Below are 72,089 nucleotides of genomic sequence, written 5' to 3' on the forward strand. Positions count from 1 at the left end.
CAATAATAGAAGGTGAAAATGTAAATGTCACCCCAGCAAGAGTCACCTTGTTGTCTTGAAGATGGGATACAAAAAGCCCGGTGAGCTCAGCGTTGTTTTGAACTCTCTCTACCTGCTCACAGAACTCATAGCACCCTAGATGTCTGAAACAAGTGACAACAAATTGAGAGGCTTGCAATTCTCTGAGGTTTGATGTCTCTTCCCTAATAATACTACCTCCCTTGTGTGGCTTTCTCTGATGTCAATGTTTATCTGTCGAACTGTCACTACTGGTGTTTTCCTCCCCCTCATAGTCTTTGTCTTCTTTGTCCATGTTTGCAAAGTTTGAGGCTGTGCACTCCTAGAAAAGGGATGAAGGGAATCAGTAAGAGTGATTTAGGAGTGGGTGAATGGGAATTGACCTTGTGAGTATTTTGGTGGGCTAGAAAATGAAGGGGAGGGTATGAATCATGAAAATGGGGGAGAAGGGCATAGATCATTTTTTGAAACATAACTTGTGGGATGAAGGATGAAGGGGTATAGAATGTTATGGAGTGATATAGGGAAGGGTTTTAGGGTTTTAGTGATAGGTGGCTAGAAAAATAGAGGGGATTAGGGTTTCTAGAATGTAATTGAGGGAGAAACTATGGTTTCAAATTTGTCATAGTAAATTCCTTCAAACACTTCAATTGCAACTTCAATGATGAGGTATAGTGAGGGCACTTACTTGTTTAAGAGATGAGAGGGTTCTTTTGGAAGTTTTTATGAAGTTTGGAGGTTTTCTGGTCTTTGTTGCTCAATGCGCAGTGCCTTCTATAGATGCACAACACCCTCCTGAACATGCAACACAGTGTAATTTTTCATTGCTGAAACCTCCCTACGTGCAGTGCTCAGCTTAGACACGCAGCACCACCCCCTGAACGTGAAACACCACTTCAAGATGAATTTTCACTGCCTTATCGATGTCAAACTTAGGCACGAGATAACTCGTTGGAAATCGTGTCCTATCTACTTTCAAGAACATCTTGAATTTTTCAATTTGGAGCTCATTCGCCTTGTCAAAAGCTCAATCTCCCAAGACTGGTCAAACTGTGCAGAATGAGGCTATCAAAATGCAGAGTGCTATTGCAGTCCACTTTTGGAGGTCTTCCTCAACTCCCAATTGAGTGCATGATAACTAATTGGAAATATATGTTTTTCTAGCTATAATTTGACTCATCAAGCAAGTCTTTTGGACATTCCATCTAGGAGAAAAAATTATTCTCTCAAGGTCACTCCAGAAGTGCAGAAACTCTCCTGTGGTAACTTATTGTTTGGACATTTCTCCCAAAGCGTGAGACTTGTGTAAAAAATGAAGGAGGTATTTCTTCTTGGGTCTACGATGGACAAAAACCACTCTCACTTTTGTCAAATTCATCTTTTCTTTCTTAGAAACATCATTTGAATAAAACCTATCCCGATATATGGAATAGGGGATTTGTAGAAATGAAGGGAAATGAAGGGGATGAGTGGCTTCTAAATTCTTTAGAAAATTTCAGGAATTAGGGAGAGATGTTAGGAAGCAGGGGAAAGTGGAATTTCAAGGATTGAGTGAGGAGAAGGGGTCCAAAAGGGAAAAACAAGGCCTAACCTAGAAAAGTGTCAAATTGTAGCAATAGGCTAGGGTTTTTGGGAAAATGATGAATTTGAGGGATATCAGTAATGGAAAGTGTTTAAGAAGGTATATTAAGGATAGGGAAGGTGTATGAGCATCAGGATACATTTTTTTTTGATGATTTGACCATCCAAGAAAAATTACCTTCGAAACCCTAGGAGAGGGAAATGAGCCTTACCTAAGCACAACTGAAGGCTCACAAACAAGGTGTAAAATGACCCATTGGAACCTAAAATAATGATGAAAACTCTTTGAATGATGGTACACTCAGCCGAACAGTGACATGAACCAATACTTGGAAAACCTTGGAAGGAGTGAAAACAATCCTAGACCTAATACCTAATGACCAAATTTTACTTGAAGACTCACTGAAATGACAAAATTTGACTTTGACACTCTAAGACCACTTTGTAAGAGCATGTTTGATTACTGGTGGAAGTCTACAAAGAATGACACTAACATAGTGGTAAATATGGTGTGTGACCCTTTGGTTCATTGGTTTGAATCACACTAATTGAACTATTTTTTTTAATATAAAATATGTGTGGTTACAATAACCACCTATTGCCAAATCTGTTAACATGTGACTAGGACCGTTGTCGTTAAGTATTATTTATATGTGGGATTTTAAGCATGCCATACCTTTTAATATATTCATTGGTTTGATTTAAAACCATATGCCATTGGATGATTATATAACCACACACGCACACACACACACACACACACACACACACATATATATAATTTTTATTTTTATTTTTATATATAACTCATGGGAAAACAAACTTTCTGTTAAATGGGGAGGTTGTTATAAACATATGTTAATAACCGTATGTTAATAAATTTTTTATATGGTTATATTAATAACTATATTTTAATCTTTATGATTTTTGTTTTATATAACCTTTTTATATTTTTAAATGGTTTTTTTTTATATGGTTAATTTAATATAAGTTTTTTTGCTTTTTTTGTAGGGTCCAAGGAACCAATGATCTAGTGATAAATATCATTGCCCAATAGGCCACTAGGTGGATACAATGCAAGCCATGGGTCCCACATAGCACAATGTGAGCCCATCTTTCTCTGTTTGTCATGCCAACTTCAAACTGCAATAAGTTGATCATACAGACTCAAATTGAGGTGTTGTTTGCATCGTTGGAATCCTGGCAACAATCTCTTCGATATAATGTTGGTTTCATTGAGATTCAAATACCTTTTTTTAAGGTTCTCCAAAGCTACCTGGATCAATTGGAAACATATCAAGTACATATTATCCTCCATCAAGCTATCTGAGGAAAAACTTGAGAGAGAGGGAGAGAGAAAGAGTATCCATTGTCGAGGAAGATCTTTATATTAATTTCATGAAATTTTCCACAAATATATGGATACTTAAATTCACCATCAATAACCTATTCACCTATACGAGGGTTCCCCTAGCCTCGTCCTCTTTTCAAAATCTCTCAATTAAGGCCTTACACTCAAAAAGTTCAAGGATGCAACAAATAATGCAAATACAATGCAAAACCAACAAATGAGATACTAGATAGAAGGAAAATACCAAAAAAAGATGTAAATGAGACTTTAAAATAATACAAATAAATAAAAATACTATAAAAATTGAGGAAAAAGGTTGCAAATGCAATACATAAGAATGAAATGTCAATGAAAAAATAGTAAAATATTATTATACATCGCAAAAAATATGCAAAAGAGACTCTATACTTCCACATAAAGTACAAATAAATAACAAATATTTTTAAAAAGGAGGCAAAAGGTTGCAAGTTCAATACATAAGAATGAAAAAGTCAATGAAAAAAATAGTAAAATATTATTATGCATCCTGTTTTCAAATTTTCATGAAAAGGAGACAGAGATATTACATATTTGTATTGAAATGGTGAATTTTAACACCCTCCTCCCACATCTACCTAAGAAACCATCCATTTGGGGTAAACATGTGATAAGATTCTACTATGATATGATTCGATCTCCTAAGTCATTTTAAGGAAGTGGAACTGACAGAAACACACCATACGACCATTCAAAATTAGCACTAGGACCCTCAAGAACCAATCCAACCTTTCTGCAACCCAGCCCCTGGGTCCCACTGATATTTTGGGCTACTTGACCTTTGGATGCTCTCATGCTATGGGCATGCCAACATCCATGGACCTCTGGACGCTCTCACAGGTATACAAACCAGCATCCAGGGACTATTTTTCATAATGAGGTGCTAGCATCCCTGAGATTTGAACCACTTTTCAGGCCTAGAGCCCAATTCACTGCCTAGAATTGAAGGAAATATTCAAAATAGTAAAATAAGAAAGAAATTATAATACAAATATGATTACTTGAACAAGACCTTGAGTGAACCCATACTAGCCAAGACAGGAATTTCATTAAACATATCATAATATGTAATCTACACGTGTAAATAACAAATTTGAGCATAGGGGTCTCATTCTTAGCTAAGAATAACTAAGAAACATTGATGCCTCAACACATCAAATTCCATTTCATCCATTAGGTATAGATACATTGTTCATTCATTTACCAATAAAAACATGATGAGATCCATACATAGCTACTGTCATTATATATATATATATATATATATATATATATATATATATATATATATATATATATATATATATATATATATATATATATATATATATATATATATATATATATATATATATATATATATATATATATATATATATATATATAACCAGCATAATAGCAGCATAAATACCAATTAAATCATAGCCACATAAACAACATATAACAAATATAATACTCATAGATTTACAAGGAGAAATAACCTCATATTGATGATGCAAAATCTAAACCCAAGATGGGACTTCCACGGTCCACCCAATCATAGAATGGATGAGCCAAATCTCTCTTCAACCATTCATCCCCATGCCATATTCCAAGCATGAATGTGGGATCTCATAGAACACATCAATAAGAAACCATCTAGGGCTTCCAGAGCATTTGCCCAACCAAGGCTTCTAGAACTAGTAAATCAACCCATAACTTTTACCAAGATTCTAAATCGTTTGTCCAACTAGGGCTTTTAGGACTAGTAACTCAACCCACCAAGGGCTTCCAAAGCATTTGTCCAACCTAGGCTTCCATGGCTAGTAACTCAACCCAAGTTGTTACAGGGCTTCCAAAGTACTTGTCCAACCAGGGCTTCCAGGACTAATAACTCAACCCAAGCTAAGGAAACATGAGAACCAACCAAAACAAAACATGGAAAAAAATCCAAAATCACCATGGCTATCCAAAAAATGGCAAGGCTAGGTAATCCACTGTCAATCCCGGCCAACCTCCATGGTAATGGCATATCAAAACCAACAAAGAACATGCATGCCAAAACTAGTGAGGAAAACATACATGTAACTTAGTACCTATAAGGAAAATCCATTGTAGTTGTTGATCATGATGTCCTCTTGCACTTTCCTGCCCTTCCTTTGCCTTCTTGCTCCAAAAATCGAAATATGCCACACACTCTAAGAGTGCTCCAAGAAAAATCTAAGTATCTAAGAGTATGAGAGAGAGAGAATAATGAGAGAGATACAAACTGAACTGACAAAAGGTTACCAATTGATCCTCATAAGCCTTTTTATGAATGAGGCATTTATTTTCTTCATTTTCCATTATTTTCCTTCATTTTCCTCCTCACATGAAACCTATGACCTTTCACCTACCTTTTCTCCTAATTTCCTTTATTTTCATTAAAAAAATGTGCCAAAAATGCTAATTTTCCTTTCCAAATCCTTATCCATTGCCTTTACCAATTTTCTTAGCCATTAATAACCAAATGAATACCCACACTAGGATGTCTTGCCCAACATTCATCTTAAAATAAGTGTCCCATCAACTGTGGTTATTATTTTGTCTTTATTAACTTTTATTATATGGAATTTTCACCAGGGCTGTTACAGAACCCTCCCCGTTGGGGGAACACCATCATCAGTGTTCAACAACACCTATAACCACAAAATCTTGTAAGAAAAATATATTATCGATGGAGCTTTATAACTTAGCTCGATTCAGTATTCACAATGATTCATGAGGCACAATACTTGCTAAGGTTTTGCAAATGGGGTAGCAAGATAAGTGGGCTTGATTGTGGGGAAAACTCCACAGTTAAGCGCGCTTGAGCCAGAGGCGATCTGGGATGGGTGACCTCCCGGGAAGTCCTGGTTACTGGGTGAAAGCCCCGGAAGTGATGATTGACGCTATGTGATTCATTTCACTAGTTTCAATCCCACTTCTTCACCCCTGTGAGCATCACCCGATGCAATGAGTGCCAAGTGAACTATTCAAAAATCATGAGAAATTAGTCAGTTACGACTACCTCTCATGGAAATGGTCATACGTTAATGACTTACTTAACGCATTTGAATCCCAAAATGACATCTAATGATCATGTTGCTGAGAATCAAACCAATATGAAAACATAACAAACATAACATCATAATGACATGACGCCCATACCGCTTATTGGAGCTTTATAACATAGCTCATGCTAGTATTTACATCCATATACATATGTACATATAAAAACATCACCAAAACATGTACCAAAACATATACCAAAACATATATCAAAATATCATACCAAAACTACTTTTACTCAACCGGCAAACAAGGAAGGATACATAGCCTGCATCTAATCTACCATCTCCCATGTAGCTTCATTAGGCCCAAAGTGCTCCCATTGCACTTTAACTTGCCCGATTTCTTGGCTTTGAAGCATGAGAACCTTTTTCTACAATATACAATGAGGCTCTGGATGGAATTCTCCATTTTGTTCCACTTGCAATACAAACCAGTCAATCACATGATCAACATCTCTAACATACTTCTTAAGCAATGGAACATGGAAAACATTATGGATTTTCACTATCGGATGTAGTGCAATTCGATAAGATATTGGCCCAATATTATCAATAATACCAAAGGGTCCACAAAACTATAGTGCTAGCTTGGAACATGATCCAATCCATAAGGATCTCTTCTTCACTTTGATGCGCAAGTACACCTGTTCCCCAACCTGGAACTCCTTGAACAACTTGTTATGATCTACATAGCTTTTTTGCCTATCCTATGTTTCCTTTAGATTCTTCTTGATCACCTGTATTTCATGTTCCATGTCTTCCATCATGTCTGGTCCAATCAACACCCTGTTAATTGGATCATTCTAACTGAAAGGAGTATTACAACTCCATCCATACAATGCCTCAAACAAACTCATCCTCAAATATTCTTGATATGCATTTTTGTAAGCAAACTCTATGAGTGGAAGGTACTCTTCCCACTTTCACTTCTGATACATCACATACATACTCAACATATCCTCCAATATCTTATTGACCCTCTCTATCAGTCCATCTGTCTGTGAATGATAAGTTGTATTGAAGGTCAACTTTGTGCCCAAACCTACAATAAATCCTTCCAAAACTTGGAAGTGAAATTCACATCCCTATCTCACACAATCTTCTTTTGAACACCATGAAATCTAACCACATATCTGATGAATACCTATGCTACATCGCTAGCTGAGAATGTAGACTTCACTAGAATGAATGTGCAACCTTTGTCAGCCTATCCAAAGTAACCATGATTGAATCATGTTGTCTCACTGTCCTTGAAAAACATGTGATTAGGTCCATGGAAATGACTTCCCATTTCCACTCTGGAATCACAATTGGTTGTAGAAGTCCACCTGGGTGTTTACACTCTGCCTTCACCGGCTGAGAATCAAAACACCTAGCAACAAAATCTGGTACATCCTTCTTCAGGTTCGGTCAATAATAAAATATCTTCACTATTGTCAATGTCTTCTGATAACCTTGGTAACCCAAATATGGTTTTGCATGAAACTCCCTCAATATCACCTTCTTGAGCTCACCGTTATCTGGCACATATATCCTGTGTCTGAATCTAACCAATTGTACATATTTACAATTTGAACTAGCAACTTGAAAATGAAGAGGGTGTGAAGAGCTAGTTAGTGGAGCAGTTTAATCAAGCAGATTATGATACAAAGAGTCATGGCATATAAATGATGGAGGATGAAAGGTATTCTTTAAAGAAGTAAAATTTTGGTGGAACGAGACACACAATTGAGGTTAATAATTCCAGTATCATCTTGAGGAGTGGAAGTGATCCATGATCCATTCCAAGGTTTGTTCCATCATATTTGTAGCATGAGAAGCTAATGAAGGTTGAAGAGACAGATCAGAGATTGGATTTTTAGATTTCCCAACTTTGGCATCATTGCAAGGAGACACCGATATAGGAACTTGAAAAGGAAAGGGACAAATAAAAATAGGAATAGTAGGTTCATCCTCTGAAATTAGATGTCTCTCATGATTTTCAAGAGTTGGGGAAGCAGAAACATAAGGAGGATCAGATTCACTATGAAAAGAGATATGAACCAACCACTCAAACGTTTTCTTAAATAAATCCCAATCTATATCTAATTCAAGAAATTCATAACAAAGGTTAAGGAATTGATTAAAAAAATCCTCCAATGATTCATTAGGATTTATTCTTAGTTAATTGATTCTTTTAAGGACATCTTGGTAATCATACTTATCAAATGCTAAATGAAGCTCCTTGAGGAATTGATCAAATGAATGGACATAAGAGGATGGAAAGGTATGACACCATTGGTTAACTCAAGCTTCAAGAGTGAGGAAGAAAACAACAAAAGAAATATCTTCACATTCGATTTCATAGAATTCACAAAAATAGAGAAAATTAGAGATGTGCTCAACTATGGATATTTCACCCTCACCATTAAACTTCAATTGAGACAAGTTATGAAGAGGCTCATCGGGGATTAAAATTTTACCATCAGATTTATTAGCAAACACCCGGGGAGTAAATAAGAGGTTCAAAATAGACTCAATGGGCACAACTTGTCATACTCCCTCCTTCTAGTGCCATTTGTTGATGGTGCTAGAAATCCATCAACAAATGGGATCTCCTCGATGAAAACTCCCAATAAAGATTCACACCGTTTAGTGTGGGAGCCCTTCAGGAAATAAGGCCCATTTTCCATATTCTTAAAGATGTGCCTTGGATTCAATGTTCAAAACAAGATAGTAATGCACATGTAATTTTGGATTAGCAATTGAGTATGCCTCGTGGAATGTGCAACTGTAGAATGTATTACGGTTCCTCTACTAAAAGGGGAGAGAAAAGTGAACCTTTTGAAGACAAGTAATAGTACTAATCTAGAAAAGACACACAGGCATAGACATAAGAATGAATCATTTGAAAACCAGCGAAATAGTTCACTTAGAAGAAGTGACTGTTAAAACACATACAACACACCTTCAATAAGATAAGTACCAAGGCCACCGAAATAATTCAATTTCCTTAGTACATATTAAACAAAATACATTACAAACATTCAAATAATAGTCATACAATATTTACGACATATGCATGAAAGTGTGTTTTCTTAAAAAGCTTATGAATTAAGAAAAGACATAGCAAGACAATGAACACCACTAGCTCCAATAGTGGAGCATGAGAGAAACCACTTGCTACTACAGAATAACTATCTTCCTCTCTAATGCCTGGTAGGAGCAGCCAATGTGAGAAGTTACAACAGACTGAACATGCGTATGCAATAACACCCACCTTAGACATTGCTCTTAGTTTAACCTCATTGATAAGATTACATAAAATGATCCCATTTCTCAAGAAAATACCAAAATACTCCTCAGATGGCTTGCATGGAATATTTAGAGTTCCAAACATGTTATTTATCCTCGATATAGCTTGAAACCTCCTATTACCTGTAAAATATCATACATAATAAGAAGTGTAGTTAAGGTCAAAATTGTTAAGGTTTCATTCAAAATAAAATTTACTTCAATCCTAGAAAATAGAGCCCATATTAAACAAGATATATAAAATATATGAGACATTGTAATGAAACCTCCCAAGTGAGAGTAAAAATTTTGTTTTTGATAAAGCATTGAGGTATATGCAACTCAAATCCAAATCAAACATTACTGAATTTGATTTGGTCTAGTGAGAAGATCCCTTAATATTGATATAGAGAGATTGGATTATTCTATAGAATAGTTATTCAAGATAGTAGTGATAATGTTAGCCTTATATACCTCTCACCAATGATTAAATATGCTTTTACCAAATCTATTAGGTGTCTCAAGGTCAAATTTCATCATGTCACTAGGTCTTCAGAGTAAAATTTGGTCACTGGCTAGTTTGTCTAGGAATGTCTCCATTCTTGTGAAAAATCTCACATGTTAGGCGGCTACTTCACTTAGATGTAGGAATCATAATAAAAAGGATGTTTTCATTATGTCAGTGATCATCATTACCATTTCACTTAGTCTGATATCTTCTTTAGGTCATTAGGGTTTCAAGGTCCATCCTCATTCCATGCATAAATCCAACATTAGATGAGTTGTGATAAGCAGCTCTTTGCACAAGCTTTTATGATCTTTCATAAGTTTTTCATGGTTTCAATCTTGAGGTTCCAAAAGAATAATTCTCACTGTTCAAAAAGATAAAAAGAAGCTTAGGTTTCAACTCTCCATAGTGGTCAAGATTAAAAGGCGAAAATCATGTTTTTGAAAAGGTATGTGGGGCCCATTTTTATTTTAAAGAGAATCATATTTTTCCTATAAAATCTCAAAATGTCCCAAACTTCTTTAATTTGCCTCTTAACCTCCTTTTTTCATTGATCTCTCCGCTTCATTGGTGAAAAATGATGGGTTTCCTAGGAAAAATTGGACAAAATCTCTTGGCGATGTGCTTCTGGAGACTGCGCTGCACTTCTGAAGGTGGCGTTGTGCCGTGATTTGGTGTTGCATTGCACTTGTGCTAGAGGAGCCCGAAACTCATCCAAACTCACCCAAATTTCGATTTTGATATTTCATTCCTACTTCTTGCTATTCTAAGATTATTCATAAGTAAGTATCATCCTTTTTCTCACCTTTTTCCTTTGGAAATATGAATGCAAATGCAAGTTCTCTTCATTTGCAGTTTAGGTGAAATTTTCATGCTGCAAGCACTAGTGTAAATGATGGATTCGATTAGTTTTGACATTAAAACATGTAAAATTTCCACCTCATACCTCTATACATGTTTAAAGCACCATTTGATTCACTAAACAACTTATCAACCCTTAGAATACCTCACCATTACATAAACCCTAGCTCATACCTAGCATTTTGGGTAGATTTCCTAACAATACTATTTCTAAATTTATCCTAACCATTTCTTCCCCTCATTTCACTCCATTTAAACTTCATAAGTTTCTTGTATTCCCTACTCATTCCCTAAAATTACCCTACCATCATTTCCTTTCCCCAATCCCCTCATTTCATCATTTCACTCATTCCTCATTGTTTTTTCATTTTCCTATTATCTAGGGTTTCTATCATAATGGAGGGAGATTCTTCACCATTAGAAAGGAGAAAACACCACAAAGGAGGCAAAATCCTTAGATATGAGCCTACCAACTGCAACGAAATCAATTCATCACCATTCATCAAGTAGTGTTTTGAAGATGTCAATTGCCTAGGGTTTTGCAAAAGGGTGTGTGAAGTGGGTTTCCATGAAGACTTAACTGATTGGATTGCCACCAATCTGAAAGGCGAAAGGGCCATCATAGCAGGGGTTGAGTTTACATTTTTAGTGGCTGCCATTTCACTTGCTATAGGGATACCTGATCATGGAGAGTACTGGTTTAAAGGTATGAGCTTGGACCTTGAACATTACAAGTCTTTCTTGAAATTACCCTACAGAGAGACCCATACACACATAATCCCATTTACATATCGGTTGGATAAATATGCACCATTGATGAAGATTGTAATGAAGATTTTCACTTCTGAGAGAAGGTTTTCTAGATTGTATGCATATCACACCAGGCTTCTAATGCACTTTACTTCTCAAAAACCTCTCAACATGTGTAATTACCTATGTAGAAGCCTTTCTAAAATTTCTAAGAAGGTATAGGTGAAAGACAAAGAACACTAACATAGTCCTTTTCATCAAAGCTTGATAAATATTATAGTTTCCATCAGCTAGCAGAGAAGAACATGGCATCGGATTCATTCGTAGAAACAACTTTGCAATGGCATTAAACTACTTTTTTAGTTCATCATCAAAACATATCAACACAGCAAGTGGAGGTAGGATAGCCAAGAATGTCAGTGGAGGTTCCCAAGGCACCTAGACCTAAGGTGACTAGAATATATCAAAGATGAAAAAGGATTTTGTTTACTTCTTAGGTTGAGAAAAGGGCCAAGCCTTCTACATCAACAAAACATGGATCACATGTACAAGATGAAGACCTAATTGAGCATGATTTTGAATTGGTGGAATTGGAAGCAGAAAATGAAAATTCAAACATGCAACAGATTATCAAAGAGAAAGATTCTCAGATCAGAGAACTCATGGACAATATGGAAAGAGCAAGGTTTGTTATCTCCTTCCTTGAACAAGAAAACAATTAGCTTAAGGCTTGATAGCTGATCATGGAGAAAGAGTAATCTAAGTTGTTACAGCAAGCAGGCAAAGTCAAAGCAGTGTGGGAACCTAGTGAACATGAGGAAACTAAAAAAAAATTCAGAAAAAAGAGGCCAAGGACCAAGGGACTCAAAAAGGAATTGAAGGAGGAGAAAGAACATAATCTACTAAATGAAGACCTAGACATGAAGGACATAATTACCTTGGAGATAAATTAGGATAGAGAGTATTGGATAAATAAGGTAAATGAACACTTAAAAAATATTCTTGACAAAGCCAACGGGGCTAATCAGCTATTGATACACATGGTCCATCATTATTAGACCAGAAACATGATATCCAATATCAAGCTCAAGTAGTTGAAAAATAAGCTAAAGGAAACCCTGGAGGAAAAAAATGAGAGGGATAACTTGGAGATGCTTGCTGAAGCATATGTGAGGGCTTGACATACCCAATTTTTCACCTTATGATCAATTTTGAAGGTTTTCTGAGCATTTTTGGTTTTTTGACTATTTTGGTGCCAAATTCAGAAATTGAGCTAGTCACAAGAGCGCAAGGCCTTTGCACTATGCTTTTTCCTTAGACCTCGAAATAAAAATGGCTTGCATTTTTGGAAATCACATGGACTCTTCTCAAAACTGATTTCATCATTTTTCTCAGAGAGAGCTCAAATTTTGAGAAAAAGGAGAAAAAGGGGTAAACAATCATCATTCTTCCACTCTTTTTGACAGGCATTGCGCTTCTAGAGACACCTTGGGAGAATGAGTTTTGGAAGGCCTTCCCATGGGTAATTTTCAAAAATTCAAGTCATTCTAGAAACTAGATAGGTAAGGCTAGTTGACCATTCTTGTATATCGCAATTTGGACTTCAGGAAGGCACCTTAAAGTGGGCTCAAAGTTGGCAATGCGATTCTGCAAATTTCTGAGTTTTTATTTTAAATTTCACAATGTAAGTTCCTTGTTTTCAGTTTGACTTGGTCAAAGACAAAAATCATGATGTAATTGAAGTAGTTCGAGGTTAGATGATGTAATCATGAATAAATATACATGATAGGTCGTTAGTATGGTTAATTAGGCCTCATAAAGGAAGCAAAATTCAAAACAAAGTCTAAGAGAAGAGTTTTTATTTGACCTTCTCACTCTCACCTGTTGGTTGAGACAATCTTGGAAACAGTTCCACCACCTAGGAATTCGACTCCTAAAGGTGGGGAAGTTGTTTGAGTGAGTCTATATGTATCATTTCTCATTCAAATAGAGAGGTGGGACTTTTGTGGATAACCTTGTACCTTATGTTTTCTTACAGCTAATCAAGGAGCAGTTGCAACTATATTTCAGGAATACTTGTTCAGTGAGTCTATGGTGTTGTTTTCCTTTCAGATTAGTTTCTAATTGTTTAAATCATCCCTCTTTTCATGATTTCTCTTCCTCTTCTGGTTTTCCTTGCAGTCATATATACATAATTCTTAGATTTAAGCTTTGTTTATGTGGAAAATCATGCTTGTGTTTCTTTTCTTCTATAACTAATGAATTCATGATTATACTTGCTCATTATGTTCTCATAAACTCTCATACCTATACTACATTGAAAAAATCTTAAGCTTACCATAACACACTGATATCTAGCTCCTCTTTATACCTATTACTATACACTTGAGGCCTTGACATAATTACATGTTCTAATCCCTAGTCCATCAAATTAAAAAAACCCTAAATTCTCAAATATCCAAACAAGACTCGTATATCTAGCCTAAAAACTATTTCTTTCACTTATTCATTGACAAATCCTTAGAGAGATCCCTCTTTAGTTTAGTAGGGCTAGCTACTAAACTGAAAGTGGTTCGAGGTTACCTCTCTCAATCTCCTCCTCAACCTGGGACACTGTAGAGGATAAAAAGCAACTTAAGATTAGTAATTACTGAAATAACAATAAGGCATGAGGGATTTGATGTACTTGTCCATAGATAGATATGAAACCACTAGCAAATGAATGTACTTACAGGGAATTTGAGATATCTAAAGGAAGGTATTTGTCATGCTTTTTTATATAAATATCCTAAATCAAGTTGTTGTTCAATGAAAGCATGAAAAAGATCACGGTTAGCTATGAACGTCATAATTACCATCATAAAAAAAAGAATAACATCCAAAACAGGGGAAATGAACCATAAAATAAATGCCAATCATCATAAAAAGAGAAATTGAAGAATAATATATAATATTATTAGCTCACTTTCTTCCTCTACTTTTAGTGAACCTAGATGACTATCACGGATGATCTTATCTTGCGATCTACTACCTTATTATATGTTAGGAACCTATAAATCCATGGGACTCCTAAACATATTATTTATAAATTCTTTGTGCCTTTTGTAACTAAACAAACTTATGGGAGGAGGATAGGAAGGTGTTTGAAACCAATGGGGTAGGGACCCTACCTAGAGTAGAATCTGGCGGAGGGCATTAAACATATTATACTTTGCACTAGAAATGTATATTATAATATTATTGAAGAAATGGAGAGAGAAAATGTAAAGGATGTTGTTGTTTAGCCCCACCATCAATATAATTTTATTTTTTGACTCTCTCTCTCGCAACACCGAATAAAACATAATAAATAAAAAAATCATAGCATGAGTTTCAATTGTATTATGGAAATTAAAATAATGTATAACGAATCAATCTCTCTCTCAATATCCCATATTAATCTAATACTAAATTTGTACCAAAAATTTAGCACCAAACATCCATTGTAGTCATCGGTGAACACTCTTAAATTTCTAGGCATGTCTCACCCAGTTAGGCTCCAAAAGTGGGACTTATAAAATTAGAATTATATGACAAGAATCACCTATGATTAGGGTCTTAAGGAGCTAAATGCCTTAGTATCATGTGAACTTAATAATACTTCTTCACTGAATCCAAGCCATGTGATATTAGAACCACATCTTAAAGGAGGCCTACCAGAGAGAGGGTATGCCTTTTAGAAATGCAATACATAGTAAAGCTAAGCACCTAGGCACAAATCCAAAGTAGGATGAAAATTGATGTAAAGGCTGTAGAAGCTATTGAAGTTAAATAAGACATGATTTCAACAATCATGATTGACTAGAGTATGTAGTCATAAGCTGTGTCTATTTGCATAGCTGAAAGGTTTGTTTTCTATATTGTGTTGGGGTTTTTCAATGGAGGTTTTGATCATAAGGTTTGTAGACTTCATATTTTAAATCTATGGATTACAAAATGCTAGATGATGTTTAATGAAGTAGAAAATCCTTATCAAGAAAGAAAACCCTAACCCTAATTTGATATAAAACCTTGCTCTTGACTTCTAAGGGTTTGTATTCTTCATAAAGGTCATTATTGTTTGTAAAAAATATCCTTGTTGATACTTAGAAAACCTAGTCAAGACAGAAACCCTAACCATAGTATATTTGTTCCCTTATAAGAAACCTTAGATTTTGGTTTTTAGGGTTTATAGTTAGTCTACGGTAAATGGAAAATCCTAGAAAGAGTAGAATTAGATTTGAGACTCAAACCTTAGGATTGATGTTTCAAAAGGAAATATCATGAAATTTAGGGTTTGAATCTTAAACCCTACAATTCTCCCTGTCTAAGATTTATTGAAAACCCAAGAGTGATAACCATGTTTTCATGCATTTATACTTGCATAATTGTCTTGGTTGTATTTTCTATTAAATAATTGCATGTAAGAGCAAGATGAGAAGGAATAGGAATAAAAGAAACTTTTGTAGTTAATGATGCCTCCTTAGAAATAATGAGCATGCTGAATGGAGAGAATGATAACTTGGTAATCAAGTTGGATCCTTGGGAACTCTGATAAAAGTATACTCATATAAAGATGAACCATGAATATGTTGATATTTTCATGGTGATAGGGATTCCTATCAAAGAATGTAGAAAAACAAACTCAAGGTATCTTTGAGGTTATAATGTTTATAGCCGGTCTCCATCACATGGCAAGGTACATAATTGTCAAAGTTGTAAAGAGGTAAGCCTACCTCATATGAAATAATGATGAAAATATTAAGCACAATAGAAAGAGGGAGATGTAAGAATCTTGGTAATATTAAAATATACATTGTTGATGACCTTGTTTCCAACTAAGTATAGAAGAAATGATGTTCCGTAAGGTTGAAATTTTTCGATGATGTGATGATGTGAAAGAAAGAGCTTGTGTAGCTAAAGATGATGAATTTGTCCCCTAGTAAAGAAGAAGCTTGGATAAATAAAGTTTATACCTCTCCAGTTCAAAGGGAGGACAAGTCTAGACAACTATAATATAGACTATGAAGAAAGAATGAAGATCAGAGAAAGGCTAGAGAACTACAAATGTTTATTTGTAAGTTGTATTCATGAATGATGAAGTTATGAATTTAATGTTTTGTAAAGTGATTTGGATAATTTTGGTGTTGCTAGAGGAATTGAACAAGGAATCTTCCGTAGAAATGTATTTGGATATTATGATAACCTAAAGTAGCATCAACATAGTTGGAGACCTTGAAGATTATGCGAGCATACAATAACATGTACATTGGAAGTTGAATGATGGTTTGGGTCATGAAGCTAAAATACAGGCCAATAGATTAACAAGTAGCTGATGTAATCTATTCCAAAAGAAGTTAGTTTTAGGAGCATGCTCAGATTGGTGGATGTGTTGATCACATCCTATAAAGTTGGTCTTTGTTTTGGTATGTGGGAGGACATCTTGTTCAACCCGTTGATGATGCTTGGATCTCGATGAAGGAGGGTATCATTGGTCTTGTGGAGCTTTGACCTTGGATATGATACCTAGATCCCTAAGTGTTGGTGTTAGGGATGAAGCCTGATGGTACCTATAGTGGCATATGCTAGATAACGTTGTAGTCATGATAGAGTCTTAGATGCTTTAAGAGTGTATGGCACTGGAATCCCTTAGTTGGATTACTTGTATTAGTGTCATTAAAACTTGGATCTTTGATGTGAGGATACCTTTGTAGTTAGGGAATCCCTAACATTGCATACATTGATTCTCTTCTTATAAGAACTTTTCAAATGGAGTATTTTCCTTGTATTGGTTGGATAATTATGAATACCTCCCTAATTAAGAGGGAGTGTTGGAAATTGTAACTAGTTTCAGCCTTCATAATTATTTTTTGTTTCATGATGTAATTATGTATTATCATAAGAAAGAAAAGAAAAATATTGTAAAATATTGACTTATTAAAGCATGGGTTTCATACTTCAGTCAATAGTCAATATGTCTAGCACCCATTGTATTCTCTAGGGATTTTATTTGGAGTCAATCTTGGTCAACCCGTTGATGATGTTTGGATCCTGATAAAGGAGGGTAGCATTGGTCTTGTGGAGCTTTGACATTGGATATGATACCTATTTCCCTAGGGTTGGTGTTAGGGATGAAGCCTGATGGTACCTATAGTGGTATATGCGTAGATGACACCGTAGTCATGATAGAGTCTTAAATCCTTTAAGAGTGTGTGGAATTGTAATCCCTTAGTTGGATTCTTTGTATTAGTGTCATTGAAACTTGGATCTTTGATGTGAGGATACCTTTACAGTTAGGGTATCCCTAGCATTGCATACGTTGATTCTATTCTCATAAGAACTTTTCAAATGGAGTATTGTCCTTGTATTGGTTGGATAATTATGAATACCTCCCTAGTTAAGAGGGAGTGTTGGAAATTGTAACTAGTTTCAAACTTCATAATTATTTTTTGTGTCATGATGTAATTATGTATTATCAAAAGAAAGAAAAAAAATATTGTAAAAGATTGGCTTATTAAAGCATGGTTTTGATACTTCGGTCAATAGTCAATAGATCTAACACCCATTGTGTGCTCTAGGGATTTCATTTCATGTCAAAGTTAAAGTCAAAGTTAAGATGTCATGGACCATTTGGGACTCTTATAAATATAAAAATAAATTTTTCTTTTAAAGTGTCTTAGAGTCCACCAACCGATCAAGTTGAACAACCCTTCAGGTCAGCCTTGAAGTGACATGTCCAATCCAAAAGAAGACTATAAATATGATGAAATTCAACCTCAATTGGTGAGAAATTGAACCACATCTTTTTTTATTTGTTCTAAAGTAAGGAAGGAATGTGAAGAGGATTAAGAAGATGTAGGAAGTCTAGTGATAAAGTAAAAGGATGTCACTCTCCTTTGAAGTGTGAATTATCTGCGATCTCCATAGTTCTAAAGGAGCATAAGATAATAGTTGAATTTGATGAAACAAATATCTTGGTTGGGTGGCTGATATGTTGATGGTGTGTTCGTATTTGGGTCTATGGTCTTGGAATTCTCATTTTAGGTTGATAAGAAGAGAATTTGGATTTATGGTATTGGAATACTTGCAATGTAGAAATAAAAAAAAATGATTGAAATCAATTGCAACGCAAAACTAAATCACACACTCGGTAGCCAAGTGCTTGGTGGGCTAAAATTGAGCAGTACCTGGATGATATTTTTTCATGTATATGACTCCAACCCTAGTTAATATCTCAAATACAGATATGTGAATGAAAGTACCTACAAAACAAAGTAAGGAGGAGAAGTTAGATGAGATAAATAATTAATAAAATAGAAGAAATATCATACTATTGCCTTGAGCCTAGTTAATAGAGTAAGATTTTCTCTTACTTCCCTACATGAAAAATGAGAGTTTGTGGTCTTTCACTCAAATACAAACACAATGGTCAAAGAAAGGCAAATACTACATGATTTTTTTTCATAGAAAAATTTCTTATTTATTATGAACCTTTGAGTAACTCCCATTTGGCCAAGACATAAAACACAAATATCAAACAAATTTTGTTGTCTCACCTAAAACATTACCATTTTGAACTATTTTCTTCAGACAATTACTTCACTTCAACATTTGAATTGATACTAGTTGTCCTACACATATTCATGAGACCAATCAAGAAAACCTAGATTAAATTTGACAAAATATTAAATTTAATTGCATCAATAAATAATAAGTAAAATAAATTGAGTGCATGAATACATGAATGAGCTGCTCTTGGTTTTAAGATAAATTGTTGGAGTAGTTTAATATTGGAAAAAACCTCCCTCCACTTGATGAAGCAACAACGAATTCAACATTGACTTTGTTGTTTCTCTATTGGATTGAAGGTGTTTTGCTCCAAGATGATCAAAATCCTAATTTGATATCTACTAAACATGGCCAAGCACATGAAGGTGGAAGCTCTTATGCTCCCCACCTTTCACATCACTTTCAATTCCACAATGCCCAATCTATCTACTATATATGAAATAGTTGAAAGCAAGACATTAGGATATATAAAAAAAACAAATAGAAAACATTTGTTAATTCATTCGTAAATGAGACACAGTTGTGTACATAAATAAACATATAGAAATTATTAATTAACATATAACATTCATTCATTCACTCATTCATTAATAATAGACACAAAATACTTCATCTCAATAAATTTTATCATAAAAAATATGTTTTCATAATATGGTACATGATGCTTCTAATGATATAACTAGTACAATAATTTATTTTTATTTTTATTTATTTTTGACAGCCTAGTTGTGTTCTCATGACATTGTCGAGGTTCCAGAAGAGGGGTAGATCATCAACTGTAACTAGAAAAAATGTTCAATTCATATGTTTTGTTATTATTTATTAATAAAAATGACATTAGAGTTTTCTTTACCTCATTCACTAGTCGACATTGTTGGAATGGTTGCCCTATACTCCTCTTCTAGTAGAGGATCCTCATCTGTGACACTCTCTTCCATTGAAATTTGGGTCATGGTGTCTATTTTTTGTGTTGTGAACTCTACCAAAAAATACTATATAAGAAAGAAAATGTTCTTTCAATTAGACAATGTAAAAGTTAAAAAATAAACATTCATAATTGAATTTTTGACATAAAAATGTCATTTTAAAATATGGTTATTACCATATATTTCTAAAGATGTTGGTTAAAAATGTTGATCCAATCTTTAAAGTTAGGAATTTTTATTCCACCATCCTCAGTAATGAAAATTCAAAGATTTGAATTTTATGAAACATTTTAGATCAATACAAATTCCATTTTTTTACATAAGAGGGGATGTTTAGCGAGTTAAATATTTGTTCGTAAATATTATGATATCTCGAAAGTTCATTATGACACATTGAAAAGAAAATCAAACAATTCATCCACAATTAATCATCATTATATTAATAAGCAAACCAATACTGAAATATGTCTAAATTTATATAGAAACTTCATGTTATATTATGTCCAATATAAAGGTCTCTAAATTTATAAAACATCATCATATTGGAAGGCTCTTAGAATATGGAAAATGATAGGATTAGTATATATTCCATATTGTATAGAAACAAGACTTTCAAAAGGATGAAGGAATGAATTTGCTCAAGTTGGTAATATGCATAGTGAATCTTTCATTTAGTTATATGATGCCTAAAATTACAAATTTTAATTACACTATAATGGATAAAATTATACTCTAGATTAAATATATGAAGGTTTTAACCTTGTACAGAAATTTCCTGCAAATGAATTCTTAAAAATAGAAAATATACAATGGTTAGAAACACATAACCAATACACAAAGATTTTCCCTTGGATCCCAAAACATGGACTACCAGATTCATTTTTCATTATATTCCTTTCAATGTTACAATACACATATATACACACTGAAACATTCATAAACCCCAATCCATTAACCCTGGATTACAACATAACTATAGTTCCCTTGACAGGATCTACAAAATACCATGGGTAGAAAACCATCATACGCAAAACCTTTTCCAAAACCCATGCAAAAAACCATAGGTAGGTCTACCCACATAATTTAGGGGCACGTGGAACTATTCATGGAAAGAATATAACACACACCCAACAATACCATGGTGTTAATTTTAGGTATGTTCTATGCTAGAGAAATTTATTTAATTTCTTTTCCATATTAGCAATCACATCAGCATAAAGTAAACTGCAGATAGAATATAAATATAAATCGCAGAAGACAAGCCAAGACAAGAGGACACAAGATGTGGTGCTAGCCAAGGACAAACCCCACAACGTGTGGGGAAACCCTTGATCAATTCTTCTTTTATGTTCTTCAAAGTTCAACAAAGAAAGAGAGAGAGAGAGAGATAGTATATTTACATCAGAAATCAACACTTTGACTTATCTAGATCTGAGCATATATCATCTCCTATAACGATGATACATGAGATCAATTGAAGACATTCTACTTCAACTGATTCTCCTAGGTGATGGCTTCTATCCATTTCGTTCATTTGCTGCACCTTACCATGTAGCACCATCATGTTGCATCCTACATCATCATGCTACTTATGATCACTATGTTGCCCATACATCATGTTGTCCATGATCTCATCTATCATGCTGCCCATGATCTCATTCAACATCATGCTGCCCATCATCATCATGTTGTCTCATTTATCATCATGCTATTGGGATTATCATCCTTGATGCACCTCTGAGATACCTGTCCATATCAAGAATACTAGATCTGAATACTGTGATGACCATTGCCACTGTATGTCTTCTTTTACAGGTATGCTGAGAAGCTCTTGATCAATACTGAAACATCATTGAAGTTATGCCGAAGCAGTAACATATAAATTTGTGAGACTGAGATGATACCCAACATAATTTTCATTGTGCAATATGAGTTATGTTGTTTATTGCATCTAAACTATCACAGGGATACCACCGAGATTTATACACATAGATTGTGGCTACAACAGTTTGTTCCAGAGGCCTCATTAACTTACTACGGCCACTAGCAGCTCCCAACAACTATTCCTTATCACTGCAGCTACCCTCACCTTGACTGCGGTTGTCTATGTCTTGACTGTGACTTCATGACAACGGCATTTCCATACTATGCGTATATATATATATCTATGGTCAGCGTAAGAAGTGTTTTCAAGGACAATAAATTGCGTGGATATCTTCAGCGTATAGGGACTGTGCATGCATAATTACGTATGCATATAAGGCTGCGTATAAGGTGACAACATTGTCCATGCTGTGCATATAGTTCATAACATCAACATGTACAATGTGAACATTGACATTCGATGACAGCATGAACATAGACCTCCGATGATAGCGTGAACCGTAACACATATCTCCCATGACTGCCATGCCCTATTATAGTGTGTATATATCTCCATAATTGTGTCTATACATATATTGCCATTTTCTGCATATATGTATCTCCATTGCCTGCGTATACATAGTCATTGCTTGCATGTAGGTCTTCATGACCAGCATATTTCATAATCTGACCAGCGTGTAGATGTCTTCATAATTTGAGTGTAGGTCTTCATGACTAGCGTTATGACTGCAGTAGATTCTCACATTGACTGCGGCTTCAATCTAGACATTGCCAGGACTGTGTTTCATCATAATGCCACAACATTCAATATGACTACATTTCACCATAATGCCACGCTGCCCAGATTACACGCTACCTATTGTTCTACGCTACCAGATCTGTAAGGAAACGTAGGTTTCTTCTTGGACTGCGTTATGAGATCTTGAGCCTTCCTATTGTTGTGTATTTAGTGATAGCTTCTATGGTTTCTTCCGTAGCAGTGTTTAGATCTAGATCATTATGCTACTGCAGCTAGGGCATCATAGCAAATACTCTTAGCATTTTATCCTTCTCTAAAAATCTAGATGTGGAGAAGAGATCACATGAAGAGTGTCTAAATGACTTCAAAATCCTATTCTATTTATACCAAAACATATAGGTTCAATAGACATGACGTTTGGGCTTCTTGAGCCTACATAAGAGCTGGTCAGCTAGATAATAAAACCATAATCTTAATAAATTCATATCTCCATAAATACATATCGGAATTGGATGATCTTTGGATCAATCCTACACCTCTCGACGAGAGGGATCCAATAAAAATATAAGCTACCATAAATAAGCTGACCCACATGGATTTTGGCCCTAGTTTCCAATTTAACACTCCCTCTCAACTAGGGAGAACTCCATCCGCTGATCCATAAGTCTGACTGTACTATCTCTGCCATCAGTGCCTTGCACTGCTCTATCCAACTCTGCTTAGCTCTACTCAACTCTGTTGGCTTTGCTGGCTCTGCTTTGCTCTACTGAGCTCTGCTCTGGCTCTGCTCAACTCTACTTTGCTGAACTATGAAGAAGAAGAATTGATTGAGAATGTCTCATACCATTCTCCACTGACCCGAAGTTAGTCTCAGAGTGTGTACCACTGGTCGTAGACCAGTCTCAACCGACCCAAAGTCAGCGTCATAATGGGCACCACTCCTACCACTGGTCCCAGACTAGTATCGTAGGCTCAGAGAGTGTACCACTAGTCCCAGACTAGTCTCAACCAACCCAAAGTCAGTGTCATAGTATGTACCACTCTCACTAGTCCTAGACCAGTCCTCCACTGACACTAAGTTAGTCTCAGAGTATGTACCACTAGTCCCAGACTAGTCTTAACCAACCCAAAGTCAGCATCATAGTATGGTACAACTCCTACCACTAGTCCCAGACCAGTATCGCAGGCTCAGAGAGTGTACCACTGGTCCCAGACCAGTCTCAACCGACCCGAAGTTAGTGTCATAGTATGTACCACTCTCACTGGTCCCAGACCAGTCCTGCACTGACATGAAGTTAGTCTCAGAGTATGTACTACTGGTCCTAGACCAATCTCAACTGACCTGAAGTCAGCGTAATAGTATGGTACAACTCCTACCACTGGTCCCAGACCAATATCATTGATCCCGGATCAATGGAGGTCATCCTAGCGTAGGGAGTACGGTAGATACAACGTTGCATCCATCGGTACTACTATGGTCCCTAACTTCATTTCCCTGCTCATTGATCAGATGAGAGGTACTTCCCATGAGTCCCAAACTGCATGGGTAGGATGCCTCGATAGGAGAAATAATCAATCCTATCCTCATAAGAGAACACATCAATCCTGCTACAATCACCATGGAGAATACATCAATCCAGGCCGCCATGGAGAACATATCAATCCAGGCCTCACAGGTAAACACATCAATCCAGGCCTCACAGGAGAACACATCAGTCCTGCTACAATCGCTATGGAGAACACATAGGCTTCACAAGAGAACTAATCATCCTGCGACACAAGAGAGTGAATCATCCTATTCCACAAGAGAGAAAATCATCTTGCCCCAGTCCACACCACCAGGGGAGGGTGAGTCACCTTGTGGTCTTATGTTGCTCCAGTAAGAATTGCAAGTCCTCAGAGCTCCCAGAGCTCAATATATGCAACATGCAGGACCCTTTTACAAAGGTTGCTTGACGACTCCAAGTCGTATGGGAAAATCACAGATTTGATCTTTTCGTGGGGCTTTGTCAAATTGTCAGCTACCTGTACATCAGCCTCAATGTGATGGAGCCTCCTTGCTCATCGACTTACCATATCCCAGAAAAGGAAGCATCTAATGTTTATATGCTGGAGCAATCATAGAATACGGGATTCCTCTATAATTGAATCCCACCTCTGGTTGTCACAGATAATCATAGTGGTATTCATCATGTGTACAAACAACTCACTGAAGAGCTTCTGTCACCAGACTGCCTCTCAGGTAGCCATGCTAACAGCAATATACTCTGCCTTAGTGGTGCTCAAAGCCACCGACTTCTGCTTCTTGCTCAACCAAGATATCGAAGCAGATCCCAAGGAGGACCAGCACTGAGAAGTGCTCTAGTGATCCTCTACACTACCTGCCCACTCAACATTTGAAATATTTCGCCAATGTATCTCAATCCATGAGAGATTGTGCCCTGAAGATATCTCATAAGATTCTAGGCACCAATCTAGTGAAGCTCAACCAAATATGAACTCACCATACTAACTGCAAAACATATGTCTGGACAGAGTTTCACCAAGAACATCAACGCGAATGAGTTTCAGAGGAATTTCCAAAATCTGGTCCGACATCATTACCATATAACTTCTGAAAGTTAAGATCCTCGACGTAGTCACAGGCTTGCAGTTTATCTTTCCACATTCGAAATCCAACTCCCTCTGTCTTCTACAAATGAGAGGGTCTGCACCTATCAGACATAGGTGTCTGTATGAGAGGACTGTCATCCACAACCTTCGAATGGTTTGGATCGATTTCACTCCTAGTGAATCTTAGCTTCAACAGAAAGCTGCTGATCCTCTCATACTATGCTCAAAGTTTCTTGCTTCAAGCCATAGAGGGCTTTCTATCACCTGCAAGCATCAGATTCCCAATCATGAATCAAACTCCTTCGGTTGTTCCAAACCTGTGGACCTGTGGCATAAGGGGGATGGTCCCCTTATAATATTTTCCTTCGATACATATCATACATGTACTTTCATGCTCCTTTCGAATTCAGGCTTCCTTGTCACCATCTGACTCACATACCTCTAGTGCTATGTGTCAATGGACATGGTCCCCAATGGACTTCCTGTAACTTAATACATCCTTGAACTCAAAAACATCTTTGAAAATTCTATTTTCAAACATGTGCCTTTCCATTGACGAATGTCACCTTTGAACCTTCGACTTCCATTACTGGGGTTCGTTGCTTCCGGAGGAGTCTGTCGTGTCTTTGATGACCCACATCTCAGTCAATTGGGGACTCCTTCGCATAAGTGTCAAACTTATCATCAAGACATCTACCTTTCCTTCCACCCTTAGATCTGAACTTCCCAATGAAGTGATCTTTAGGTATGCCATCAGAAGTTCTGTTGTGCCATTCTGATAATATGCTCAGCTTCAACTTCACCCTAAGTGAATTGTTAAGAACCCATTGATCTTTGTCTTGTCCCAACTGTCTTCGGTGATTGATCTTTCACTCTTTCTTGGGCATTGTCTTCACCTCAGCTCTGATACCATGTTAATTTTAGGTATGTTCTATGCTAGAGAAATTTATTTAATTTCTTTTCCATATTAGCAATCACATCAGCATAAAGTAAACTGCAGATAGAACATAAATATAAATCACAGAAGAGAAGCCAAGACAAGAGGACACAAGATGTGGCACTAGCTAGGGACAAACCCCACAATGTGTGGGGAAACCCTTGATCAATTCTTCTTTTATGTTCTTCAAATTTCAGTAGAGAAAGAGAGAGAGAGAGAGAGAGAGAGATAGTATATTTACATCAAAAGTCAACACTTTGACTTATCTAGATCTGAGCATATATCATCTCCTATAACGGTGATACATGAGATCAGTTGAAGACATTCTGCTTCAACTAATTCTCCTAGGTGATGGCTTCTATCCATTTCGTTCATTTTCTGCACCTTACCATGTAGCACCATCATGCTGCATCCTGCATCATCATGCTGCTCATGATCACTGTGCTACCCATACATCATGTTGTCCATGATCTCATCTATCATGCTGCCCATGATCTCATACATCATGCTTCCCATGATCTCATTCAACATCATGCTGCCCATAATCATCATGTTGTCTTATTTATCATCATGCTGTTGGGATTATCATCCTTGTTGCACCTCTGAGATACCTGTCCATATCAAGAATACTAGATTTGAATACTGTGATGACCATTGCCACTATATGTCTTCTTTTACAGGTATGCGAGAAGCTCTTGATCAATACTGAAACATCATTGAAGTTATGCCAAGGTAGTAACATATACATCTGTGAGACTGAGATGATACCCAATGTAATTTTCATTGTGCAATCTGAGTTATGTTGTTTATTGCATCTAAAGTGTCACAGGGATACCACCAAGATTTATACACATAGATTGTGGCTACAACAGTTTGTTCCAGCGGCCTCATTAACTTACTACGGCCACCAGCAGCTCCCAGCAACTCTTCCTTATCGCTGTGACTACCCTCACCTTGACCGCAGTTGTCTATTTCTTAACTGTGACTTCATGACAACATCATTTCCATACTATGCATATATATATATATATATATATATATATATATATATATATATATATATATATATATATGGTCAGCGTAAGAAGTGTTTTCATGAACGATAAACTGCGTGGATATCTTCAACGTATAGGGACTATGCATGCATAACTGCGTATGCATATAAGGTTGCGTATAAGGTGACAACACTATCCACGTTGTGCATATAGTTCATAACTTCAACATGTACAATGTGAACATCGACCTCCGATGACAACGTGAACATAGACCTCCAATGATAGCGAGAACCGTGACACATATCTCCCATGGTTGCCATGTCCTATTACAGCGTGTATATATCTCCATAATTGTGTCTATATATATATATATATATATTGCCATTTTTTGCATATATGTATCTCCATTGCCTGCGTATACATAGTCATTGCCTACGTGTGGGTCTTCATGACCAGTGTATTTCATAATTTGACTAGCGTGTAGATGTCTTCACAATCTGTGTGTAGGTCTTCATGACTAGCGTTATGATTGCGACAGATTCTCATGTTGATTGTAGCTTCAATCTAGACGTTGTCAGGACCACGTTTCATCATAATGCCACAACGTTCAATATGACTACATTTCACCATAATGCCAGGCTACCCAGATTACACACTACCTGTTGTTCTACACTGCCAGATCTGTAAGGCAACGTAGGTTTCTTCTTGGACTATATTATGAGATCTTGAGCCTTCCTGTTGCTGGGTATTTAGTGACAGCTTCTGGGGTTTCTTCAATAGTAATGTTTACATCTAGATCGTTATGCTACTGCGGCTAGGGCATCATAGCAAATACTCTTAGTGTTTTCTCCTTCTCCAAAAACCCAGACGTCGAGAAGAGATCACATGAAGAGTGTCTAAATGATTTCAAATCCTCTTCTATTTATACCAAAACATATAGGTTCAATAGACATGACGTTTGGGCTTCTTTAGCCTACATAAGAGATGGTCGGCTAGATAATAAAACCATAATCTTAATAAATTCATATCTCCATAAATACATATCAGAATCGGATGATCTTTCGATCAATCCTACACCTCTCGACGAGAGGGATCCAATAAAAATATCAGTTGCCATAAATAAGCTGACCCACATGGAGTTTTGCCCTAGTTGCCAATTTAACACATGGTTATATTATTTTACATACAACAACATTGATGTTTACCTGATGTGAGGTTGGTGCCCTTTGAGCTCGATCAACCTACCACAATATTATAACCATGATGTATTAAAATGTTTCCCTAACTTACAAGATGCTTGACAATACAATTGAAATCGCAATCAATGTTACTCTCCATTATGAATTTTATTACTTAAACTTCACTCTCTCTCTCTCTCTCTCTCACACACACACACACACACATATAGTTTTAGCAACATAAGATTCTATGAAATTGCCATTTGGATGAGAAAATTGGGTAGCATAACCTCCTATCAAATGATGATAGGGAGGAGACAAATTAGTAACATATAAATAAGAGGTATTAAGAGAAAAATTTATATAATTAGTCACTTCAATACTTTGTTCAAATGTATAACTTTGCAAAAGAGTGGTTAAAATCGATATTTGTACAAGTACACACTTCAACCCTTGGAGTAATTTTGTAGCATAACACTAGAAAGCTTGAGCTTATGGAAATGGAGGTGAAATTGGAGCTAAAATTGAGAGCCTTTTCTAATGTGAATATATCAACAGTAATTGAACTCTCCAATTTAATGAGTTAGGTCAATTGGAATGGGCATCATTTGGCTAAAAACCATCATGAGGTAATTGTACAATGGGCTATGATATTTTTTTAATTGAATTGACATGGATTAGTTGTAGATTAGGAGGCCTAGTTAGTAGTACTAATCGAGTCAAGTGTATATTTCAATGAGAAGCATGTATTTCATCAATCATGATATTTTCAAATGGATAGTTTAGTTAAGTATCACATGAGTTGAAACCATTATGTAATTTAAAGGGGCACATGAATATGAACAATTTAATCACTGGAACTTAGAGGATTAAACCCTTAACTATTCATTTGGAAGGTTGATTGAGGCATCATAACTAAGGGAGTAGTTTAGGGAGAAGAGAAGAAGGGTATTATTCAAGGAAAGGAACACATCAACTCTTTTATTAACAAGAACGCTAGAAGCATTGTAGCACAATATTGTTTATGTAAAATACTAAAGGTCATGGATATTGCACTATAATAATCCATTATTCCACAAAATTAGAATTGGAGTTACTCAAATCCTTCACTAGGGAAATGTTTATAAGTATCTCATCCACAAGTCTAAGATGGGTGGCTGATTTAACAAACTTTAGTACATTCGAAACAAATTCAATGCTTGATATTTCAGATTATAAAGCTTATGGAAAATAATGTTATAACCTATGAAAGATTCCTTGGTTTTCCTAGCAGTGGTAAGGGTTGTAGATATTTGAAAATTACTTGTATACTAAGATGTTTAAAATCCACAAAATTTATATGAGATAAAATATTAGAATGCGACTTATAGATTTTCCCCTTATTCAATTTACATGGGTTTTTGTTGAGCCTCTAAAAAAAATTCCTAGCATTATAATATAATCATAACCTCAAACCAATGTTTGGTGAAGAAAGGCCACAAATATATGATTCCTTAAAGGGTATCATCACTCATTCATTCATTCATTCATACATCCACAAAATATTTTATCTTAATCAATTTTATTACAAAAAATATGTTTACATAATATGAAACAAGGTCATTCTAATTTTTTCCAACAGAAAAATCACAACTTTTTATTAATATAGTCAAAAGTTACAAGTGCACATGTTATGAGGCATTCAACCTCTTAGTAAAAAAAGTGGTACTCAAAAAATAGGGCTCTAAATAAACAAATGCAGTCATTTTTATCAGGTTTCTTTCTATTTTGAAATATGTATATCACAAGGATTTCTTGATCTTGGTGCCCTTTAATTATTGTGGGCTCTATTGTACCCCCGTATATTTTTCCTAAAATTGTTGTATTGCAAAGGGTTTTTGGTTGACGAGCTCAAGATGAGGATTTTGGTTTAGATGAGGACTATTGTATTTGGAGCACTGGATAAAGAGATAATTAAGGAGAAAGAAAAGGAAGGTAAAGTGCAAAAGACGATGGCATGTAGGCCTCCCCCAAGTTTTAAATTTTAAAGGGTTAAGCAATGGTTACCTACTGGGTGGATCCCTATCCATCCTGGAGCGGGCTCACCCCAGAGAAGCTTTGGCAGGGTAGAAATCATGGATATTAAGCTAGAATTTTCCCCCGAAAAGTTAGAGTCAACTAAGCACACATCATAGATCAACGACTATGATGGACTCCGGGGGGGTCAAGCTATGTCTCCAAGCTTGCCCAAGCACCTTGTCAGAGTAGTACAGATGGGCCCACAACCTATCGTGCCAACGTGGGGACTACAACAACAATTGAGACCACCACTATTTGATCATGGCAGGCGAGCATGAAACCATCTAATACAACACCCCCCTCCCTTGATTTCCACCCAATCTAACTCTGCCATGTGTCTTCTCGACGCCACCTATTCCTTTTCCCTCCTATAAATCAGCACAAATTGATCATTGCAATTCAAATTCGTATGTTTCAATTTTTTTCTTCATGTTGCTCCACCTATTCGCAACTTATTTCACTTGATTCTCAACTAATGCAGGACCTTTATGCTCCCACAACATCTAGTTTCCCCCACTTACCAAGTACTCCATAGATTCCCTGTCCTTGCACAAATTGTCATCATGATTAAATTGAATTTAAGACTTTCTAAGAACTACAAAACCACAACAACAAAAACCCTCGAGCCACACTGAACCCCTCATGAATAGAGAGGGGGAATTCACGATTCCTTTTTCCCTCTGAACATGTCAAATATTTGTTTTGAATTCTATAGCCGCTACCTAGATAAGGAAGACCCATTTCAAGTCATTGAGTCAAGGTTGTACCACCTAGTTACCCTAATGTTATACCCTTTCCCAAAACTCATATCCTATCTAATGGCCTGCACATTCACCAAAGAGAAAAAATGTTGTATATCATCCACTTGGGAAAATATTTTGGAGGTCACCCCAACACTGATACATAATGCCTTTGTTTAGTGAAAGTCCCCAAATTTGGAGAAATTTATAGAAACCACACTCATCTATGATTACAATAAGCTCTCAGCTAGAGTGCAACAAATCCTTATTTAACTAATTCTAGCCCCAAATGCACAATTTTTTCCACTTCAAAAAAAAATTCCCATTTCCTTGTTTACAAATATTGTGCAACCTATTTTGTTCATTATCCTACTATTGTTTAGTGTAGATGAGACAAAGAACATCACAAGGCAGCCTTAGGGCTCTTACACAAGATGATGAAGCCATCAAATTCTAATGAAATCAATACTACCTGCCCTCCTAATTCAGATATTACTTTGTATATGTTTATATTTCAATTTACACTCATGTGGAAGAAATCGAATGCCTAGGCCTCAGCATTGTAGACTCTCGTATGAAAAGGAAATTTCTGGTTGACTCTGACAGTTCTTTGAAGATGAAGCCCAACAATGAGGTATTTTCACACTTTATCTCTACTTTCATGACCACTTATTATAAAATTATCAACGAAGTCTCCCCCCCTAGAGTATTAACCCAAAAGAGACAAATTCTTCAACTCAGTAGGAATGCTAGGGTGGATGATTGGTACTTTTTAAATACTACACCTAAATTAGGGAATATCAGTTTGAACTACCTCCTTATTAGCTACTTTTGTTTATTCCCATGAGGATTTTTTCTTTGGAGTTCATCAAGAAGAGCCTAAATACATATCAAATCCATTTTTCCCTCTCCAAAAAGCGGTATATGTTTAAGCTTCCCATGAAAGTAAGTCCCTTTGTTAATAATTCTAGTCAAGCCTTCCAATAGGTTGAAATTATGTTAAAGGAATTGAAATTTGAAATAGGAGAGGTGTAATTTTATGATCCTCATGGTATATTTATAGTTGAAGGAAAGAGATTAATGCCTCTTCCTATGAACATGAATGTAAACTAGAATTATAATGGAAGGCTAATCTTCATTCATGGCCCATAAATATAGAGATGGAAGTTGAGACAAAAAGAAAAAAGGAAAAATCTTAGAAGAGAAGTAATGATGAGGCAGACCATATCATGATGGAGGATTCCTCCTCGACTAAGAAAGAAAAACTACAGGAGCATACAGAGGAGTAGATTGAGGTAAAATTGTTTAGGAAAAACCTAGACCAACTAGGTTTCTAGGTGTAATTGGAGGATCCATTACAAGCTTCCACCTCCATTTCAACTATGGTACCAATCTTGGGTTCAATTGGAAGCACATCAGCAGTAGGCCCTAAATGGGAGGAAGGGCATCTAGCAAAGGAGAGGAACACAAAATTCATGGTTGAAATGGTGTCGCAACTAGCCTTTGATTTAGTGCCATATCATACTAGACTCTTGGGTACCATGGAGCTAGAAAGAAATCAGATGAAATTTTCCTTGTATCACCCTTTAGTTCAGTCCTTGCCTTCTAGGCCACAATTTAAAACATTGGACTTGTATTTGTACATGACTAGTGTCCCCTTATAGGATAAAATCAACTTACATAGGTAGGTAGGGGAGATGATCTATAGTGAGTTAAGTAAAGGAGCCTTAAACATAAACAAGGCTGAAACATTGTTGGATAAGGAAGATACTAAGATAAAGAAGGAGAAGGCCAACTCAAGATCCCTCCATCTCCAAAGAAGGATACAACGTGATAATTATCAAGTTGGTGGTGGATCCAAGTGATAATGCTACCATTGATGCGATCAAAAAAGGCGTTGTTAATGGTGTTGGACCCGTCAACATGTAAGGTGATCTCCTCGGTAAGAAGTCCCAATTAAACCTCAGACCGTTTTGTGTAGGATTCCCAATAGTGGGTCGTACGGTAATTCCTTGACCGTGATTTTGCACAGAGGAAAGTAAGATGTCCCTATTGTTAGCAAGGGTGTGACAGCTGCATTAAGTCAAGGAAGGTGCATGAGAGGTTCTAACACACTGAGGGTGAGGTGACTTCACCCCTTGGAAACTTGTAATAGTACACAGCTTGGAAGGGAACACATGAGTGAAGATGAATCACAAGATGGAAAGAAAGTTAGTGAGAAATCCAAAGTGATGGATAAACCAACAACACTTTTCCGAAATATTCATACATACTTATACAGAATAGTGCATACATGCATACGTAAGCAAACAAATACATATATCATTTAGAGTAAACCAGATAGCATAGAATACAATACAACATATACATGAAACATGCTGGCTCTGTTATACTAAGAAGTGTAAGTTCTATTCATACAATACATCCATGTCCAACCACTAGTTCCGATAGTAGAACATTACAACCACAACTGCCTACTCCTCCAAAGAGATGTACTAGCTTTGTGTAGTGGAGAAGCCAAGGCTCGTTACAATACTATCCAAGCTTTCTCTAGGATAGTCCAATTGGAAGCTTGGCTAATCAAAAGCATTTACAATGAGTTATGAGGTTCTATTTATAGCAAAGGGTGGGGTGACCCTTGAAATTCCCCTTTGTGATAGTTCATCTACCTTCATGACTCTCCATCTACTCTACAACTGTTACATCCAGTTGTCGACACTTGAACTTCCACTTGAGAAGACGTTACATTACAATGCATATGTGCCCATGTGAGACAAAATAGCTTGAGCAAGCCATACAAGACATCGATGACACTCGGTCCGTTGTGATGAGACCAACTCTTTGACATTCTTGTGATGGTGAAGGTGGTGAGATGAAGCCAAGCTTGGTTGTCCCCAATGGTGTGCATGTGCTCCATGGTGACATCTTGTTGAAGAAAACTCTTACCTCCGTTACATCCCAGTGCATTGGTGTGTCTCCTCCATCCTAATCGTCTACTAACATGTGCATGGTCTTCTTGGGTGTGGCCAAACTGTCAACATGATGATGCAGATTGTCTACGTCGATCTCCAAGCATGTGTTGGTGGTCGTGTGCATCAACTTTTCAAAATACATGTTCAGCTCCAATTGGACTTACTTCTTGTCTTCGCCTCGGTGAGTATGCCAAATGCGTGGGATCGCATGAGTGCACACAATGACATGCATGCTGCTAAATTCCCTTGCATGAGATCAACATCACTACTCACCTTCGCTGCTCCATGCCAGCTGCTAGGATGGATCTATAACTTGTATAGGTGCAGTTTCATCCATCTATGCATGTTGCACCCCCTATTGTACCTGTCCATGCTGCACTTCATTCTCTTGTCTATGCAGTGCCTATTCTTCCTTGAGTTGCTACTTCAACACATGCAACTCCTTCTATGCTCCATTCTCTTCTCTCACAGGATTGTCTTGTCGTGTTGTCACCTCATAGCCTCAATCTCCAAAGTTTCTTTCATCACAAGTGGATCTGCTCGAGCTTGCAACTTTATTCTGCCTCTGTGTTGTCAAAAAGCTTCCTCTTGTATTCGCCCCATGTAGGTGTGCTACCTTCTGCTATTGTTGATGGTGTTGCTCGCTATGATGCTATTGCCATCTTATCTTGATTTCCTTGTCTACGAAAATTTTTATGTCATCATAGGTAGGTAAGCTCATAGACACTTTCTTAGCTACAACCCACGTTGTGCTCTCAACGGTGTCCTTTGACTCTGCTCTCCTGAAGGCCATTGTACTTGTGCTACTGAGAGGCAAATGAACACTTGTGATACCTGTGGAAATGGAAATACTCATGGAAAGCAATCTGTCATTTGAAAACCAAAACAAACTTGAGAACTGACTTGCAACATACCTGTATGACTGGTCATGAAGGTTGCATAATTTTTGTCGAGAGGTCAGGAGACTGACTGCCAAAACTATGCACAGCACAGTCCAGGCTGTCACAATGTTGACTGACTATTAGAACTGCACAATACATAGTCCAACTTAGACTACTGAGGACTGAAACTGCGCAATTCATAATTTCAGTCAGTAGTGACATGCAACCAGCAAACTGCATTACGTAGTTTCTAGGGCAAGCGGGACACTGCCTCCAAGAATTGCACAATGCAAGCCTATATGTCAGGACCTGGCTAGACTTATGCAATTTCTGGTGGGAAGGGAGGGCCTTGTCTTGCATAAGTACACAGTGTTAATAGGGCAAGGCATGGTCCAGGCCAAGGCAACCTAGTATGACAGACAGGTGACTGAAAACATGAGAAGTATGAATGCATGCAAATGAGAGTGAATGATCATCCATGCAAATAAAAAGTGTAGGATTTAGAAAACATGAAGGCATGCATGCGTGTGAAGTGAGTCACTACAAAAAACAAGCGCTCACTGAAATCAAGCATACAACATTCATACGAAACAAAACATAAAAAGCGCTCACTAAAATCAAGCAGATAACATTCATACGAAACAAAACATAAAAAGCGCCAAAAACGCAACACGAGACATGAAAAGAGGGCTTACCCCAAAACAATTGATTTGAATGTTCCAACGACTCCTAGATGTAATGTGGGATGTTAGAGTAGCAAGATTAATGTGAGGAATGAGCTCTGTAGCATCTGGTTGATGAGTTTTGATAAAATCGAAGATGTGACGTGCATGCCACAAATCTAGGAAGGGTGACACTTGGTGGAAGGTTTCTGAAATGATCCTTGCATGAAACCTCTAGCTACTAAAAGTATATCCCTAAATCAAGGGATTCCTTTACATGCTGCCTTGGGGGAAGCAACCCATGCATGCAAATGAGTTTTTCTCAGTCCCGGAGGGAACCGATCAACTCAACTGCACATGTAATAGTCTGCTTAGATGGGAGGAAAAAATGCACATTTCTCGGAGGGAGATGGGATGGCTTCCCAGAGGTATTACACAATTTCTTGCAAGACCAGCTGACTGCTACCCAGAATTGCTCAATTTCTGAGCTGAGCAGTCCTGTTGGGAGGAATTGTGCAATTTTTCGAGTGAACAATGACAGGCAGATTTGCGCAATTTTGGAGCCTAGCAGGCAACCAGACATAATTTCTTAATTTATGGAGGGAAGGCTGGTACCCCTCCAAAATTATGCAATTTTGTGAGGGAGTTGCTCAGCCTGCAGCTGGACCAAGTCTGGTAAAATAGCTTGTGAGGGGGATGCAACAAGCTTTGATGGACATGTTATCATTCTACAAGAAAATCACTGAACCGTGTGTACTTGACAAGGCAATACATGCTACTGTGAAAGGTTAATAGGGAGGCTCCAAAATGAAGTTAAGGCAAAATTTTGGACAGTGGTTGTAGCCGCTACAACACTCGATGACACATTGGTAGAACTCCAACTCTCTAAATGGGCCCTGTTCATGAAAAGAAAGTCTAACACCTCTGGAAGTATTTTTAAGTTCTTAGTTTGTCTTCATTTCCACACTTACTTGATTGTAAGATGTAGCATCTGCCAAGATCTTAGCCTATTGACACACATTCCAAGCCAAGTCAACATAGTTGTTTCGATTGGGGTTGAGGGTTATATTGGTGCACAAGTAGTATATTCGTCAGAGTCTTAGTTTCATCTCTGGTGTTGCTCCACTCCCAAGAGGGTTAGATAGTACCCCGACGGAATCATGTAGGAACACAAGCATCGCTCCACTTCCAGTGATCTTGGAAAGTTCTCGGTAGAGTTACTTGCATCACATCTCTGCGCAGGAAGCCTTTCTCTTCTTTCGCCTTATTCATTTTTCATTTTTTTCATTTTTCACTTTTCATTTTATTTTTATTTTTTCATAACTATGCATAACACTTATTCATTTCAGAGGAAAAATATGGATCTCAACTTATTGAGAGAAAAAGAGGTTGTTCCTTTAGAAAAGTAGTTTATTATATACCTCTGACATGTCTATTAAGGTTTTCCCCCTCACCTTACTCTACTTGACTGAGCTAACAAGGGTTAACCCAAAAACAACTAACTAGAGTAGGTGACACCAGTTAACACGCAAGCATTGTGTTTTCACCAAGGTTCATTTCGAGCAGTACCTATTTTCCATTGGCGTATCATGGACTAAAGTAACAAGTTCTTCATACAGAGTTAGGATGACAGATAACCAATTAGCGATAGCTGCACAAGGCCTCTTGTACTTTACCCAGCTCATTTCAAGTGACATGCATGGTCCATGCGAAACTAACCTACAGATAATAACAAGAAAACAAACCAGAAAGAAAAGAAAGAAGCAAAAGCAAATGTGGAAGTAAGGCGAGTAAGCAAACAAACAACCAAGCAAACAAAAACACAAAGAAAGAAGCAAACATGCATGCAAGAAAACAACTCAAAAGAAAACACTACTCATACTCCTAAGCTAACAATGCATGGGTCATCTCATGTGATGTGATACTTCCAATGCAGCCACCGGTGCATTGGTTGACCCATGTTGGTGAAGGCATGGTTTTGCTAACATCGCAGTTGCATAAACTATCAAGCATGAAAGATATAACGATGAAGACGAACACACTCTAAGCTTACCAGCGACCACAGAACAAAGATGAGTGAAAGCGCATGACATGCACTTTGTGGAGCTTCCATGGTGTTGTGCTACACTGCGTGCAGATGTCAAGTTTATGCATTCTCTTAATTGTGACATGCAAGCAAACGTGAGAAAGGTAGACCACTTATGTTGTGCATGTGTGCTTTCTGTGTAAGATTCCTCCCATGCATGAGTGATGGGATCATGTAGTTCGAGGGGAGGAAGTGAAATCTGGGTGTTTGGCTGATTTCAATGCAAAGAAGGGAGTGATGAGGAGCCTTGACTGTTTCAACAATTTCCAGAACAAAAGTGAAACCAACCTCAGGACAGTGAGGGCCTGACATAACCATCAGCTCGGGCTAAAGTGCCTCAATAGTCTATGGGGTTTTGACTTCATTGACAGATAAATCATCATAGACCATTATCTTAGACAGATTAACAACGATTGAATCAACATCGTGATTAGATGAAGAAGTTGAGAGATCATGACAACCAAGATCGGAAAATTCAGGATGTTCGTCGACATCCTCATGATTTGATGAATCAGGCAGAGGGGTAGATGAGAAGCAAAGGTGTTCACCCTCTTTGTTTTCAGAAATGACATATGATAGATTGGATTGATTTTTGGAGGAAGATGTGTCCTCTCTACACTATGATGACAACTGACATTCAACGTGTCTTGTGAATGATCGGAAGTAGAAACATCCATAAATGGGTTTTCACAAGGGAAACTAGCAGTGGCAGAAACACAAGGGATGTCAGGATAAAGCATATGAGGCGTGACTTGAAGGGACTCATGCTTCATTGTAGGTTCTTCTTTAGATTCCCTCACACAGTTATCATGAATGATGGTGTAGGTTTGCTGCATAACACCAAATCCATCAACAACTTGATCCTCATTCATAGCAGGTAAGGAGTCCGGAATGGAAGAACACAAGATAGTACAATCCAGAGGATCAACAAAACGTGGGGATAGAAGTTGAGGGAAAGAATCCACGTGACAACCAACAGGCTTGCAAGCCAAATCTGCACAGATATCAAGAGCAGGTGGGGTTGGAGGATGTGATAGTTCAACAGATGTGTGTGCATGATCTTCCACATCACTCCGCAGTGGTGGAGCTGTTTGATGAGGTGAAGGCAGACAATCACTTGCGACAACCACTATGCCTGCCTCTACTTGCACATATCCATCACCAGAGTGTGTTGAGCAGGGTTCAAATATGCAAAGAAGATACTCAAATCTTCCAATCAATTTCATCTTTGGGAAATCTGTATTCAAGATTACAAAAGCATGTGTAAAAATGATCAACAGATTCATCAGGTGCTTTTCGTCATTTCAGAATTTCTTGATTGAAAGCACGGTCTATCTCTGTGACCAAATGAGCAAGAGAATGAATAGAATTTTTGGGCAACGTGGCAGACTAGTGCATCGGGTGTCCTCAAAGCATGTAGATGAACAGTGTGCAGGTCATGCATTCTTCAAATATTCCACATCTTTCACATGAACCTACGATGCTGACCATGTGCCCAACCAAGGCTACATGTCCTCCACCATCATATGTTTTATGTGACAAGTTATTCGAGAGCTCTTTCGAGATAATGCAAGTCATTTCCATAAGACATGCACTCCAAAAGAGGATCTCAGTAGTTAGTCATGATAGATATGTATAGATTCAAAACATATATGAGGAGTCAGCTTGTCATTTGGCCCTCCTAGCACCAAAATGTTGATGGTGCTGGACCCGCCAACTTTTAAGGGGATATCCCTGGTAAGAAGTCCCAATTAAACATTAGATTTTTTGGTGTAGGAGTTCCAGCAGTGGGTCATATGGTAATGCCTTGACTTCAATTTTGCACAAAGGAAAGTAAGATGTCCCTATTGGTAGTAAGGGTGTGACAATTGTATTAAGTCAAGGAAGGTGTATGAGAGGTTCTAACGCACCAAAGGTGAGGTGAGTGTGCCCATTGGAAACTTATAATAGTTCGCGGCTTGGAAGGGAACACACGAGCGAAGATGAATCACAAGATGGAAGGAAAGTTAGCGAGAAATCCAAAGTGATGGTTAAACCAACAACATGTTTCAAAAAGATTCATACATACTTATACATAATAGTCCATACATGCATGCGTAAGAAAACAAATACATATATCATTTAGAGTAAACTAGATAGCGTAGAATACAATACAACATATTCATGAAATGTGTTGGCTCTGTTATATTAAGAAGTGTAAGTTCCAGTCATACAATACATCCATGTCCAACCACTAGTTCTGACAGTGAAAGGTTATAGGCACAACCGCCCTCTCCTCCAAAGAGATATACTAGCTTTGTGCAGTGGAGGAGCCAAGGCTCGTTACAATACTATCCAAGGTTTCTCTAAGATAGTCCTATCAGAAGCTTGGCTTACCAAAAGCCTTTACAATGAGTTATGAGGTTCTATTTATAGCAAAGGGTGGGGTGACCCTTGACATTCCCCTTTGTGACAATTCATTTACCCTCATGATTCTTCATCTACTCTATGACTGTTACATCCAACTATTGACACTTGAACTTCCACTTGACAAGACATTACATTAAAATGCACATGTGCCCATGTGAGACAAAATTTCTTGAGCAAGCCATGCAAGAAATCACTGACACTTGGTCCGTTGTCATGAGACCAACTATTTGACATGCTTTTGACAGTGAAGGTGGTGAGCTGATGCCAAGCTTGGTTGTCTGTGATGGTGTGCATTCACTCCATGGTGACATCTTGCTGAAGCAAACTCTTGCCTCTGTTGCATCCCGCTGCATTGTTGTGTCTCCTCCATTCAACTCATCTGCTAACATGTGCATTGTCTTCTTGGGTGCAGCCGAACCGACAACATCTTGATACATAGTGTCTATGTTGATCTCCAATCATGTGCTAGTGGTCATGCACATCAACTTGTCAAAATGCATGTTCAGCTCCAGTTGGACTTGCTTCTTGTCTTCACCTCGGTGAGTTTGCAAATGGGTGGGATCACATGCATGCACACAATGACATGCATGCTGTTGAATTCCGTTGCATGTGATCAACATCACTGCTCACCTTGTCTGCTTCGTGCCAACTGCTATTGTTATTGTCCTATGATTTTGAAGATTAGCAACACAAAAGTCACAAAAGATACATCAAACCGGTTATGAGTCTAGTACCTAGCATTCCTAGACTCAGAGAGGGATCTCTCTATGTATTTATGATTTAACTTTGATTTCGGTGTTTTAATGTATTAGGCTAGATATTAAAAATAAATAGATTGCTTGATTGATTGTTTGTTTTTTCATTTGGTTGGGGAAGATCATTCTTGAATATTTACCATTGGGCTATGGAGTCACAGGCTGGGTGGTAACATCAATTTTCCAAAGCATTTACAGCGCAAGCTAACTGTCTTTACTAGATCTTAAAAGTAGAGTGAGAAATGGAATGACAGAAAAATGACATTAGTCAGGATTAAAAATTATTTAAGTAATTTTTAATCATACTTTAAAGGAAAACATTTAGATTGTAAACACATATAGTAGTAAGGTGCTCCAACAGCATATCTTAAACTATAATTTCTGCTTTACAATAAGAATCAAAGATGTATGAATGGATAAACAGAGATACATTAAACATAGAAAGAAAGGCATCACGAGGTCAAAACAAGTCAAGTATATTGCAAACAGTCCTTTTTATTGATGCTCTAACTCAAAATTACAATGCTCCAAACATAAGAAAAAATAGTTCAAATGACTTGGGTCCAACTCCTAATACTCCCAATACATGGAGTATTTAAACAAAAAAAACTACAATGATTTTCCTTGTATGCTTGGCAATCTATTATTTATTACAATGAAAGGAAAAATGAGTAATGTAACCACGAAGTGGTCACGCTGAGAAAAATGGCACAAGTGGTCCTCTTTTTTAGGGATGTTGTTGCCTGAAATGTTAATTTGACTATAGTGGTTCTACTAATGTGGCTAGTGCTGACTCAGGTCTGTGCTGTCACTCTAATCATCCTTGTCTTGTTCCTCCTGATAATCACATAGCTCACTCCATGCTCCCTCATATGGGACTTTGATTTTAGTTAATCTTTTGTATATTCCGTCAGCCTTAGTGTACTTAGAAAATGTTGGTTTGACCAAAAATACATGCTTCAGTTCATGCTCAATGTAATTTAAATTGTTAATAGCTTCCAAAAATGCCTTTCCTGTTATGTTGCCTTTGATGTTGGAAAGATTTGCAGAGTCTGTGGCTATGCCTTGGATTTTCTGGACATAATCCCCTATGTCCATGAGTTTGTCATTTATGACAAACAGAGAGGGGAGACTTTTCTGATGTAAAGGCTACATAATTTTAAAGAACTTGTTGACTGTTAGCTCCAGAATTTGACATTTTTCTTCTTGCTATAAATTTAAGCTCTTCTTTGTGAGCACCTTCTTGACTTGTGGTATAGTCTTTGTTCTATCTTCCACTCCCAACTCTTCCAGCTCATACTTGTTCGTTGCATTCAAGAATTTGATTATCTTGTTAGTTGTTACTGGCATGTCTTTGAACTCTACATTAGTAGCTGAAATGGATTCTCTATCCTTCTCCACTAATTCTTTCTGCTAAAAAATAATTTGGATGCTAGGCCAAATTTCATTCATACCATTGATTATATTGGCCAAATAATCTCCTTAACTCTCCCTAGAGTGTTTCCAATCGATGATTCTTTCTCTGATTTTTGTAGTGCTTCAATTAATGCCTTTGCCCTTTACATTTCCACCAAGTGATTGCTTTCAACTCTTTTGATTTGATCTTGGAGCACACTGAGTTGGGTTTCCAGTCTTTTTATGTCCTCAGATTACAGATTCATGCCTTCCAATGATCTGGCCAATTGTTCTATACCGCTTCCTGCACCTGTGGTTGTACTCGCTGGAGTGGTTATGGGAGGGGTTGTTAGAGGAAGGGCCTCCATTGTTGTGTTGGCCTTATGTGTAGCCCTTTCTTTCCCTTGCACCATTTTTTCCATATCTACTTCCATTTGTTTGATTTGGAGAGACTGCTCCACTATTAATTTCATCATATCATCCTTTTTTCTTTCTGTTTCCTTTATCTACTTGGTCAGTAGGTCATGTATAGAAGGAATCTTGAGCTGCTTCTTCAAAGCTACAATATCTATCTCTTTTTTCTTGATTACTTCCTCAGCTGCTTTTATATTTGAGGGATCATACCCAATCTTCACTACTAGGACTTCCAAAGAATTAATTTTATTGTCCTTTGACTTTGATGAAATCCTTTCCATCTTCAACTAGGATTGAGCATTTGATAGAGCCACCTGCATTTTGAACAAGTTTATAGAAGTGTTGGTTAGAGTGTATGAAATCATTTCACCTATTTGCTTATTCATTTCTAGCTAATAAATTAGATAGACATTTCTGGCATCAAACTCAAAAGAAGTTTTCTTGTAATCTGTTGGGTTTTTAGGCTCTACTATCTGTGCTTCCAAAAATGCCACATGAATTTTTCCCTTTTCTAAATCAAAGGAAGAGAGAATTCTGCCTTGTGAAGTTGCACTCTTCTTCCAAAACTGAGCATAGGTGCTCTTTTTCAACATTTCATTTCTGATTTTGATCTCTATGAATGTATCAAAGACTGTCTCTTCTTTTTCTCTAGTCGCATTTGTAGATGAGGACACTTGAAGAGACTGTTGCATTTTTAAATCAGAGTTGTAGGAAAAGATTGCCCTCCATCTAGGGATGAATCTATAATATCAATTATGTTGATCACCGTTTGCTGTGGTGATCCTTTGTCTATGTCCATATTTTTTCTAGGCTTCTTCCTGTATTTCAACTTGAATTCCTTCATAGAATTATCGGTCCCTGGTGACTGATCTTCTCTAGATCTTTTCCTTGTTATTCCCTGTTCTTGTTCTTTTCCTTTTTGAGTCCTATCTTAAGTAGTTTGCTCTTCCTGTTGTCTTGGAGTCTGTGCACTGGAAGAAGAGATCACTTGTTCTCCGGCCTCCTGGAATGTATCAGGCATCCACTCAATCTAGTTCACGTATTTTTCAATCTCAGGCATTTGAGTGTGGATATAGGCTGTTGACTTGTTTTCTACCCTCTTCTTGGAAATGATACCCAATGGGTCATAAGACCATGTGAAACTATGGGTAAAGTTCATTTCCTTAAATCCTCTATCTGTCTCCTCCCCTACTACTCTACTGTTACAAATGAAGGGACCAATTTGAGATTTTATCCTGAACTGGGACCTTTTCTTAGCTGATACAAAATGCACTTCATCTGAGTTAATAATTTTTCTAATGTATTCTAGTGCAAAGATCCTCGCAGGGAGGAACTTTGGCATCTCATATGGGGCCAACACACAATCATACACTCTTAATTCTGTGTAGTTTTGGTACAAGTACCAATCACCTGTTATGGCTTGGTCTGACAGCTCCATAATTCTCCTTATTTCCTCACTTATGCTAGGTTCAGCAGTCCCACTGAGGAGCGTCATTGCTGGGTGAAGAAACATCTCCACAAATGTCTTATAGCTTAAATCTTTTTGGTCTTTCATCACCAATGTTGTCCAGAATATCACTGACTAGGGTTGACCTTCTTCATTCATTTTTCTCACTGAAAACTGGAACTTGTTTGGCTGAAAATACACAAACATATATACCAACATTGAGGAATAAAGAAACACTTCATCTGTGAAGAAATTGACAAGTTGCTCATGGATGGCATCTACTAAAAAATGGCTAAAATTGAAGACGATAGAGGGCTTGGATTCTGTTGACAAAATAGACAAGAAATCTATGATAGCTTCATCAAGCCATTGATTTGAATAATAACCAAGTAAATAGGAAAGAACAGTGACAATGTGTCTAGTTCTGCCACAGAAAACAGAGGAGGAATAAGGAGGATTCTTGTTTAGCAGAGGTGTGTTCTCAGTCATGAAAAGTTCTAATGTTTTGGCTCTCTTAGAAAAATCAAGCTTTTGATACATTTCAGTGAGGGCCTCATGGGAAAAGGGAGTAGTTCCTTCAATAACCGGGGCCTCCATCATCTTCATAATGGAATTGGCATCAATTGTAAACAAAATATGTCCTGTTGGGGCCATCATTGCCCTTTGTTGTGGATTATAACATGAATGATATTTCCAGATCAGTTTTGGACAACTGTGTGTTCTAGAAAAAACATAAAAAGGGATATTAGTGTCCCAAAGGCCCATGCCATCCATCTCCTCTACACATTTGTCCTCCCACCAGCAATATATGTCAAACAAATCAAACTCTGAGAGTGTTTCATGGATCTTGAAATCCCTATCTGCAAGTGGTAGGTGATCCAAATCCAATGGTGGGTGTACCATTGGATCAAATTCTTCTGGTTCCTTTTTCTTTGGTGCCATGGCTTTCTTCTCTGAAATTGTTCTCTGAAAGTTGTCCTGCGTTGAATTTGTAATAGAAGGGGATAAGAAGAAATGGGAATTCAGTGAGGGAGAAAAAAAAGAGATTAATCAGAATTAGGTTTTGAGAAGGGGAAATTGTTATCACTGCAGAAAATAAGTTCTCCTGCAACTACACTGCTACTCTTTGTTTGCACTGCGCTCTCTCTTTGTATGACTGAATGGAATTTGCACCTGATAGCAGAAAAAAAAGTTAAAATTCGAAAAATGGCATGAACTGGCACTTTTATGAATTTGGAATGATGCCGTTGGATTGGCTTGACTTGACATGGGTCCATTAGCTAACGGTCCAACCCATTGATTGTTCATCGGTGGGAACAGAGGTGACAGGGAAAATGGGACAAGTTTTCATCATGAGATGGAGGGAGCGACAACAATCATATGACATAATGGTTTGAGTATCGAGATAAACCACTTTTTGGGGGGGATTGAGAGTGGTAAGCAGTATGAGAGGGGGCGGTGCAAACTCGTTAGGGCACGCCATGTAAGCAGTTGGAAATTGTTGATTTCGGACCCCCCCCCCCCCCCCCCCCCCCAAACCCCCTTGGGATTAACTTTCGAAGGGTGAGGGGAGTTCCAGAAAAGAATGAGGGCATTGGATTAGATGGAGTGAGTGAGGATGTGGTGATAGATGGTGGGTAGATTAGATAGGATGTGACATGTGAGTGCGTGGTGGGGTAGGGAATAAATGAGGGGTGTAGAGTATAGGCAAATATGGGTATAGAGTAAAGTTAGGGGTAATGATATTAAAATAACATAAGACCCTTCATTTTTTATTTATTTTCTCGACTTTAGAAAAAAAATAGGATATTTCTTCCAACCTTAGGAAAACATTGGGATATGTCTTCCAATCTTTACAAGAAATTTTCATGTCATTCTCTTTCCTTAAATTTTCTTCAATCTACCTACCCTTCTTCCCCTAATCTAGCATTTTTTTATTTTTCATTTGCAGGGTGCACTTGGAATTTCAGACCCTTTCTCTTTTTATCTCTTTCTTCTTTTAAATTCTAACCTACTCTATCACTTATTTCTCCCCTTGGTCTAGATTAAACAGTTGAACCAATTTTGTTTCTACCTAGTTAGTGATTCGTCAAGATTAAACTGTTTGGAAGATCTTTATTTTCTAACCGATCAACATAAATTTAAATTTGTCTAATCATGCTTAGACTGTATGATTTGAACAACATTTGGGGTTTTTCATTTTTTTTATTTTCTTCTTTTTCTTCTTTTTTATATATCCTCTTTTCATTTCTTTTCTTTTCTCTTTTTTTTTTTTGAAATCAATTGAATATTGAAATCTATGAACAATTTGAAACTTGCAAGTTGTGAAGTGCTCAATCACCTTGAGATCCTATAAATTATAGGATCCTAACAATGGATCCAGCTAGGGATGGCACTTCTCATCTTGAAGTATCAAGTACACATGACTAGTAGCCTTGAATCCTTCAAATCTACATTATCTTCAAAACGAATAATCTAATTGAAAACCTGAAATAATGTGATATTTACAATGGAGTGAGGAAATCTATGTACTCAAGAAAATTAATGCTTCGGCATCCTGCGATTGACAAGACCTCCTAACAATTCTGTTCCATCTAACTCCTTGAGGAAAAATGCATTATTTCCTCTAAAAGTAGAAATGATATATGTGACTTTCCAAAGATTTTAAAATTTACCATGCTTTCCTTTGTATTCTCTTCTTGAGTCCCATTTTAATACTTTTTATCCCACATTGAAATCATCATCTTTGGTTCTTTTGTCAAAATCTTCTTTATATTTTCCTGGACAACTTGAGTTATATTTTATACCTCTTCTTTAGACTGCTACAATTGGATTGTCTAATATATCCTTCTTTGAATATCATTTGGTTCACTTTGTACCTCCTGAATAATCTTCATAACTAGCACTCCCACAGAAGAAGGGTAAAATGCATCTATTCCATAAACTAGTTGAAATGGGGACATGGCAATGGATTTCTTTGTAGTCAATCTATCAGCCCATAATGCATAGATCAATTTGTTATGCCATGACTTCTTATTATCCTCTAGTATCTTCTTAATGATGTTTACCAAACTTTTGTTGGAGGATTCAGCCAACCCATTACCTTGAGGGTAATAAGCTATTGAATGACCCAAGGAAATATGATATTTCTGACAGAATTCTGCCATCTTTTTTTATTTGAAAGCTACAAAATTATCAGTGATCAGTTTCCTAGGATAGCCAAATCTAGAAAGGATATTGGCTTCAATGAATTTTATTATAACAAAATCCATAGCAGCTCTTGAAGGAGTGGCTTCTATCCATTTGGTGAAGTAGTCTGTGGCATTTAGGATCCATTTGTGCTAGGCAGAGGATGGAGGATGAATTTCACCAATGAAATCCAATCCCCACTATCGGAAAGGACTTTCAACATAAATGGGTTTCAGGGGAAAAGGTAGTAATTTTCTCTTCCCTTCAAATATTTGGCACTAATGGCATGTAGTTACCATCTTATAGATGTTTGGGTATAGTATAGGCCAATAATAACTAGCTCTAAGGATTTTATTAGTAGTTGTTTTCCAATAAATATGGCCTCCATAGTCACCTTCATGGAATTCCTGCATAACTTTGTCAGCATCATCCTTTAACAAACATCTGAGTAAGACACCTCCAACATCTTTCCAATACAATATATCATCAACAATGCAAAATTTGACTGCTTTCAATTTAAGAAAGCTAGCTTTTATTTTGGATAATCCAGGAGGAGAATTTAAATTGAAAAGAACATATAAAAGGTTTTCTTACCAGGGGGATTTTAGATATGCCTCGTCTATTTGTGGAGTCGCCAATTCCTCAATATCATCCAAAAAAAACACCATGTTGATGTCTAATGCATTGAAATTTGATTCAGCCATCAATTTGGCTAATCCGTATCCTTTTATCAATTTGGCGGGCTTGATTTCTATATCATATTCTAGAATCACAACTATCCATTTGCCTCTATTCCCATTAGGTCCATTTTGTGTAAGAATATCTTTGACAATTACATTAGACACATAAGCAATGATATGACAATGTAAAATGTAAGTCCTGAAATCTTTTATTGCTTTAACTAGAGCAAATGCCTGTTTTTCCATGATATTGTATTCTAAGGAAGCATCTCTCAGAGATTTGCTGAAGAAAGCTATTGGTTGTTCATGTCCTTCATTGTTTTTATGTAATAACATAGGAGCAATAGTATGTTCAGATGTAAAAGAAAAGATAATGAAGTATTTAATGAAATCTGGGTTGATTAAAATTGGTGCTTTTGTTAATGCAAGTTTGGCATTTTGGAGCCTAGGGATCACAACAATATCATCCTCTTCAAAGGTTTTAAGAAAATCAATCACAACATTCTGGTATTCTCTCAATCTAGGATGTTTTGTTGAGTATTTTCCTTTAATTTGTTTGATGATGAGTTCAGAGTCTCCCTAGATAGAAATTATTTTAGCGCCTACCTTTTTAAGCAATTGTTGACACCTAATCATAGGGATTAGGTGAACAACTATAATTAGTGTAAATAAATAATAGAGAAAATGGAGAGTCATTGGAAGGTGAATTGAATAGTCACCCCCTCTTGTATATAATAATGAACAACCTAAATGAATAATACGATTGCATTTGAGGAGTTACCTCCTAGTTTGACATCGTATCAAATCCAATGCCATTTTTGGCTTCCCTCTCTGCTTTGTAGCTCCTCTCTTGCAACTGCTACCCCTCTCTGGAAACTGCTACAGACGTTTGGCTGGTTATGTGAGGCAACTACTCCACAAGCGCATTTGAGGTATCACTCTCTTGGCTTCAGAGTATTAAACATGGGTGTGATGAATGAAATTCTCTTATCACTATGTATCAGTGTTCTGGACCTTACTCAAGTATTTTTCTCTATTCATACATTTTATTTATAAATCATAGTCAATTAGTGTTAAGCATTAATACTAATTTTAAATGCTAAACCTTTTCTTACGCATCTTTTGAATTAAGCACATGGGTAGTATTCGACAAGTGGTAAGGGATATCTTGTGCACCCTAAAGGCTAGAAATGGTATTGCTAAATTTCATGCAATTAACCTTAGCGGGCGACACATAGCATGAGAAAACCACTTTTCTCATGTGCTCTCGATTTGTTATGCATCGTGAAAGATTTCACATGAGATTATGTGATAGTCGTTCGGTCAAGTGGGATTGATCAACAGTGGAGATTGGCCAAGCTAGTTGGAAAGTGAGTGACGTGATAGCCATTTCATTAGACGGGTTATATCTGATGGCGATCATGTCTAAAGATGCATGTGAGTTAATTTAAATTTCGGACGCGATAAGGTTATGAACTATGGTTTTAATTCCTTTTAGTTATGTTATGAGATTGCGCAACAGTCGTTCGATCGCACGGGTCACATCGACAGTGGAGATCATCCGGGTTAGTTGGTGAGCGGACGATGCAATATCCATTGGATTTGGAGAGGTGAGTTCAATGGCATGGATTGAAGTAGTTGATAAAAGGAGAAGTCAACGAGGGACCGACAGTGATTATTCAGATAAGTGCGACCCTAGGGGGAAAATCCACTTACAGAACTAGATTTAAGCACAGTTGGTTGGTTACAAATTTAACCAGTAGTTGAATTACAAATTACCACCTCATTTTCATCAACCTCATACGTCAACCTCGTGTGTCATTTTCTTGCCAACAGAAGAGCGATTTTTTTGCACATTACATTTTTAAAATGCACTCATTGATATCTATTGTGGGAGTGGTTCTCATCGGGAAGGGGAACTATCCAGAATGGTCGCAGAAAATAAAACACACTCTCATTTATAATGAACTATGGAAAGGAGTGTGCGTTGGAGACGGAGATAAGGAGCCATAACAACCTACCTCAGACAAGGAATTTGAAATTTGGGAAAATAAGAATAGCAAGGATTATGCATTGATTGAAACATTAGTAAATGAAGATGCGAGTCACCATATTTGGCCATTTTCAAATGCTTTTGAAGCCTTACAAAAACTGAAGGAACTCTATGACTCACACTCTACACTTGAATTTGTTCAACTCATGATTAAATTGTTCACCCTTGAAATACAAAATGATGATCCTCTTGCTCTTGCATCAGCAGTAAAATCTATTATGCATGATATCAAAGTCACTAATGTTGAATTGGACATCCCTCTGATAGATTTTCTCAAGGCACTTTATCCCACTTACTTAAATTACCTTGAGTCATTGCAAGCAAATGGAAACCTCAAAGATATTACCTTTGACTCCCTTGTGAAAAAAATTGCTGAAAAAGAGAAAGCTTTTGGGAAGAAGACAAGTCCTCAGTCTTCTGAAGAGGTTGTGTGCCTTGCACATAGAGAGAAGAATCTTGCTCAAGATTCTTCGAGAGGAATAGGTGTCGAAGAGGAATAGGAAGAAATTTCAGAGGCACGAGGGTAGACACTTTCAAGGAGAAAAGTCAGATTTGCACCATACGATGCAAAAGAGATGGATCACATGATGCATCCACATGCAAGTTGCCTTGGGACAGAATTGAGCATTGAAGAAACCAACCCAAAGGTAAAACTAATGACAAAGAGAAAGGTAAAGCACCTGAATCCGCTCACTATGTTGTGGCAAACTGTAATATTGGATTAAATGAAGACTTATTTAATGCTTCGCTTGCTTCTTGGAAAAATCATTGGTTGCTTGATTTAGGAGCAAATTGCCACAAGAATTTTAGAAGAGAATTTTTTGAAGAATTTTATAACAAAGTTGATGGAGGAATATACTTTGCAAACAAATCAAAATTCAAGCCATCAGGGCTTGGTACAATCAGGCTTAAATTGCCTGGTATCCAAACTTTCTTGTGCATAATGTTTTATATCTCCCACAGTTGAGGAGAAACTTGTTGTCGTTGGTCCACATCTACCAGCAAGGACACTCCATTCATATGTTTGATGGCAAGCTTGAGGTGAGAAAAGCATCAGATCACTCACTTGTCAAGACGGGGATAGGAGAAGGCTTCTCAAGTTGCAGGGTACCTTTGCTCGTGCACAAAATTTCTCATACAATTGTCATTATGAAGAAGGTACATTTCCATAAAGTTTATTATGGTATGCTAGATTTGGACACTTGAACTATGATAGCCTCCGATTGTTGAAGAAAAATGGTGTTATTGGTTTGCCTACAATTCCTAGGAAGCTTAAGAAATGTGATGCTTGCATTCTAGGAAAGCATAGCAAACAATCTTTTCATGATTCAAATTCCAAAGCACATAGAAAACTTGAACTCATTCATTTTGATTTATGTGGTCCAATGCCTGTTCCTCTACAAATGGAAATAAATATATGATGACATTTATTGATGACTACACCAGAATGTGTTGGGTTTATTTATTGAAGAACAAATTTGATGCTTTTCAAACATTCAAGAACTTTCGTACATGGATTGAAAATGATGCACGATCTCATATTGGCTCTATTCGCACTGATAATGGAAAATAATACACTTCAAATAAATTTGAAAACTATCTTTGCCAACATGGGATCAAACATCAAACAACTGTGCCTTATAATCCCCAACATAATGGAGTAGCTAAAAGAATGAATAGGACAATCTTAAATATTTTGCACTCCATGATGTTTTTCAAAAATGTAAAAATGGTGTTTTGGGCTGATGTAGTTCTATGTGCTCTATATGTAAAGAATATATGTCCATCTAATGCTATTAGAAACAAGACTCCTTATGAAATGTGGTATGGGCACATTCCTTCGGTAAAGCATCCTAGGGTCTTTGGTTCCACATGTTATGCCTTGATACCAAAGGTACATAGAAACAAACTTGGTGCAAGAAGTCATAAGTGTATCTTCTTGGGGTATTCAAACACCTCCAAAGCATACAGTCTCTTGATGAAGTCAATAAAATGTTTGTTGTATATAGAGATGTAATCTTTCTTGAATAATCCAAAACTGACAATTTTGTTGAGTGGAAACTTGATCATTTGGATAGATTCACAAATGCAAAATCATTTCAATAATTTGATAATTAGATTCCACATGAAACTCCAACAATGGATGATACTTTGAGTGATGTGATTGACAGAATTGGGAGACTCAATTTTGATTCAGTCCCAACTCAATCAACAAAGCAGCCTATACCATCTCAGAAAAGTCCCCCAAAGTGGCTAACAAAGACACTTGAAAGTGTTCATCCTAATGAGGTTGGAAAGATAGGAACTAGAAATTCAACCCAGTAAAATGGAGGTGATGTAGATGACTTGGATTCACCTGTTGATATGGATGTTTCTTATGATTGTGAATTTAATTTGTCTACATATTTTGAACCAACTTCCTTCAAAGAAGATGCTTCTCATGTTGAACGGAAAGAAGCAATGAAAAAGGATTATGATTCCTTGATAAAGAATGGCACTTGGAAGCTGGTTGATCCTCCATTGGGAACCAAACCAATTGGCTGCAAGTGGGTCTACAAGAACAAGTATAAAGTTGATGGCTCACTTGAGAAGCACAAATCTAGGCTTGTGGCAAAAGGTTTGCATAGAAGGAAGGGGTCGATTATGAGGAGACTGTTTCCCCCACAGCAGAATGGGCTACCATCTATACACTCTTTTCCCTAGCAGCTCATAACGGTTGGAAAGTCCATCAAATGGATTTAAAAACTTCTTTCTTGAATGGAGATCTAAAAGAGAATGTTTTTATGTCCTAGCCTAAAGGATTTTCTATAAAAGGACATGAATATAAAGTATGCAAACGTGTCAAATCCTTGTATGGACTCAAACAAGCACCGCAAGCCTGGTATGAAAAAATAACTGAGCATATTCTAAAACTCAATTTTAAAAATTATGATCTTGATGATGCAACTTTGTTTGTCAACAAGGTTGGAAAAACAGTTGTATATCTTGTGGTATATGTGGATGATCTTTTTATGACAGGGAACAATGAGAGCTACATTGCATCCATAAACAAGGAATTGAGGAAAGGTTTTGAAATGACTAATTAGTGCTATGTTCATTACTATATTGTTATTGAAGTAACTCAACATCTGAAGTCCATATCCTTTCTCAAAAGAAGTACATTGGAGATCTGTTGAACAGGTTTGGCATGACTGAATGCAATCCTATGACTACTCCAATGGAACAAAATTTAAAGCTCACATCCATTGAAGGAAAATAATTTGAGGATGCAACAAAGTATAGACAGCTTGTAGGAAGTCTCAACTACCTAACTACTACCAGACCAGACATTTAGTTTGTTGTTGGAATCCCCTCCAGGTTTATGCAAAAGCCTTGTGAGGGACATTGGTTTGCTGCAAAAAGAGTTGTAAAGTACATGAAGGGAACTCAAGACTTTGGAATCAAGTATACATAGGTGGGTGACTTCAGCTTGATTAGATATTGTTCAGTCAATTTAGTGTCCTAAATTGCTACATAAATTATCAATCTTGGTATCGTAAACTGGTGAAGTGTAGTGCACTATATGTGCTAGATGACCCTTTCTTACCTCACTATTTTTAAGTTTATGTTTGTTTTGGGGTTTTTGTTCTTTTGATTCCTAATGTTCTGCAATGTAATTAAAATCTTAATATACTGCTGCTAGGAACCTAGAGAAATGAAGTGAGAGCTAAAAGTTCTTTTAGGCCAAATTTGGAGGTAAAGTTTTTAAACAAGAAGGTGAAAACAAAGCCTCTCTTCTTACTATTATAATTGTTTCCAAAACATGAACTGAAAGGACTTTAAAACTACTATCTAATTAACTACAAAAAAAAAGCTTAAATGAAAAAAATGAAATCTCAGCTATCAAAAGTGACATACTGGAAATACAATTGCTTCTACTGTCTAGTCTAGTTGCAAAATTAAAGCTTAATAGACAACTGAAGATGGAACTGCAGCTAAACTAAGTGAAAAATGAAATTGCAATTATTCTATTATGAGGTAAGGCTAAATGAAGTATTATTGTCACTCATCTACATAATTTAGGGAGAACTACCTCCTTATGATAGCAATTTTAAGAGATTTCATTCTTCATCATTCTAAGAAAAGTAAACATGACAATTCAAGCAAAAACTCAGTGATAAATAAAACATTTCATCACTTAGTTTTAAGATTAACGTTCAACTGAAAGGGTTCTTGGAAATATCCATTTATATCATGAGTTACTAAACTGATAAGAAAATGGCATTGAACTACTTTAACTCTAAAACTAATGAACATCAACTGTAATGAGAGACTCATTCATAAATACAACATTTCACCATTTAGTTTGAGGATTAACCATCAACGAAAGGATTTTGGAAACATTCATTTATATCATGAGTGACTACACTAATAAGAAAAAGGCATTGAATAGCTTAATTTAAAATATAGAAATTAAGGAACAACAGATGAAATAAATCGAATTATGCTATTGACATCAATTTCAAAACTGCATTTAAGAGACTAGAGAGTAATGAAAGCTAAAGGACTATTCTACGCTGGAAGAGAACTACTCTGAGTTAGTGAAGAAATGACATACGCTGCAATATACATAGAGTTAGAAAACAATTATGAACACGATGAAAAACATAGCAAATGTACAATTAAACTAAGAAAGACAAATAGAAATAAAATGTACCCTTGACCATGCAGGGGCCCTCTGCAAGGTCTCGGATTATCAACATGGAATCAACACTTCACACGCTTCAGGTATCCATTGAAAACAGAGTTATTATATTAAAACAAAGCACCGAGTCTCTCACACTACAAAGCGGAAATTGCACTATTACATAACCAAAAACATTAACTTGTTCTGTGTTCTAAACGCTGGTATTTATAGGAAAAATAGACAACTGTTTGAAGAGAGAAGTCATCTACAGCAAAACACGTAGACATGTAATGTATTCAGAAATCTTGTCTTCTGTTACCTTGAAACATAAATCTTCTAATAGTGGTTGTTGGATTCTATTTTTGCAGGTGGAAAACGACGTCCTTGGCTTCAGGAGACTGCCTCGGATCCATTCACTAAGAATCGTGCAAAAACAGAGTTCTACTTGCTGTAGGTTTCTTCAGTTGACTCTCCTTTGACCAGGGTCCTCCTCATCAATCTTGGCCAAATGGATAGGATACCATCCATGCTCTAACATTTTCTGAGATACCTGTGTGGTCCATTTCCTCTCTTGACACCTGTAACCTACAAAAGCATGAAGATGGCTACGGAACAGTCAGTTAGTTGGGGAATGTGGCTGTGTTGCGTAGCTAAAAAACAAAAACCTATTCAAATAACAAACATAACAATATAACTTGTAAATCACTGAAATGTACTCCTTGAGGCAATGTGCAATGGTTTTTGATGATTAAGGATGCATTTTTTATGGAAAAGAAAAGGAAGAAGGATGAGAAAGTTGCTTAAGAAAGCGGCAGTTTTGGAAATCAACATACCCCCACTGCGAGAGTATTGCATCTCCCCATGCAATCAAAACTATAAACACCCTCCTTCTATTGCATATATTTTGAGACTTCAGCTAGAACATCCAACCTCTTCTTGCTTCTCTTTGCTGCAACTGCCATCCTAGGCTTCCTCATGAGGAATCTATATTTGAGGTTAATGAGAGCCCGGTTTAGCTTCCTATTTTTCCTCTTTAATTTTATATTCTTCTTATGCCACAGACCCAAATGAAGCATGGTGTTATCATGAATGATCTTATCTAGCTTGTTTTGTTCTTTTAAAGCTTCATTTTCCTTTTGAATATTCCTATTTAAGACCTCTAACTCATAGATTTCATGCTTAAGTGAGCTAATCAAAGTCTCTTGTGATGTAGCTGGCTGCTCAGGGTTGGATGAAGTCCCTTGATCTATTGATGAATTCTTTTTCTCTAGTGACTCAATATAATCATAAATCTGTTGTTGGATTGGGTCAATCTCTTGAGAGACTCTCTCTGGGCTGCTTTCAAAGTTTTGTTGAGGAGAGTGCTATGGGCTCTGCTCAAATGAGATGTTATCTTGGCACTAAGTTGGAGTTTCTTCTCCCAAGTCTATGAACTATGCCTCTGTTGATTTTTCTTTCTTCATTCTGCCCTTAGGTCTAGAACTTCTCCTCAAACTTTGTGAGCCTATGTTTTTTCCTCTATAACCTGTCTTCTTTTCCCCTTCTCCCTCTATTTCTTGGACTATTCCTTGATGTTGACTAATTTCTTAGAAAGTAATTCTTCATCCTCTGATGAAGGTTCAGGAGTGTTTCTATTGATTTCCTCAACTTTTCCTTTCATCTTCCTCTTTCATTTTGTTTTCTTTATGCCCTTTGTTAATGTTTCAGAGAGAGACACTTCTTCACTATTTTCTTTTTCTGAAGTCGTAGGAGTGTTTTGAATTGTAAGACTAGTTTTACTTCTCCTACTCTTTTTCATTGAACTTCCTTCAGGTAATTCTGGTGGATCTTAGAAAAAGTTTCTGATCAGAAAGTTTTCCTATGTGTCTCCTACATTCTTTAAGTGATATTCAACTAGAATTTTTATGAGACCATGTTGATAAAGATGAGGTTCTATGTCTTCCATTTTCTTTTGAATAGTAGTGGTCATTCTCCTTAGACTATTCAACAGAAAGAATGGGAGATTGATGGTTCCATTTTCAAGAAAATTCATCAACAATCTTATGTGATATACATACATGGAACCATATCTACCCTCGCATGTGATAAATTTTTGCAAAATCAATAACATGTTGCTCCATTTACCCCTAAGTGTAGAGATGGGAATTCCTCTCTTAAAAATTGAAGTGTCCATACCTGGGTTTTGGAGAATGACTTTCCAAGTTTCATCATGGAATTCTTTATTCTTGAACCACCTCTCTCCAACTTTTGGTAGCTCGGTTGCTATTGCAATGAAAGATTCGGTCACTGTAAACTTTATGTCACCAATGTTCACATCCATCCCATCAAACGATCTAGCAAATGACTTGGTGATTTCTTTATGATGGCCACCGAATTTCTCAATGAAGCTCAACCACCTAGATTTCTTCAACATCCCTTTCAACTGAGGATATCCTTCCATATAGTTCATTCCTATAGGTTTTGTTCTTACAATGAGACCCATCACTCCTTTTCTCTACTGTTTTTCAAATTTCATTCATTGTATGCGTGTAGAAGACTGTGTAAATAGTAGTGGTATATGGAAGAAAAAACAGTTACATTGGCATTATGACATAGGTTTGGCACTAAGACATAGGTGTTGTCCTTGATGGAAACTCACTTAGATGATAGATCATAGTTCAGGCTCTCAGAATGAAGCAAAAAAGAGATATACATAGGTTCTACTTAACAAAGTCACGTATACAAGCGGGATCACCAATCAAAAGGCATGTATGCATATGCATGCACTTTCATGCAAGGAAAAGCATGTACATGTGGGAAAACTTGTTTTTAGTCCATGGTATTTAGTCCTTGGTATTTGGACCTATGGTTTTGGACCATGGTATCTCATTCGAAGTATTGAACACAGGTATTGGGTCCCAAGTATTGGTTCTAAAGTGGTTTTGGACCATGGTATTGAGTAAGGCCTAAGACTATAAAAGGGGAAGGATATCATTAGGCAAAGTACTTAAGTATTGAATATCTAATGAAGAGCAAGATCTAGAATACTGGTCATTGGGTTATGGTGCATAGCTGGATCTGAATCGAGGAGGAACATGAGCGCTAGAAGAAGGATAAGTTCTATTGATGGGTCAAGATCTTAAGGCTTGAATAGAAGTATCTTTGTGTGATTTTGATCTGTTATATTTGGCGCATGACTTGATCTATAAATCTCATGATCTGGGTTTAACTGATGTCTGAATAATTGAAAAGGATAGATTATCTTTTATAGATTTGTACGCAGGTTCAACATATCAAAGGCATGTATACATGTTGGTTCTATAATTCAAAATAGCGTATACGAAGGTTTTCCTTGACACACCAGCATATGCACGCAGATTCTACATATTGAAGTAGTGTACTTCTCATAAAATATGTTTTAGCTACTTCTATTTATTTCTGTAGTGATCTAGGTTCAGGATTAGTTTCTAGTTACTGTTACTGTATTCTGGTTACATCATTCAGAGAAGTGATTGTTTGATTCAGTTTTGGTTGGTACAAAGGAGAATGGTTGATGCAGATATATTTGATGGTTGATTGATGTTATTGATGGATCCAGTCTAAAAATTTATGAAACGTGGTCCCTGAAGAAAAGAGAAGGTTTTAGCCTTCTGTAGGTCAGCACCTACATACTAGTACATTAGCTAGTACAAGAGCTAAGGGGGTTGTAGCTCCCTTCCAGGAGAAGCTGGAGAACGAGAGAGAAGGTTGTAGCCTTTTGCAAATAGAAGCCTGCGTACTAGTATAAGACTGCACCAGTACAAAAATATTGTAAAAAGAAGTTTCTTATAAAAGAAAGATAGAGACAAATTGCAGCAGGTGGTTTTCACCCACATTGGGTTTCTAACTTATATCTTGTGTTCATGTGTGTGATGATCTGTTCTGTTTTACTACCCCTGTTTACTATTCTTATGGTTAATGAAGTTCTAATGCACTGATTAAAGATCAACATTTAATGGATTAACTAAATCATAAGTTTACCAGATATACACTAGTTGCTTTAGACACAGTTGCTTTGATTTGATAATACTGATTCACCCCCCTATCAGTATTATTTCCAACAATTGGTATCAGAGCAGGTCCTTCAGAAGAAGCTTGCTTGCTTGAAGGAAGATCTATCATCATGAGAAACTAGGAAAAAGAGGCATTCATTATGCCACCAATCTTTGATGAGCAACTTCGTCTATTGGAAGGTAAGAACCACAACCTATCTTCAATCTCTTGGTAGAAGTTTGGGATATCGTGGAAGGAGGATACACATTTCCATGAGCAACTCCTATAGATACGGCTGGTAAAAAGCAGTATGAAACAAATGCAAATGCTATCAATACTCTATTTGGGAGTCTATCTCAATCAGAATTCGTTAAGGTTATGTAGCTCAAAACCACCAAAGAAATATGGGACAAGATCATTCTAAGTTATGAAGGAGACAATCAGTTAAAACGTGCAAAACTACAATTTCTCATAAATCAGTATGAAACTCTGAGAATGCAAAATGATGAAAGTGTGGCTAATTATTTCTTACATATAGATGAGATTGTTAATCACATGAAAAACTTGGGTGAAGAAATAAAAGAAGTCACTTTAGTTGAAAAAGTTCTAAGATCTTTGTCTTCTAAGTTTGAATCAAACATTTCTGCCATAGAAGAAAAGTAGAATCTTTAGAGTATTACTATGTCACAGCTATACGGAATCCAAACTAAATTCGAAATGAGAAAAGGGGGACCATCATACATGATAGAAGCCACATTCAAAGCTTCAAGAAAACGAGAATACAATGAGTCAGGGCATATGTCAGAAGGAGAGGAAGAATCAAACTTTGTCAAGAACCTTCAATGGGGTTCTGGAAGATTTAGAGGTAAGCTACCTTTCAAATGCTTTGCATGTGGAAGAGGCAGTCACTATGTAACCAAATGTCCTCATAAAGATAAGCTTGATAAAGGTAAGGAACTAGTTAAATGGAATAGAAAACAGAATGTAAATAAGAAAAGTTATTATACTCATGAAGACAGCGATGGACTCTCAAATAGTGATGAAGATGAACATGGTAATGATTATAGAATTTTGATGGCTTTCAAAGATGATGATTTCTTGGATGCTATAGATGAAGATGATCCCTATGAAGAAATTTCTAAAATTAAAATCTATCTAGAAGAAAAGAGTATGATCATATATACTCTGACATTCCAATTTGCTAAAAGGGAAAAACACAATGAAAAGTTAGAATGTGAAATTGTGGACTTAGAAAAGATATTGAGAAAACAAAATCTCTTAATCTTAAATTTTATAAAGGATCTGAAACTTTAGATGAGATTATCAAAGTGCAGCGTTCTCCTCTAATCAAGACAGGTCTTGGACATACTGAAGAAGCATCTCAAGCACAAAAGCCATCCACCTCCAAAAGTTATCTTGATGCAGCAAGGAGAAGTGAATAGGTTGACAATTGTCAGCAAAGGCATAAAGCGGATCACCAAGTAAATCAGGGTCCATCTACTTCAAGGATGAATAGAGATCACCAAGTAAATCAGGGTCAATCTACTTCAAGGATGAACAGAAGCTACAAGCAACCGCAGGTAAATCATTCTCAGTTTGCCTCAAGAATGAATGTCAATGGAAACCACAATCACCTAGATGGTAGATTTGATAATCGCAAGAATTTCTTTAATGGCCAATGTTTTTCATTTCATAACTTTGGACACAAATTTTCTCACTATGTTGCCTACAAGACCATCATGACTTGAGAAGCATGAAATCAAAGGAGTGTGACTGGATCATGAAGAGAACCTACAATAACTTTTCTGCTCTTGAAAATGAAATAGAATGCTCTATTTGTAACAACTTTAGTCATGAAGATTCTACGTGTAGGAGTCAGTTTCGGCAAACATCTCAGAAGGAGCAAGCTTCATTGGGTCCCAAAACATGGAGAAAGAAAGAAGCACAACTAGAAAGACATGGTACAACAATATATGCGGAAGGATAGGAAAATCAGTGGTACATCGACACTGGATGTTCGAAACATATGACAAGTGATAAAGAAAAACTTCAGCCATATAGTGCCTTAGAAAAGGAAAGGAAGGTCTCATTTGGAAATGACACCCTTGCACTCATAAAAGGTAAAGGATCTATTATTTTGAAAGAAAAGGTCAAAGTTGGAAATGGTATGTATGTTGATGGCTTAAAGCATAATCTATTGAGTGTTAGTCAAATGTGTGATCAAGGAAATGAGGTAATATTTCAATCAAATGGATGTATTGTTTGTGAGCTTGATACATGAGAAACAATGATCAAAGTCATAATAACTTTAAATAATTTATACATACTCAAGGGAGGACAACACCAATGCTATCTAAGCAAAAATGATGAACATTGGCTATGGCACAAAAGATTGGGGCATCTAAGCTTCCCTCAGATAAGGAAAGCATGCAAATATCAGGTGGTTTTGATCTCCCTGACATCAAAATTCTAGACAATACAATATGAAAATCATGTTAGTTTGGTAAGCAAACCAGAACTCATTTCCCTGAAAAGGAAGGATCAGCTACTAAGCCACTTGAACTTGTTCATACTAATTTATGTGGTCCATCAAGGAAAAAGTCACCTCGAGGAGAAGAATACTTTATATTGTTCATTCACGACTTTTCTAGAATGTGTTGGATAGGACTTCTGAAGCATAAGGACGAAGCTTTCGAAAAGTTCAAAGAATTCAAAGCCTAGGTTGAAAATGAATCAGATCGCAGAATCAAATGCCTCAGGTTTGATTGAGGAGGGGAATTTGCCTCGGATGAATTTTTCGACTCTTGTGAAGAACATGGAATAAGAAGGGAATTCTCTACTGCAAGGACTCCTCAACAAAATGGAGCAGTGGAAAGGATGAACAGAACAGTTCAACAAATGGCTTGTGCTATGCTTGATGAGTCTAGAACTCTTGTAATCTTCTGGGGTGAAGATGCATTTGCTGCCGTTACCATTCTCAACAAGAAAAATGTCCAGGTAAACAAAACTCAAACTCCTCATGAACTTTGGTATGGTACAGTAAAATACTTCAAAGTGTTTGGAAGCAAATGTTACATCAAAAGGACTAATGAAAATCTTGGCAAGTTTGAACCTAGAGCAGTGATCCAGGTGGATATTGGTGGCCACCTGCCAAGTACACCTGGAACCCCACCATTGTCTTTCTCAGCATTTTCAGTTTCCTTAATCATAGCACAACTTACTATTTTTAGCAGTTTTTCGGGTCCTGAACTTCCGGAGCCGTTTTGAGGCCCTAAACGATGTTTTTTGGGGAATCCGGGGGCAACATGGGTAGATGATAGTGCTCGTATAGATCTTTCTAATGAGCTATCGTATGCGTCAAACGGAGATCATATGCCAAAGTTACGACCCCGGGAAGTTGATGTACCAATTTACCCCAAACGGGGCCCACGGTTTGGCGTTTCATCTCCTAGGGTTAGGTTTTGGAATGTTAAGGGTTTTCCATTGTTTCTCAAAAATAAATAGGCCTTCGAGCCTCATTGTAACCCAGTTCAGAGGCATGTAGCCATCACATCTCTTCTCAGAGATAAGCTACCATCGCCCTAGCTGGTTTATTTCAATTTCTGGTTGTAAGCATATTTCAGTATTTTCCATTAATGAAATGAAGTATTATTTCCACTGCATCTTTGTGTATATGGTTATCTCTGTAATTTGTTGCGTTCCTGTTTAAATCCGGATCAGTGGTATAGAAGCGATCTGCTTTTTCTCTGTTTTTCTTTGCATGTCCCCAACAAGGTTGGGATATAAGGAGTTAGGGCTTGAACTGGTTGAACCTTTGCAAGACCAGCCTCGCAAATCCCGACGGCCTCCCATGGCTGACGAGAAGAAAGACGAGGGGACAGGAGATCCCATCAAAATCTTGCTCGAAGAAGCCCTCGAGCGACAACGGAACGCGATGATGGACAGCTTTGCCCAGATCCTTCAGCGGCTACCCAGAAGCAACGCATCAGCTTCCAGCAGCTACTTTAGAAACGCCACACCCTTTAAGGTACAAGTTAATTTTGAAATCCCCATATTCGAGGGTCAGATAGACGCAGATGCCATAGATAAATGGTTAAATCTGCTAGAGGGTTATTTTTTTGTTCATGAATTTTCGAGTCGGGAAAAGATTATTTTTGTTTTTTCTCTTCTCAAAGCAGTACATCCAGGAAGAAATACAATTCCTAAACATCCCCTCGCTCGGCGCAGCATACCGATATGCCGTCAAGGTCGAGCAGAAGTTTAAACAAAAGAAGCGAGACTTTGGATCTGCGAATCCAAAGAAGGGGAAAGGTGCCCCTAAGCCACAGAACAAAGGACAAAGCCAAGGCAGGACAGCCCAAGACAACCAGCCGAAGCTGCAAGCAAAGAACAGTGCCGCGAAGCCGAGAAAGGACACTAGAAAATGGTGCGAGTTCCATAAGAGCTCCACTCACAACACAAGTGAGTGTCGGGCCAAGCAGTCACTGGTGGTTGAGCTAAAGGTTTCAGAATCAGATGCATGTTCCGACTCTGAGTCAGAACCCGATAAGGGGTATGAAAAAGGGAAGCAGATCATTGATGCGGATCCCAGCGCCATTGTTGCTACCGCAAAGATCTAGAAAAATGAACCCGAAGATCCAGAGGAGGAGGAACGTCTCTTCCACTCCCATATGTGGGTAAAGGGCTCCCCGATACAGTTCATTGTTGATAGCGGGAGTCAAAAGAACCTCATTTCGGTAGAGGTCGTGAAGCGGTTGGGCTTACCGACCACAGCACATCCACAACCATACACCATTGGGTGGCTTCACCAAGGACGAGATCTTCGCGTGAGCCAACAGTGTCGCCTTCCATACAACATCAAGCCCTTCACGGATGAGGTATTGTGTGACATTGCTCCCCTTGAAGTTTGTGATGTATTACTAGGACAACCATACTTGTGGAAGCGACATGCTGTGTATGAATCTAGGCCCCGTGCTGTTATTATTACATTGGGAAATAAGTTGTTCAGGATACCAGAGGTAGCACCACCTGCCGCCATCTCTTTGATTACTGCAAAACAATGTAGTAAGATAATTTCCAAAACCAAGAAATTTGTTTTCCTGATGATACGCCCTCAAGGAAAGAAGAAGACAGTGGCCGCTGCCTCCAGACGGGGTCCCTCTGCACGACAACTACAGATGGACAAGCTTGTGGAGGAGTACGAGGACATCTTCACCTCCCCGGCAGGGGTTCCTCTGCACTGTCAAGTCAAGCACTCCATCGATTTGACCCCAGGTGCGCCACTACCCAATGGACCAATTTATCGGCGCTCCGTTCAGGAGAACAATGAAACCAAGAGGCAAATTCAGGAGCTCCTGCAGAAAGGTCACATCCGTCCGAGTTCATCACCCTGTGGGAGCCCGATCGTGTTGGTACAGAAGAAGGATGGGACGTGGAGACTCTGTATTGACTATCGGGCGCTGAACAAGATCACTGTCCATAATAGGTACCCGATCCCACAGATTGATGACCTCCTAGACCAACTAAAGGGGGCGAAATATTTCAGCAAGATCGATCTGAAGTCAGGATATCACCAGGTACCAATCGAACTCTCTGATGTGTGGAAGACTGCCTTCAAATCCAAGGAGGGCCTCTTCGAATGGTTGGTCATGCCTTTCAGATTGACGAATGCTCCTACAACCTTTATGAGGCTAATGGATGACATCTTGCGGCCATTCACCAACTCCTTTGTAGTAGTATACTTGGATGACATTCTGATCTTCAGTCAGAGTTGGGAAGAGCACCTCCACCACATCCGACAGGTTCTCCAAACACTGCGGCAACACAAGCTATATGCCAATTTGGAGAAATGCACTTTTGGCATGACCCAGGTTCAGTATCTGGGATACATCATTGATGAACAGGGGGTGCATGTCGATCCAGCCAAGATCCAAGTCATTCGGGGTTGGCCCTCTCCAACCACTCTAACAGAGCTCCACAGCTTTCTAGGTCTTGCCAACTTCTACCGCAGGTTTTTGTTGGGGTTTTCTCATATTTCTTGGCCCTTGAGTCAAGTCACCAAGGGAGGGGCAAAAGCAAAATTCTTTTGGTCTGAATCTCAACATAAGGCATTCAGGGAGTTGAAGGATTGCCTCTGCACAGCACTAGTGCTCGCATTACCAGATTTACAACAACCATTTGAGGTCGAGACAGATGCCTCTGACTATGCTATTGGGGCAGTCCTTACTCAACATGGACATCCAGTGGCATATCACAGTGAAACAATTTCAGACACAGTCCGGAAGTACCCCACTTATGATAAAGAGATGTATTTCGTTGTACAGGCCTGCTGACAATGGAAGCATTACATTTTGGGGAAGGAAACGGTCATCCACACAGACCACCGACCCCTGTAGTTCATACAGACCCAAGGGAAATTGCAGAATGATCGCCATCAGAAGTGGTCTACATACCTGCAACAGTTCCACTTGAATATCAAGTATAAAAAGGGCAGCACCAATAATGTTGCAGATTGCCTCAGTCGACCACCGATCATGGCGCTAACCACCGTGCTCAACTCTTGTGGGCACGAGACTTCTGATTGGCCACTTCTCTACAAAAGCGACCCAGAATTCGGCCACACATACCAGACACTCTTGGAGGGTCGGCATGTTGCAGATTTTCACCTCCAGGATGCCCTATTATGCCACCTCGGTCACCTTTGTGTTCCTTCAAGCGAGCATGCCAAGATGATTTTGGAAGCACACTACAGTCGGGCTGCTGGGCATTTCGGGGTCGAGAAAACAGTGGCAGTACTGCAAAATTATTTCTATTGGCCGAATCTTCGACAGGATGTTGGGAAGTACATCCGATCATGTACTGCCTGTGCCATTGCCAAACCGACCATTAAGAAGCACGACCTCTATACCCCATTGCCTACCCCTAGTCGACCTTGGGAATCCATCTCCATGGATTACATGTCAGGCCTTCCTTCCACTAAGCATGGAAATGACTGTGTTTTGTGGTCGTCGACAAGTTCTCGAAGATGGCCATTATGGTGGCCTGCAAGAAGAATATCACAGTAGAAGCCACTACTAAACTCTTCTTTGAACGAGTGTGGGTGCACTTTGGGATCCCACAGTCTATCATCTCAGATCTGGATAGTCGGTTTCTCAGCACATTTTGGTCCAGTCTCTGGTCAATGCTGGACACCAAACTCACGAAGTCCACAGCCTTCCATCCTCAAACTGATGGCCAGACAGAGGTTGTCAATAGGATGATTGTGCACATTCTGCGCATGTATAACTCAAAGCATCCACGCACATGGGACGAGAGCCTCCCCTATGTTCAGCACAGCTACAACCGAGCTCTTCACAGCTCCACTGGCCATAGCCCTTTTCAGGTGGGTTTGGGATTCCAGCCACTATGCCCCATTGATGTGGCCATGCCACTTGCAGCTACTCACATGAATTCAGCTCATGTCCAGTTCGAAACAGATAAGGCCACCAGCTTCATCGAGCGCATCCAACATATTCGCCAGCAGGTCCATGACATTCTTGAGAAATCAAATTCCAAGTACAAGTAGCGGCATGATCAACATCGGGTGCCACACAAGTTTCAGGTGGGCAACAAAGTCTGGTTGCATTTGCAAAAGGAACGCCTTACTGGAGCCTATCGGAAATTGAGACCACTCTGATATGGTCCTTACACCATTACTAAGGCTATGGGAGACAATGCATTTAAGCTCAGCATTCCCCCATTCCTTGGCCTGCACCCAGTGTTCAATGTGGACCGCCTTCGGCCATACTTTCCACCATTGCTAAACACATCCGACATTGCAGAACAGCTCAAACCCACAGAATTAAATCCAGATTGCATGGAAAAAGCTGCAACTGATCAGATCATGGACACACAGATCAAGAACACTCGCCAACAGAATATCCAACTGTATCGAGTTGTCAAAGCAGGCCAACTCCTTCAGCAGGGCAAGTGGCTCACCAGGGAACAAGTTCAGCAGAAGTTTCCTCATCTCATGGAGGAGCTCAACGCAATGGGGACCATTGCTTCCTAAGGGGGGAGGAATGATCCAGGTGGATATTGGTGGCCACCTGCCAAGTCCACCTGGACCCCCACCATTGTCTTTCTCAGCATTTTCAGTTTCCTTAATTGTAGCACAACTTACTATTTTTAGCAGTTTTTCGGGTCCTGAACTTCCGGAGCCGTTTTGAGGCCCTAAACGATGTTTTTTGGGGAATCCGGGGGCAACATGGTTAAATGATAGTGCTCGGATAGATCTTTCTAATGAGCTATCGTACGCGTCAAACGGAGATCATATGCCAAAGTTACGACCCCGGGAAGTTGATGTACCAATTTACCCCAAACGGGGCCCACAGTTTGGCGTTTCATCTCCTAGGGTTAGGTTTTGGAATGTTAAGGGTTTTCCATTGTTTCTCAAAAATAAATAGGCCTTCGAGCCTCATTGTAACACAGTTCAGACGCATGTAGCCATCACATCTCTTCTTAGAGATAAGCTACCATCGCCCTAGCTGGTTTATTTCCATTTCTGGTTGTAAGCATATTTCAGTATTTTCCATTAATGAAATGAAGTATTATTTCCGCTGCATCTTTGTGTATATGGTTATCTCTGTAATTTTTTGCGTTCCTGTTTAAATCCGGATCAAGCAGATGAAGGAATTCTCCTTGGTTACTCTTCTCGAAGTAAAGGATATAAGTGCTACAATAAAAGACTTGGAAAAATTGTTGAAAGTATTGATGTAGTGGTTGATGAAGTAGGTGACAATCCAAAGCAGATAAAAACCCAATATTTTGAAGATGAAGAGGACTATCCTTCAACTTCAAATCAGACTAATGATGAAGAAGAAACCTATGAGGTGCCAAAATAACAGATAAGGGTAGAAGAAATGACTCCATCTAGGTACGTACAGAAGAATCATCCAGAGACTCAAATTTTGGGGCAGAAAGAGGCAGGTGTTCAAACATGAAGAACTATTACAGAAGCTTCAAGCTATCTAGCATTTCTCTCCTCCGTCAAACCATGAAATATAAGTGAAGCATCCAAAGATGAATGTTGGGTCAAGGCCATGAATGAAGAACTTGAGTAGATTGAAAAGAATAACACTTGGGAATTAGTTCCTAGACCCAATGATAAGAATGTCATAGGAACCAAATGGATATTCAAAAACAAGCTAAATGAAAATGGATATGTTATTAGAAACAAGGCCAGACCTATTTGTAAAGGGTATGCTCAACAAGAAGGTATAGACTTTGAAGAAAATTTTTCACTAGTTGCTAGACTCTAAGCCATAAGAATGTTCCTTTCTCTTTCTAGCTTTCAGAAGTTTAAAGTATATCAAATGGATGTGAAATCTACCTTTCTAAATGGAGACTTAGAAGAAGAAGTGTATATTGAGCAACCAGATGGATTCATCCTTGGAAATGATCCAAAACTTGTATGTAGACTTAGGAAGGAACTCTATGGTCTTAAACAGGCTCCAAGGGCTTGGTATTATCATCTGAACAAATACCTCCATCAACAAGGTTTTCTAAAAGGATCAGCAGATAGCAATCTATATATAAAAATTGATATGATAAATTGCTAATACTTGTTGTGTATGTTGATGATATCATCTTTGGTAGCAATGAAGAAGCCATGAGTCAAAACTTTTCTTTGGTGATGCAGAAAGAATTTGAAATGTCCTTGATTGGTGAGCTCACATATTTTCTTGGTTTACAAGTCCAACAAAACAAAGACGGTATATTTCTATCACAAACCAAGTACCTCAAGCAGATCTTGAAGAAATATGGCATGGAAAATTCGAAACTAGTATGTACCCCTATGGTAACAGGATGCATCCTCAGCGCAAATGATGAATTAGCAATAGTACATCAACCAACCTATAGATCCATGATTGGTATTCTGCTCTATCTGATAGGTACCCGACCAGACATCACACATGCAGTGGGAATAGTCGGAAGATTCTAGGCAATCCAAAATAAGCACACCTTCAGGCAGTTAAAAGGATTTTCAAATATCTTCAAGGAACACAAAACTATGGCTTATGGTATCCTAGAGATACAGATCTCACACTTCATGCATATACAGATGCAGATTGGGTAGGAAGCGTGGATGACAGAAAAAGCAGTAGTGGTGGTGCATTATTTATGGGTTCTAGATTAGTATCTTGGTTCAGTAAGAAACAAAGTTCAATTGCCTTATCTATAGCTGAAACAGAATATGTGGTTGTTGCATCATGCTGCACACAACTCCTTTGGATGATGCAAACTTTGCCAGACTTTCAAATCACTTGTACTCCACCTATCTCCATTTTATGTGATAATACAAGTGTAATCAGTATTTCAAAGCATCCAGTCATTCATTCAAAGACCAGGCACATACCCATCAAATATCATTTTCTTCGGAGACAAGTGCTTGAACAAAAGGTCAAATTGGAGTATGTTACCTCCAAGGAACAGGTTGCTGATATATTCACCAAACCACTGCCCAGGGAGACATTTGAATACCTCAGATAGAAGCTGGGAGTAGTTGATGCATCATCTTGCTGTTGACACCTATCTGTTTTAGAGAAAAGTGGGTATACGCGAGTTTCATGAAGATCATCCGCATACATACGCCTGTTTCTGTGGATACAGTCGCGTATATGTTGGTTTGAAAACAAACAGTGGGCCAGGCTCAGGATGAAAAGAGTCTAATATGGGTCTGACAAAGACCATCTGGCACAGGTTCAGGGGGAGCATATACTTCTAATAATGCATTATTAGAATTATCTTAGAAGATATTGGTTCAAGTTCACAGTTGTTTTTGGTTTCAGGTGGAACAAGTGCAGAGGGAGAACATGTTTGCTGGTCTGAATGATGATTGACAGATGTTGCTGATGATAGTTGTTGATGACTATCATAGTCTTGTTTTAGATATTTTGTCTCTATGTCATGTATATCTTTTATTATCAAGGTGATGTAATGACCTATTTTGTTTCCCCACTATGCCTGGGATGGATGATGTAATGTTATTGTTTTATCATGTGTAAACTTTTGGTGTATCCCCACTTGGTTGGGCGGATGAGTCAATCCCCACTTGGTTGGGATATGGATGTATGTATAAGTCTTTGATGATAGGAAGGTCATTTATGATGTATAAAGTCATGTTCTTTCTTATATAACCTCTTTTTGCAGACCTTGCCTATAGTTAGGGGGAGCATGGATAGCACAAAAGAGCAAAGATTTCAGCATGTACTCAGGGGGAGCATAAAATTTGCCCTTGATGACAAAGGGGGAGAATGAATTTGAGTGACTTGGGGTTGCCATCAAGTCAAAAGGGGGAGATTTTTGGCATTATTACATAGGTTTGGAACTATGAGACAGGTGTTGTCCGTGACGGCAACTCACTCAGATGATAGATCATAGTTCAAGCTCTCAGAATGAAGGAAAAAGAGATATACATAGGTTCTACTTAACAAAGTCGCGTATACATGTGTGATCGCCGATCAAAAGGTGCGTATTCGTATGCACACACTTTCATGCAAGGAAAAGCGCGTACATGTGGGGAAACTTGTTTTTAGTCCATGGTATTTAGTCCTTAGTATTTTGACCTATGGTTTTGGACCATGGTATCTCGTTAAAAGTATTGAACCGAGGTATTGGGTCCCAAGTATTGGTTCTAAAGTGGTTGTGGACGATGGTATTGAGTAAGGCCTAAGACTATAAAAGGGGAAGGAGATCATTAGGCAAAGTACTCAAGTATTGAATATCTAATGAAGAGTAAGATCTAGAATATTGGTCATTGGGTTATGGTGCATAGTTGGATTTGAATCAAGGAGGAACCTGAGCGCTAGAAGAAGGATAAGTTCTAATGATGGGTCAAGATCTTAAGGCTTGAATAGAAGTATTTTTGTGTGATTTTGATCTGTTATATTTGGCGCATGACTTGATCTATAAATCTAATGATCTGAGTTTAACTGATGTTTGAATAATTGAAAAGGATAGATTATATTTTATAGATATGTACGCAGGTTCAGCATATCAAAGGTGCGTATACATGCTAGTTCTGTAATTCAAAATAGCGTATACATCAGTTTTCCTTGAAACAACAGCGTATGCATGCAGATTCTACATATTGAAGTAGTGTATGTCTCATAAAATATGTTTTAGCTACTTCTGTTTATTGCTGCAGTGGTCTGGGTTTAGGATTGGTTTCTGGTTACTGTTACTGTATTCTAGTTACAACATTTAGAGAAGTGATTGTTTGATTCAGTTTTGGTTGGTACAAAGGAGATTAGTTGATGCAGATATACTTGATGGTTGATTGATGTTAGTGATGGATCCAGTTTGAAAATTTATGAAACATGGTCCCTGAAGAAAAGAGAAGGTTGTAGCCTTCTGTAGGTCAGCACCTACGTACTAGTACATCATCTAGTACAAGAGATAAGGAGGTTGTAGCTCCCTTCCAGGACAAGCTGGAGAATGAGAGAGAAGGTTGTAGCCTTCTGCAGGTAGAAGCCTGCATACTGGTATAATACTGCGCTAGTACATGAATATTGTAAAAAGAAGTTTCTTATAAAAGAAAGATAGAGATGAATTGTAGCAGGTAGTTTTCACCCACATTGGGTTTTCACTTTATATCTTGTGTTCATGTGTGTGATGATCTGTTCTGTTTTACTGCACCTATTTACTATTCTTATGGTTAATGAAGTTCTGATGCACTGATTAAAGATCAACATTTAATGTATTAACTGAATCATAAGTTTACTGGATATACGCTAGTTTCTTTAGACACAATTGCATATATACGCGGGTTCCCATAACTGAAGTAACGTATATATATATATATATATATATATATATATATATATATATATATATATATAATTATGAAAATGAAAAAGTGTTTGATTTGGTAATACTGATTCACCCACCCCCCCCCCCCCCTCTCAGTATTATTTCCAACAAGTTATGGATACGGGGATGAAATATCAGAGTATGTGGAAGGAAAATGATAGATATGGGGATGAAACATATAGGGTATATGAAATAGGGAAATTGTTTGTGGGAAATAGTGCAGAAGATGTATGGAATGGAGTGGATGCACACGTAGACTGTGTGGAAAATAGAGTATTGCTTTTTACACAGAGAGAATTGAAAACAGAACGAATGATTGTGAGCTCATTGTTTCCGAGTGCTTGTATACACATAAGAAGGCCGCGGAAGTAAAATCGAGGAACTCGGTGTAATAAAGGGACAATAGGGTTGTGAAGAGCCGTATCCAACTGGGTTAAGTCGTGTAATTAGCTGTTAAATAGGTGTAATGGAGAAGTACAGTGAAGTGCAAATTAAAATCAGAGATCAAATC

The sequence above is a fragment of the Pinus tabuliformis genome, chromosome 9, assembly GCF_031772625.1.
Source record: "Pinus tabuliformis cultivar Carrire ecotype Pingquan chromosome 9, CPIR1, whole genome shotgun sequence".
Lineage (NCBI taxonomy): Eukaryota > Viridiplantae > Streptophyta > Pinopsida > Pinales > Pinaceae > Pinus > Pinus tabuliformis.